The following is a 72089-nucleotide window of genomic DNA, read 5'->3' on the forward strand; positions in this document are numbered from 1 at the left end:
CCAAAATGGATAGGGGCAACGTGGGGGTAAAAAGCTGTTTGACAGTTTCTTTTATCAATCAACAGGGGCACCATACAATCCTGCTGCAGTTATGTTATTGAAAGGTACAACAAGGAGCATATGACTGTATTTTTGCAGGTGCGGCGCCCCAAACTTTTACTATCAACAGCCCCCCTTCCCACCCAGCAGCATGGTATAGGTACCCTTAGGACATTTCTGTTGAAAACAGAGGCTATAGGGAACCACGCTATGAAATCTGCTAAATAAAGGTGGCATCGGAGCATACAAATGAGGCAGGGAGGGGCTACTGTTGGCAATTGTTTTAGTGGGTCATAGTGAATAACTCTGGCATGGAAATAGGCAGAAGTGTGAGGGTTGGCAGTGTCTGTAGAGAATGTTGGCATGCTCTTAAGTTTATTTTTCCCTCCTTAAGTTGGCTATGAACAACAGAGGGAATGCCTGGCCTTACTGCTAGGCGTCTCATGTGGGATGATGTCATGTTGCATGTAGTGCGGTAGTGCTCAGTCATCGGGTACCTGTCATCGCCATTGATAAGGGCCCACAGTTTGTGATTTATATTCTGGAATGCCCATGTGGCATAATTTACGTGGGCAGTACAGTTCGCAACCTCAAGACCAGAATCCAAGAGCACCGGAGGGCCCTTATCAATGTCGATGACAGATACCCAATGACTGAGCACTACTGCACTACACACACTGGTCCCATTAAATTCAGTTTCTTTGGCATTGACCACATCCCACTGAACAACCGAGAAGGGAATAGGGAACTGACACTTAGGAGGGCAGAGGCCAAGTGGATTTGAAGACTCGATGCGGTCAAGAAGGGACTCAACACTGATCATGAGTTTTATTATCTCTTAAGATAACGTCTCCATCCGCCGACCTCTTTTCAGGAGTGCCTCCATATCCAAACTTCACCAGGCTTGTGTTATTGCCGGATGCCCGTGGACCAGACTTCCAGGCCCGGCGATCTATTCTGGTTTTCCCAAGCCATCAGTGCTGATGCTGCCCCTGCCCACCACACATACTGAGCGAGCACCTAGACTCCTCCGCCTCCTTATCAGAAACTAGAGGCATCCCCTAGATTCAGTAACGCTACTTTGTCCTTCATACCATTTTATACCACGCCTAGACCTAACCACAGGCTTTTTCTACATAACGTCTATTCCAGATCTGGGGTGTTTTACTATATCCATGCGAGCACCTAGATTCTTCTGCCTCCGCTTTAGCCAATAGAGGCCTCCCCCATATTCAGGAACACCCTTCTGCCTTTCATACCATCTCATTTTCACACCCGGACCGAGCCATAGGAGTGATCATGCTCCGTCTATTACAATTGTTTCATTTTGGCCGAGACGCCGAGTGTGTTCATATCGAATGTTGATCTTCCTGTATCAACTTGTACTGACACTGCCCCCTCAGCTTGCACCCACCACTATGGCCAGGGACTGCCGGAGGACCCCCACCCTTCCATTAACCAACATTATTACCAGGACATGAGAGGGATTTCTTTGGAAGGCGGGGGGTTTTCGACCCCCTGGCCGTATATATATTAAAACATACAAAATAAATCAAAAATTGAAATAAACAATATTTACACAATTACGCAGAAAATGTTACAATTGATATATACAGATAGCAGATGGCTAACCTTAACATACTTCTAGTACAAGGTATTTCCTATCCGAGACTAACATATCAATCACATTATACAATATTTATTTTCTGCGTACCTATTTGGGCCTACGGCAAGGTCAATAACTGGTGTCAGATCCTTATCACTAAACCATGCCCTCCTGAAGGAGTGTGCATGGGCAGTGGTCCCGTTTACCGTGGGGGTACACCCCCTCCCCGGTTACCCCTGTACGCCCTACTAACCACGTCCTCCTGTCGGAGTGCGCATGCGCAGAGGGCCCGTTTACCATGTAGGTACACCCCCACCCGGTTACCCCTATACGCCCTATTAACTATGCCCTTCCGTCGAAGTGCGCATGCGCTGAGGGCCCACTTACCGTGAGGGTACTTTGACCCCCCGGTTACCCCCTATGCTCTATTTACTCCATTAAAGGGGGCCCTTGCATCTCTGCAATGTTTACTGGCATCATTGTGCACGTGCGGGGTGGCCAACCAGCCTAGAGAAAGCGGGACTCTCCCCTCCCCCGCACCCATGTAGCCATCAGGCTGTAACTGCCCCTGGAGTTCTAGGAGAGACCACTTGTGCTCCCTTTGGGCGACCCCATTCGAGAATGGTGCCGCCCCCTAAGGACCTTAAATTAACTGCTCACCAATCATGACCGTACCACCACAGGCCAGGGTAGTTGACCGACTATCTGCCCCCCCACCCTCCTACACTGAAAGGTCATGCCCTGCCCCAAAAATTCCCCTAGCCAAGCCATTATATTTTTCAGCCCAACTATCAAGCCCTATCAACTTACTGCAAGGTCATGCCATGTCCCTATACGTGCCTAACTAGGCATGAAGATCCCCTGCGACAGCTTTGTCCCCGGTGTGAACAAATGGACACCATCTTCTTAAGAAGCACGGTTTCCCCCAGATACACCCCTGTGCTATAGTCTGTAAGTGTCAAGCCCTAGCTAGCCTCAGCAGTTTGTTACTAAGTATGTTTTCAATGGCCCAATAGCATCACAGACTCACTTCCTCCCCTTGGAGGCTCGGGAATGTCTGGGTGTACCCTGATGCCTCAACAGGTCGCCTCACTATACACCACTATCTGGGCCTAACGGTCTTTCCGAAGGTTTCATTCCCTACTCTGGACGGACAGACACCATCTTTGGAATCCTTGGAGTCACTGTGACATGGCGTATCTTGGCCCTAGATTTGTAAAACCAACCTACTTCAGTGTTCCTGAACACCCAATCCTGCTCAAGTTGCAGGGTCATAAAGCTGGGGCTGGCCTACCCATAGGAACTTGACACACCCTCTTGGAGCCACTACCTGGCCTCCATCATCAGCATCATGGTGCACCGGATATTCACACCTCCCCTGTCAATTCTAATCATTGTTGGTGCAACTATACCATTGTAAGGCTAAGCTCTGTGCAAGCCTACCGTCCTACTACGGATCCTCCTAACACCTCGCAGTGTCAATTATAGAGGCGCCCGTGAGCACAGGCGCCATCGTCGCAGTAACCGTTTCACAACAAGGGTGTTCTTGTGATGCCTCCTCCGTAATACTTGTGCTCTGGTCAAGCTGTGACAGAATATACCTGTAATGCAGTGCACTGCCCATTCCCACAACTGGCAACACAAATGGGTGACAATTACACACTTCAACTATAATGCATGGGTAGCACCTTCTCATGCTGGCACCGCTTGAGCCGTTGAATTGATCGCCCAACACACTTGATGTCGTTGCCTGAAACTCCCGTTCCGGGTGTACAGGTCCCCTTGGCTGTCCACCTCCTGCAGTTGTGGTTTGGAGCGCTTCCCAGGTATCCGCCATGGATCCGGTCATACATAAATGAAAAAACTGACACAAACGGTTAGTGTTTCTGGCTTCCTGACGAAAGCTCCAGTACACATGCCCGTATTACATTGCTGTCACATGCTAAGCCTTAGCTAAGATTAGCAGCAGATGCATTCCCATCAAACTTGCGACTGCGAGTGTTTAGCATAGCACCAGTTTGTGTCATATGCGGAGCATTTAAATTAGTGTTACAGTGAGGGTGCCTGGTAGTATGACCTTCATTAAGGAATAGACCTGGAGTCTACAGTGAATGCCATAGCACTTAAGGACAGTACAAAGTGTGAAGTGAATTGAAATATCACATTCATGGTTACTAAAAGGTATTTTGCCGCCAAGTACATTTCTTGGAAGGCCGATGCTATTGGTATTCCCAAAGTCTGACACACATATGTGTATGAGCGTATCCGTGTGATACAGCACCCCCCCAAAAGCTTACGTGTACCAGCACATGGTGCCTAGGGCTTAAGACACAGGCCCCAAATTCCTATGTACCGCCACAACTGCGCACAGGGATACCCTAGAACAGAGGTCTTCAATCTGTGGGGCGCGACCCCCAGGGGGGTCGTGGAGTCCTTTGAAGGGGGTCGCAGATTCTGTCCCTGGCTTGGGCTGATGAGGGTGCTCATGGCGAGGCCTAATTCACACCGAGGTGTGAAAAACATCGAAGCCTCATTAACAAGTAAAAGACTTGTCAAGTACTCGGGTGTGGCTGTGTGTGTCCCTGAAGCCGTTTCGAGCTGGGGGAAGTCGGGGAGGGGTGCTGGGGGAGCAGGCTGTAGTGTAGCCTGCCCTTTGAGGTCAATGAATATTGCGCGCCTGGAACTGTCAAGTCAAGTCAAGTCAGAGAATTTATATAGCGCACTACATACCCAGAGGGTCTCAAGGCGCTTAGGGAGGGGGGGAGGATTACTTGTCAAATATCCACGTTTTAAGTTGCTTTCTGAATGCTAGGTGGTTCTGGGTAAGGCGAAGGTAAGCGGGGAGTGAGTTCCATGTTTTAGCAGCCAGGTATGAGAAGGATCTGCCTCCCATGGTGGTCTTGTTGATGCGAGGTACAGTGGCGAGGGCTTGGCTGGAAGAACGTAGTTGGCGGGAGGGGGTGTAGAAGGACAGTCGTGAGTTGAGGCATTGTGGTCCGATGTCGTAGAGTGATTTGTGTGCGTGGGTTAGCAGTCGGAAAGTGATCTTCTTATTGACGGGTAGCCAGTGGAGGTCTTTAAGGTGACCAGAGATGTGTTCGTTGCGCGGGATGTCTAATATGATCCTGGCTGAGGCGTTTTGGATTCGTTGGAGTTTCTTCTGGAGTTTGGCGGTAGTGCCTGCGTAGAGGGTGTTTCCGTAGTCCAGTCGGCTCGTGACCAGAGCATGGGTGACTGTTTTCCTTGTTTCGGTGGGGATCCAGCGAAATGTTTTTCTGAGCATGCGAAGAATGTTGAAGCAGGAAGAGGATACGGCGCTGACTTGTCTGTTCATTGAGAGTGAAGAATCCAGGATGACGTCTAGGTTCCGTGCGTGGTCTGTCGGGATGGGTGCTTTTCCGAGGGCTTCCGGCCACCAGGAGTCGTCCCATGCAGAGGGGGATGTGTACCTAAGATGAGGACTTCAGTTTTGTCTGAGTTCAGTTTCAGACGGCTTTGTTTCATCCATTCGGCAACTTCTTTCATTCCTTCGTGTAGGTTAGTTTTGGCGGTGCTGGGGTCATTGGTGAGAGAAAGGATTAGTTGAGTGTCATCCGCGTAAGAGATGATGTTGAGGTTGTGTTGGCGGGCGATGGCCGCGAGGGGGCTCATGTATACGTTGAAGAGGGTGGGGCTGAGTGAGGATCCTTGTGGTACGCCACAGATGACTTCAGTGGCCTCGGATTTGAATGGTGGAAGGCGGACTCTCTGGGTTCTTCCGGTAAGGAACGAGGTGATCCATTCAAGTGCTTTTCCTTGGATTCCGATGTTATTGAGGCGTTGTAAAAGAGTGCTGTGGCAGACTGTGTCGAATGCTGCAGAGAGGTCGAGGAGGATGAGGGCGACTGTGTCTCCATTGTCCAGTAGAGTTCGAATGTCGTCTGTTGCTGCGATGAGGGCGGTCTCAGTGCTGTGTTTTGCTCGGAAGCCAGATTGTGAGGAGTCGAGGGATTTGTTGGCTTCGAGGAAGGCGGCGAGCTGGTTGTTGACAGCTTTCTCGATGACCTTGGCCGGGAATGGAAGGAGCGAGATGGGGCGGTAGTTTTTGAGTTCGGTGGGGTCCGCTGTGGGTTTTTTCAGAAGGGCGGTGAGTTCAGCGTGTTTCCAGTCTTCCGGGAAGGTGGCGGAGTTGAAGGAGCAGTTGATAACGTCTCGGAGGTGCGGTGCTATGACGGAGTCTGCTTTGTTGAAGATGTGGTGAGGGCATGGGTCTGTGGGGGATCCTGAGTGGATGGAATTCATCAGGTGGATGGTGTCCTCAGTGGAGATTGGGTTCCAGTCGTTAAGGGTGTTCACGGGGGGAGAATGTTCAGCAAATGGTAGGGTGGGTTGGTTTCCGGGTTGGTTGTCGAAGCTGTTGTGGATGTCTGCAATCTTGTTGTGGAAGAATGAGGCTAGGGAGTCGCAGAGGGCTTGAGAGGGGGTGATGTCGTTGGAGTTGGCCGAGGGATTGGAAAATTCCTTGACGATGTTGAAAAGTTCCTTGCTGTTGTGGGCGTTGTTGTCAAGTCGATCCTTGAATGCTGTTTTCTTGGCCTTTCGGATTAGTTGGTGGTGAGTGCGGGTGGCGTTTTTGAAGGCGTCCTTGGTGCTAGTGGTTGGGTCTTTTTTCCAGGCCTTTTCAAGGGAGCGGCATAGTTTCTTGGACTTCTTGAGATCATCGTTGAACCATGAGGCCTTTTTGCTGCCAGGTTTGCTTTGACGTTTCTTCAGTGGTGCTAAGGTGTCGGCGGTGTTGGATAACCATAGGGTGAGGTTGGCGGCGGCTTCGTTTGCGTTAGAAGAGTGGGCTGGGGTGTTTAGAAGGAGCGATGCGGAGATTTGGTCCGTGGTGATTTTGTTCCAGTTTCTTTGCAGAGTTGGTTGGATGTGGTTGGTGGGTTTTGGTTTGTTGTAGGTGAAGTGAACGCAACTGTGGTCAGTCCAGAGGAGATCCGTAGTGTGGCTGAAGGAGACATGATTGCTGGAGGTGAAGATGGGGTCGAGTGTGTGACCTGCGATGTGGGTGGGGGAAGTGACCAGTTGTTTAAGTCCGAGGTTGGCGAGGTTGTCCAGGAGGGTGGTGGTGTTGCGGTCGTTGATCTTTTCAAGGTGAAAGTTGAGGTCTCCCAGAAGGATGTAGTCTTTGGAGGGGAGCGCGTGTGGAGTGATGAAGTCCGTGATGTCTTCACTGAATTTTGCGCGGGGTCCTGGTGGTCTGTAGAGGAGGGTGCCTCTGAGTGTGGTCTTGGGGTCGATGTGGATCTGGAAGTGAAGGTGTTCGGAGTTAGCGAGGTTGGCGTCAGAGCTGGTTGAGATGCGGATTGATTTCTTATGGACGATAGCGATTCCTCCTCCTGTGTGGCCGGTACGGTCCTTGCGTATGATCTTATAATCTTCAGGGATGGCAATGGTGATGTCAGGGGCGGAGGAGGCGTTCATCCATGTTTCTGTTAGGAAGGCGACGTCTGGAGAGATGGTGTCTAGTAGATTCCATAGGTCAATGGCGTGTCTGTGGACCGAACGAGTGTTGAGAAGGATGCACTTTAGGTGGTTGGGGTCAGGAATCTGCGTTGTGGTCGTAGCGGAGATGTTGTTGGTGCCGATGAATTTGCAGGAGTAGCAAGAGAAAGGTCCATGGGTGTGTCCAGGGGCGGCTTGGACGCAGTTGGGGGCGCGACTGGGGTTAAGGGCTAGGAGGGTGGCGGCATCGTAGGTAATGCGGGGGGGGTGGGAGGGACGGGGGCCAGGGGGTCTGGCGCTGGGCGCGGTCCAGGCGCGGACGGGCGCAGACGGGCTTACCTTTGGCGCACCTTCGACGCGGGTTGGGCGCGGTCGCTGCGCGTGAACGCTGCGCGCGGGAACCACTGTCATATATGGATAGTGGAGGGGGAGGGGCGAGGGCGGCTCAGCTGGGAGGCGGGGCGGGCTCAGGGAGTACGACAACAACAACACCGGAGACAAAATGGAGGGGGGAGCAGAGCAGGGCGCCGGGGGATATCGCGCAAATAATGCTAATGCAGGCACAAATGTTCCAACCTAGCGATGATAAAACAAATACGTTTTCAGGTAAAATTGCAATGCTACAGTTACTTGCTATGCAGCGCTGATCACCAATACCGCGTTTCGGCAGACAGGCAGACCAGGGAGCGACCACTCGGGGCAGGAGCGACGAGGAGTCACAGCGCTACGAGGTCAGGGGGCGCTGAAATAGGTAGTGAGAGGGCGGCTCAGCTGGGAGGCGGGGCGGGCTCAGGGAGTACGACAACAACAACACCGGAGACAAAATGGAGGGGGGAGCAGAGCAGGGCGCCGGGGGATATCGCGCAAATAATGCTAATGCATGCACAAATGTTCCAACCTAGCGATGATAAAACAAATACGTTTTCAGGTAAAATTGCAATGCTACAGTTACTTGCTATGCAGCGCTGATCACCAATACCGCATTTAGGCAGACAGGCAGACCAGGGAGCGACCACTCAGGGCAGGAGCGACGAGGAGTCACAGCGCTACGAGGTCAGGGGGCGCTGAAATAGGTAGTGGGAGGGCGGCTCAGCTGGGAGGCGGGGCGGGCTCAGGGAGTACGACAACAACAACACCGGAGACAAAATGGAGGGGGGAGCAGAGCAGGGCGCCGGGGGATATCGCGCAAATAATGCTAATGCAGGCACAAATGTTCCAACCTAGCGATGATAAAACAAATACGTTTTCAGGTAAAATTGCAATGCTACAGTTACTTGCTATGCAGCGCTGATCACCAATACCGCGTTTCGGCAGACAGGCAGACCAGGGAGCGACCACTCGGGGCAGGAGCGACGAGGAGTCACAGCGCTACGAGGTCAGGGGGCGCTAAAATAGGTAGTGGGAGGGCGGCTCAGCTGGGAGGCGGGGCGGGCTCAGGGAGTACGACAACAACAACACCGGATACAAAATGGAGGGGGGAGCAGAGCAGGGCGCCGGGAGATATCGCGCAAATAATGCTAATGCAGGCACAAATGTTCCAACCTAGCGATGATAAAACAAATACGTTTTCAGGTAAAATTGCAATGCTACAGTTACTTGCTATGCAGCGCTGATACACATCCCCCGCCCCCAGCAGGTAGGCACAGAGATGCCCTCCCATGATCGGGAAAGAAGGAAAAACACGCAGAGAGATACTGACCCCCTCCCCCATGAGAAAGGCACAGAAAAGGTGGGTGAATGAATGATGGGTGGATGGATGGATGTAAGGATGAAGGATGGATGGATGTGTGAAAAGGTGGGTGGATGAATGATGAATGGGTGGATGAAAGGGTGGATGGATGAAAGGGTGGCTGGATGAAAGGATGGATGAAAGGGTGAATGGAAGGAAGGATGAAAGGGTAGCTGGATGAAGGATGTATGGATGGATAAAAGGTTGCATGGATGAATGATGGATGGATGGATGGATGTGTGAAAAGATGGGTGGATGAATGATGGGTGAATGGATGGATGAAAGGGTGGATGGATGAACGATGGATGTATGGATGGATAAAAGATTGCATGGATGAATGATGCATGGATAGATGTGTGAAAAGGTGGGGGGATGAATGATGGGTGGATGGATGAAAGGGTGGGTGGGTGGATAGATGAAAGGGTGGATGGATGATGGATTGATGTATGGATGGGAGGATGAATGGGTGGATGTATGTATGTATGGATAAAAGGTTGCATGGATGAATGATGGATGGATGTGTGAAAAGGTGGGTGGATGAATGATGGGTGGATGGATGGAAGGGTGGATGGGTAAAGGATGGATGTATGGATGGAAGGATGAAAGGGTGGATGGATGAAGGATGGATGTATGGATGTAAGGATGAAAGGTTGGATGGGTGAAGAATAGATGGATGAAGGATAGAGGTATGGATGTAAGGATGAAAGGGTGGACAGATGAAGGATGGATGGATGGATGAAAGGGTGGATAGAAGGAAGGATGAAAGGGTGGACGGATGAAGGATGGATGGATGTATGGATGGATAAAAGGTTGCATGGATGAATGATGCATGGATGGATGTGTGAAAAGGTGGGGGGATGAATGATGGGTGGATGGATGGATGAAAGGGTGGGTGGATGAAGAATGGATGTATGGATGGATAAAAGATTGCATGGATGAATGATACATGGATGGATGTGTGAAAAGGTGGGGGGATAAATGATGGGTGGATGGATGAAAGGGTGGGTGGGTGAATGGATGAAAGGGTGGATGGATGATGGATAGATGTATGAATGGGAGGATGAAAGGGTGGATGGATGTATGGATGGATAAAAGGTTGCATGGATGAATGATGGATGGATGTGTAAAAATGTGGGTGGATGAATGATGGGTGGATGGATGGAAGGGTGGATGGGTAAAGGATGGATGTATGAATGGAAGGATGAAAGGGTGGATGGATGAAGGATGGATGTATGGATGTAAGGATGAAAGGGTGGACCGATGGATGGATGTATGGATGGATAAAAGGTTGCATGGATGAATGAGGCATGGATGGATGTGTGAAACGGTGGGAGGATGAATGATGGGTGGGTGGATGGATGAAAGGGTGGGTGGATGGATGTATGGATGAAAGGGTGGATGAATTAGGGATGCATGTATGGATGGGAGGATGAAAGGGTGGATTGATGTATGGATGGATAAAAGGTTGCATGGATGAATGATGGATGGATGTGTGAAAAGGTGGGTGGATGAATGATGGGTGGATGGAAGGGTGGATGGGTAAAGGATGGATGTATGGATGGAAAGATGAAAGGGTGGATGAAGGATGGATGGATGGAAGGATGAAAGGATGGATGGATATGTGAAAGTGGGTGGATGAATGATGGATGGATGTGATGAGGTCTAACAGGCGCATTTATGGTTGTCAAAAGATGATGATGAGGAGTACCAGTTTCTAGAAACTTTTGTCAGAAGGGGGTCCTTACCCCTAAAAAGGTTTTACAAGGGGGTCTCGGCATCAAAAAGTTTGAAGACCTCTGCCCTAGAAGGTATGACAACAGGGCCTGTGGTGTACTGTTTTGACATCATCAGTGTTGAGAGGGTACCTGAGTGACCCTCCCCGCTATTTCTCTTCCCAACATCGTCCCTGAGATTACAAATCAGAGTACCCCAGTGAGGGATCTAATCCTATCACTGCGATTGCAAAAGCATGGAATACAGATAGGTGGCGTAGCCCTGTCCTCTGTTAGAAACTGATTAACCTATTGCCAACTCAATTAATAAATTAAACAATACAGTGGAATATAATACTGCCTTCCTAGTTACTCACTGAGGGCACCGGGTATAAAGTGCGTAGCAACAGCGGCCGTCCCTGCAGTTATGGGTAGGAAGTGTGACCCGCTGGCTAAATGTGGCTATATAGAACCAGGTGGCGCAGCCCTGTCCTCTGTTAGAAGCTGAATGACCTAGTGCCCTTATAGCCCCAGAACCGTAAACCTGGTTACTGTTACAACTTCCACCGAGGGCACATGCCGTATCTACAACCCATAAATAGCGCCTTCATGGTTACTTAAGGAAGGTGCAGAGTATAAATTGGAGCTCTTTCAGTCCCTTATGAAAGATTCCCTCCCCCCGCTAAGGCCAGTACCATTTTCCTTACATGAGTAACATTGAAGTCGTACTTCCACATGAGAGCGCTTGCAATTAATGTAATAGTGCGTTGGCTCTTTTCAGGACTGGTTGACCTGAAGCTAAGGGACTCGGAGCGTTGTGAATCCAGCATAGTTGAATAAGACATGATGCTGAAAGCCCATAACATCACTTCCAATGTCTGCTTTTCAATCAAAGTCTTTAGGCATAGGATATAAGATCAAAAGGGACAACGTATTTTGCATAGGATTAGCACAGTGCAATCATTGCTGTGCTGTAAACTTGGCCCAAAGCCTTTTACCACTCCAGCTTTGGCTTTTGGTAAAATACCATCCAAGCCCACCTGAAATTATTTGAAGCAACCCCCGACATGTGTTTGACTCTCATCAGAGCCCTCAGAGAGGGAGTACCCAGTTTAACTCAAAACAAAATCCGTTCAGAAAATAGAGTATTGTATTGTATTGTATTGTATATGGATTTGTTAAGCGCGATTACTGCCCAAGGGCGTCCAAGCACTGAGTAAGTAGACAGAGATGGGCGGTGCAGAGGAGATTAGAACTCAGTGGGTTTGGCAAACAGTGGAGTTTTCAGCTGTTTGCGGAATGAGAGCAGGTTCGAGTTGGACCGGAGTTGTAGAGGAAGAGCATTCCACAATTTCGAGGTGTTCAGGGAGAACATCCTGCCTCCGGCCCTAGCTCTCCTAACTCTGGGTACCAACGCCAGGAAAGCCTCCGTGGAGCGAAGGTTTCTGTTTGGGTGATACGGAATGACTAGCTTGTCATTGATTGCTGGGCCTGTCTTCCAGAAGGCCCGATGGGTGATACAGAGCGCCTTGAATGCCACTCTCTGCCTTACTGGTAACCAGTGTAAACTTTTTAGTCCGGGTCTAGCTGACTGGGTGCGTGGTATCTGTAGCAGGGTGCATGCTGCACAGTTCTGTACCACCTGCAACTTCCGAAGAGTCATCTCAGGGGCCCCCACATATAGAGCGTTGTTCGAATCTAGACGGGACTGGATCAGGCCTTGCACTGCCACCTGTTTGGCTTCTAATGGTAGAAGCGGGAGGACTTTCCTCAGAGTTCTGAGTAAGCCAAAACATGTGGCGGACAACTTGGTGGCCTGGGTGGAGAAAGAGAGATTTTTGTCCAGCCAAACTTTCCGTAGGGGTGGGAGGGGGACCCAGACAGGGGGGCCATAAGGAAGTGAAAGGCACTGGTGAGGTTGGTCCCAGGAGCATGAGCTCAGTTTTATCTCCGTTTAGTTTGAGGGAGGAGGTAGTCATCCACTCCTTGACATCCTCTAAACATCTCAGCAGGCCTTCCGGAGCTTGCCTGTTGCTCTCTTGTGCCAGCGAAACCACTAGCTGGGTGTCGTCGGCATACGATATGATTTTGATACCGAGGGGTTCGACGACCCCGGCCAGTGGTTTCATGTATACGTTGAACAACGCAGGGCTCAAGGAGGAGCCCTGCGGCACTCCACAACTTAGTGGTTTGCTGGCTGACACTGTTTCCCCGTCAAAGATCTGAAAAGATCTATTGGTCAGGAAGGAGTCGAACCACCTCAATGCCTCGCCTGATATACCGATGTTATATAGATGGTTCAGCAAGGTGGCATAGCTGACCGTATCGAAGGCTGCACTTAAATCAAGGAGGATCACTGCCACTGATCCTCCCTGATCTAGTATCCTTCGTGACTCCTCGGTAACCGCTAACAAGGCGGTTTCAGTACCGTGCTTCAGTCTGAAGCCTGTCTGGGATGTATCTAGTAGTGAGTTGTTCTCAAGGTCCTGGACTAGCTGGGCGTTTATGTACTTCTCCAGGACCTTGCTTGCCCAGGGGAAAAGTGAGATGGGGCGGTAACTGGAGTGATCGTCTGGGTCCAGGTTGGGTTTTTTTAGTAACGCCCGCACCATGGCTTGCTTCCAAGCGGTGGGTACTGTACAGGAGGAGATACAAGAATTTAGTAGCTCCAAGATTACAGGCAGGATAGCTTGGCTTGCTTGCATCAGAATTTCCGGTGGGGCTGGATCACGCGGAGAGCCTGATTTGACTTGGCGAGCCACTTTGCCAAGGGTGTCAAGGTCTAGTGGGGGAAAGTGCTCAAAGCTTGGCTGGTCTGAGGGAGGAGGGTGATTCGAGAAAGGTAGGTTGGTTACATCAGGAATTGTGGCTGCTATTGGGAAGGTGGAGTAGATTTTAGAGACTTTGTTGTGGAAGAATTCCGTAAGCTCATTACATTGTTCCTGAGTCTTGGTCAAAGGAGGAGCTGTGTTCACTTTAGTACATTGTTTTATTATGTGAAAGATTTCCTTGGGCTTGGATTTGGCTTCCATAATTTTGTCAGAAAAGTAGGTGGCCTGGGCCGCCCTGACCCCTTCTCTGTAGGCCTTGATTGCCTCTTTGTATTGTACCATTTATGCAGCAGAGTGCTGCATAAATTATGCAATAAAAGAAGCAGAAGAACTCTGGGTAGTTCTCAAGTTTAGGTGGAAAGCAGCTCCAGTACAGAGCACTCTCAACATCAGCGGCACACTAAATTTGCTTACCTCAGGTGCCTTGTTGTGCTTAGTGTTTAGGTCTCCCCATCCTAATAAATGAGATAAGAGTCTTTTACACACTACTGGTTTTCAAAGCCCATGATAAAACTAAAAAAACCCTGGTACAGACAAATCTAGGTAGTCAAACTTCCCGTATTTAGGATTCTAGCAGCCTTAGCTAACACCCCCCCCACCTCCCCCCCCACGGAATTTACACACCATAACCCCTGCATTATGGCACCAGGCAGATTCAGCCCTTCTGTGGTCCGAAAGCTGCTACATAAAATCCCAGCATTGTATGATGGACGGCAACATATTATTTAAAATGACATCAACAAACAAGTGCCGCCGAGTATCGCAATGTTTATTTTGGGGGCCTGGGTGGGCACCACTTGTAACACCAGTACGGTCTTTCCCAGTGGGGAGTAGAGCTCAATATGAGGTCGTCAGGTATTAACAATTACCACAGAGAAGTTTACGTGCGCTGGTTATTACTGGATATTTTACAGCTGTTACATACCATTAGCACGAGCGTGCCCGTCAGTGTGAGTTACATGAACCGCACTCTCCACGCCTCACAGGCTGAGGCAATGCACCGCATGCAACTGTATCTTCCCGTTTCTATGAAACAACCTAAGTGGCGCTGCAAGGGCCACATGCAGAGCATTAAACGGTCATTATTATTTATGAAGTTATGTGCAGTGATGTATACAATGCATAGATTAAAGTCCAATTGGCTTTATTCTTTCATAAATATTACAAAATACGGCTAACGATCCACATCAGTTGACTCTAAATATTTATAGTCACAGGACCGAACAACAATATTAAAGTAGGGTTGTATTCTGGGCCACAAACTGTCATATTGACATAGCGCCTCACGACTTACATCTGCCAATTCTATGCGCTTTAAATATTAGGTGTTACTATTATAGAATTTACAGTACCCACGTTCGAAGATGCATGTGTAACCGTAAAAATGCCTATCAAGGTGAACACCGCAAACTCATCGTATGTACCAAGAAAATGGCTGTGCCTCAACCATAGATTGGCCTGTATACGTCTTGACCCCAATGAGCAGCAATGATGAAAATGTGCGTCAATCAATTGAATACCAACCAACATCGCTGTTCATGGATAACACCGCTCAACCTTGATTATCCCTGTATGTACCTCTTTAAGAATGCCATGTATATAATCAACCAAGCCATCATTTGGGAGGGAGGGCGAGGGGTGGGAGAAAAGTAGACCAAAAATGTTTTGAGTGTGAAAAAGGCCTCTTTATTAGGAAACAGGTGCACATTACAAATATAAACCCTGGCAACGCCTTACAAAACTATACCTCACTAAATAAATAATAAACTACAAACCCCGCCCCCCACCCCCTCCCCTAAAATTCTTTGGCCCCTCCCCCACCCAACAATACAGCATTAAAACATTACAATACCATTATAAACATAACATCATCAATAAAACATTACGTCATTAATCAAATCATTACGTCATCATTTAACCCATTAGTCATCAAACCCCAATCACATATTGCAAGCCAGGCCCTCTATAACCAGAAACCCTGCCTGACCCTTCACTCCTGCCAATACCCCCCAAAACCTGAACGGTCAAACAATGACCAACTTCCCCTGTACTTGTCAATCAATGAATCAACCCAATCCTCATCAACAATCTACAATAAACCGCACCGAGACAACCAAAAACCCCGCACAGCACCTGTTCCTAGCGACAATACAAAGCACAAGAAAAACCCCAGCACACCTATTAACCAAGAAAACAGCCTTTTAATCAAAAAATAAAAAATTATAAAATAAAGGAAGAAAAAATCCCTAACGTAACAAAAACGGAGAGGGGAAAAAACCCAGTGAGAGGAGAATATAATAATGGGGAGGGAGGGAGGGAGGGACAAAAAACGCTAACTGCCCACCTAGCCACCAGGTCACCAAACCTAAAATGGTGGCTAGGAGGCGGGGACACAGAAATGTATAATTGGGCTGGCCAGTCCTACTAGGCCAGCCCAAAACCAGAACATTCTGGCAACTTCTAGAAGAAAACCCCTCGCAGCCCTCCCAAACTGCCCGCATGAGGAGACCTCCCTTCGGTCAGCTCCCTCCCCCAATCCCCCCTTGGGAGGGAAGGCGAGGGGTGGGAGAAAAGTAGACCAAAAATGTTTTGAGTGTGAAAAAGGCCGCTTTATTAGGAAACAGGTGCACATTACAAATATAAACCCTGGCAACGCCTTACAAAACTATACCTCACTAAATAAATAATAAACTACAAACCCCGCCCCCCACCCCTCCCCTAAAATTCTTTGGCCCCTCCCCCACCCAACAATACAGCATTAAAACATTACAATAACATTATAAACATAACATCATCAATAAAACATTACGTCATTAATCAAATCATTACGTCATCATTTAACCCATTAGTCATCAAACCCCAATCACATATTGCAAGCCAGGCCCTCTATAACCAGAAACCCTGCCTGACCCTTCACTCCTGCCAATACCCCCCAAAACCTGAACGGTCAAACAATGACCAACTTCCCCTGTACTTGTCAATCAATGAATCAACCCAATCCTCATCAACAATCTACAAGCCAAAAACCCCGCCACCCAGAAAGGTAGGGGGGGGAGAGCAAACTACACCACCTCCCTTTCTGCCCCCCCAACCAGTAAAGTAGAAGAAAACTGAACAAATATCAACGTTGCATAGCTAGCGAACGTGCCAAAACCTCACGTAACTCTAACAAATATAGGTCTATCCCCATTCTGGACAGGTGAACACCATCATCTCTGAAAAATTCCACTGTCTCAAATTTAATCTCTCTATGGGAAATCCTGCTAAAACCAAGACCACGGCAACAACGAGAAACCTCGGAGTTTACTTTCTTCCTGGCTCTGTCAACAGCCCTGGGATTGACCGCTCCTCTCCAGATCCTACGCAGAATTAACTCAGTCCAGAAGACATGGCACCCAGCCCAAAACTCTTTGATAAGGCTCAAATCCTTCTTAATAGCTCGCAGCAATACAACACCTTTAGTAGCACACAGATCGTTCTCCCCCAGATGGATGACCAGAATATCAGGACATAGCCCGCCCGCCATATTGTTGTTAAGACAAGGGATTAACTCTTTCCAGAGCATACCACCTTTCCCCTTCCAAACCACATTGAACATGCGAGCGTTAAAACCCAGAAGTTCTCCGAAGTAACTCTGCGCCGCCTGGACTCGGGCCCATTTCACGAAGGAATGCCCAACTATCCAGACTGTCACCACAGGAGAACGAGGCCCAGCAACAGATCCTATAAAAGAAAACAGAGTTAAAGCTCATGGGAAGGAAGATGACGCATGCGCCTCCTCCGCTTCACTTCTCACGTAGCGCTGAAAGCAGTTTGAAGACCAACGCCCCAATCTCATGATATACCTTTGAGTCCAACCTCTATTAAAGGCTTCAGTTGCAGCACCATTCCGGAAAGAATGTGTCCCATATAGTTCCCATCCGACCCAAGTGTTGCAAAGCCTTGCGCAAAACCATGCGGAATTGGTATGCCGTAACAGGGGTGCCATCAATATGCTGAAAAACAAGCGCATTATCACCACCCCGCACAAAGAACGCCAGCACCGCGCCAACAGTAAAGGGCAAGTAATCCTTGGAGCACGCGCTTGCAACCACACACCCTTCCCTTTCTTCGTCTGATCAGTTTTGGAGCTGGCTAACCATATATGCACCCCCTCATCAGAACAAAAAACATCACGCCAAAATAGGCCAAACTTACATTTCGAACCCAACAACTCCGAAACCCTGAAAGCTCCAAAGAACATGAATGCCATTAACATGGAAAATAAGCATGACTCAAAGTCATCTGAACAAACGGAAGGTAAAATAGTTATCAACCGGGCCAGAATCTGCCAAGATAAAGGAGCCCTGAGTCTACTGGTGTGCCCTTGTTCTCTGGCCCAACCCTCGAGCATTCTCCTGCCAATCTCCCCCGTTGACGGAGAATAACCCCATAACAACTTTCCCATGAAAACTATCCCTGCCAATTTCCCTGCAATAGTTACCTTAGTCAGCCCTTTATCCATGAGATCTAAAATGAAGTTCACCACATCCTTAGAACAACGCCAAACCTCCTCTCGCCTACAAGCGCCGGACTCCAGAAACTCCCTCCAGGCCAGAGAATAAGCAGAACGCGTAAACACAGACAAAGAACCTACCACCAGTTGTAAGACCCGACGTTGCCTACGTGCCACAGATGAATCGGCATCGGGGTCGGTGCTCTGCCTGCCTCCCTCGCCAGTCCACGGAATCTCCCCCACTGTGAACGAGACAGAGCATCTGCAATGTCATTGTCCACACCAGGAATGTTCAAAGCACGAAAGTGAATGTCGTGTTTCAAACAGCCCAGCACAAAGACTCTCATGAGCTTCAAGACCTGTTCATCCCTGGCAGATTGTCGATTAACAATCTCCACCACGGCCATGTTGTCCACACGAAAAAGTACTTTCTTGTGTGCCAAGACCTCCCCCCACAGGGTCAAAGCCACCAGCAAAGGGAAAAGCTCCAAAAAGGTAATGCTGTGACCACCATTCAACCATTCATCCGGCCAACGTTCTGCACACCATCTTCCATTCCAATACAGGCCAAAACCATCACTGCCAGCTGCATCCGAAAACATCTGCACATCCCACTGGAAGTCAACGTCCCGAACCAAAGGAACACCATTAAAAGAAGAGAGAAAAAATTTCCACATTCTCAAATCCTCCTTAACACCAGCAGACAAGCGAACACGATGGTGAGGCAAATGTTGACCTGCAAGAGCCGTGCCCAATCTGCGACAAAAAGTCCTTCCTGCTCTCACGACCCTACAAGCAAAATTGAGATGTCCCAGTAACACCTGAACATCCTTCACCAACACTTTCCTTTTTGATAACATGTTTTCAAGCAACTCCAGTATTTTCACTTTTTTATCCTCAGGCAGGCGAGCGCGCATTGCCACAGAATCAATTTCAATTCCCAAAAAGGACAAAACAGTGGCAGGACCCATAGTTTTCTCGGGAGCCAAAGGAACTCCCAGATCCTCCATGAGCCCTTGGAAAGTGTCCAGAGCAGACTGGCACTCCGTGGAGCCCGGGGACCCGACAAAGAAAAAGTAATCTAGGTAGTGCGTTACCAGTGAGTGACAGGACTGATGAGTAAAGTACCATTGTAGAAAAGTACTGAAACACTCAAAAAGAGCACATGAAATGGAGCAACCCATTGGCAGCGCCTTGTCCACATACCATTTTCCTGAAAAATTTATACCTAGTAGACACCAATCAGCTGGATGGACAGGCAACAGCCAAAAAGCAGACTTTACATCACACTTGGCCATCTCACCAGCTGCGCCCGCGGTCACAACAAGTGACATGGCCACGTCAACTGAGGAATAAGAGACTGAAACAGCATCTGGGTCGATAAAATCATTGACAGATGACCCTTCCGGCCATGATAAGTGTTGAATAAGCCTGAATTGTCCCGGATCTTTCTTCGGGACCACTCCAATAGGTGATATTATCAAATTAAGGATCGGCCAATCATGAAAAGGGCCAGCCATCCTTCCTTCATGTACTTCTTTATTTAACTTGTCTTGCACCACTGTGCCATGCTCAGACGCTGATTTCAGATTAGAAGACCATCTCCTTTGTCTGGAACCCATGTAACCCAACCGGAAACCAAATTCAAAACCATCCAACAATTTTTTCTTTACAGCTTCATCCTCATAATCCTGAAGTGCAAGGCGCAATTTTTCCAACTTAACCGGTGTATGAGCCCTTGGGCCCAACACCCTGAGTACCTCTGGATCCCCTTCCCCCTGAAAACTGTGGGGGCGTCCCTGAGCCACCTGCACCTGCATGTTTCCCCTGTTGACTTCCTGCCGGCTTGTTATCCCAGCATCTGTACAATGGGTGTCGCCTACCACAGCCAGAGCATTCGTGTTTAAACTTACAATACTCTCTGCTACAAGATCCCTTGTTGAACTCCCAGCATGTACCCATTCCAGACTGTGTGTTTGAAGTAGCTCCCACCCCTCCCCGGGTAGGTTTTCCCTAAAAGGGCCGGTAAATTAAGGGGAAACCACTTGCCGTAAAAATAGTCTTACCCCCCGATGCAGATCCCATGGTATGCTGCCATAAGTCATTGTCCAGCTCCCCCCACTTGGCCTCCGGATCCCAAACCATCCTGGCCCTGAACTCCTCATCATACTGGGACCAAGCAAACCCGCCTCCAGTAATCTGCGCTTTGCGTATAACATCTATGTACTTAAAAAGAGACACGTTGCGCTCTGAAAACTTTTTACAGTATACACTCGCATAAATAAGAAATGCAGCCGTCCAATTTTCAATATTTAAAGGAACTCTAGGACGTTTTGCCAACTCAAACTCCTCTTCCTTAGACCCTTCCTTGGACCGGACTTCCCGGTGCAGCAGCTTAAGAAGTTCAACATACTCACCGTTCCAAATACGTTCTTTGGTAGCCAACATCAAATGTGCACCCAAAGGCTTTGTGACCCCCATGTAAGGCAACTTTTTAATCTTCAACTCCTTGCTGGCCAATGGTTCTTTGACTGCACTAGTAGCATCAGTGCTAGTACCACACTCCACTTTACCTGTGACTTCCAAAACATCATCAGTGCCCACAGCGGTGTCCTTAACATAACGTCCTTTCAGCAACCTCCCTTCACCAACACTAACATTGCTTTCCCCTCCTGTGCCCACAGACACCATAGTAGGTTTGGCCTGTGCAGCTAAACGCTCACCTGGTAATAAAGAGACCACTCTCGAAGGCTCCGCCCGTGATGCTGAAGCCAATGTATCCCCTCTACGAGGCGCCCTGACCGATGGGCCGTGCTCTCTTCTCACTTGCACTTGACTTTGCACCGCTGGAGCCTGAAAAACACTACCAGACACATGAGAGGGTTCCCCCCCCTCCACATCCCGTAGTTCTCCTTCTTCGGGACTTTATTCATCATAATCTAGGACCACCGAATCAAAGCCAGTAGGCAACACATCACCATGGGTCTTACCTAACGCGGTATCAACAATAGTACATTTTAATGTTTTTGAAGAACCTCCAGGGGGGGAGCAGACTGTACCCGCCTGTAGCTCCCCTTGCGTTGACTCTGTGGCTCCATAGCCGCCGGCAAGGTAGGACACCTATACCTGCTACTCGTTGGGGCCAGCGGGGTCACGCCGGACCCTCGTGTGTTGACCGCGGCGGATTCCCTCGGTGGAACAGAGAGGGCCGCGCTAGGCATTCTCCTCGCTTCACCTCAGCGAAATTGGACTGGACCGCGCCCTGCCAAGTCTGGACCGCCGCACCTATCCCTATCCTGAAAAGAAAAAGTTTGGACTGGTGTGCTAGGGTCCCTGAATACAACACCTGAGACAGACCCTGTCCCCTGCAAATTAGAACCAACAACCATCCCTTGAAACCTATCCAAAGAACGCCCTCTAAAACAGCCCCTCAAAGGCACCCCCCTGACCGAAGAGTCGCCTATCACCTCTTCATCATCACTCTCACCCAAGTTGTCCCCCGCCACCGCTGAAGAAGAAGCCTGAAGAGGGGTCCCCGTACCCCAAACTTGGCCCTCACCATCCTTCTGTAAACCACGCTGCGCCAAACCTGCAGCACCAAAATGCTCCCACCCAGGAGAACCAAACATAAAATGTGGGCCTCTTGCATCCCCAGTCCAACTTGGGACCGCATCCCTAGCCCCTTGTACAGGCCCACCACTCACTTGCCTGAAAAACCCCTCACGCCCCAAAATCATGCCAGGGAAACCCACACCCCCTGCACTCCTCACACCACGTTGGGAAACCCCTACAAGATTATCCACAACTGCCCCTCCAAGCCCCGCCAACCCTGGACCAGGCGCAGGTCCTGCTACATGGATATCACAAGAAAAGGCTCCATGACCCACCTGTGACACCCTCCTGCCTTCCCTCTGAAAACTGTCATCCACCTCCTGAAAACCAGAAAACACAAAACCCCCTGACCGTGAAACCTCCTGCCCCAAAGCAACACCAGACATAGAACCACCTTCACCCATCTGGGCCCACTCTCCCTCTCCCCTGGAACCCCCCCCAACAGACAAAGCAACACCCACAGAAGAACCAGGGGTAGAAAACAATAAAGGGCTGCCCACATTACCCTCCATCTCCACCTGCTCAGTACCGACATCATGTGAAGAAAAAACCTGGCCAGCATGAGGCTCCAAACCCCCATGTCGTTCCACCCCACCTGATACAGACCGGCCGAAAACCATACCATCTGCAACATTTAGCCCTGGTACAAAAAGACTAGAAGGGGTTAACAACATCCTGGCGCCTGTGTCGATGGTAAGCTGTGTCTCTGCCACAAAAGGTTCTGGAACATGTAAATCAGGCCCATCGTGCTGCTGGGCTGCCCCATGACTATCCTCAAATTGCACAGAGCCCCTGCGCGCCCCTCGCGCAGCCACAACGAGCTCAGGCTCAACGCGACGCTCACAGAGAGGGTCAGATGCGGAGCGTTTCTTACTCCCTCTCCGCCCCCCCTCCCCCGCTTGCCCGCTGAAACAAAATCTGAAGCAAACGCTTCAACATTCAAACCCTTTCCCGCCCGCACCGCCGAGGGAACCAAAAGCACACCTGCCGCCTCACCCGACTGCCTGGGAACCTTGTCAGATACCGCCGGAGCTCCTCCCGCCCCAACCGGCAACCGAGGAAGCACAACAGGGGCCGTCGCGCTTCAATCGCGCATACCATGGGAGCGCCGGATGCCACCGGAGCTCCCCCCTCCCCCCCGCCACACGCGCCTGCAAGGAAGGGGCCGGTTTCCTCGTACGGGACCGGCCCCTTTCGCTTACCTGACCTGAACGCCTTTTCTTAGGCGAGGAACACGCCAGCACAGCAGCGGACACACCGGCGGAGGCCAGGCTCTGGGGGCGCGCCGGCCCCCCTCCCACCAACAAGTCCATGCGACCTGCTTCCGATAGCAGTCTCATGGCCTCCAAAACACGATAGTCCTCCATCATAACAATATAAACAGGCACAGGAACACTAATGAAAATACTTAGGAGCACCTAATAAAACACTAGATACAAAAAACGCTAACTGCCCACCTAGCCACCAGGTCACCAAACCTAAAATGGTGGCTAGGAGGCGGGGACACAGAAATTTATAATTGGGCTGATCAGTCCTACTAGGCCAGCCCAAAACCAGAACATTCTGGCAACTTCTAGAAGAAAACCCCTCGCAGCCCTCCCAAACTGCCCGGGGGAGGAGACCGCCCTTCGGTCAGCTCCCTCCCCCCAAGCCCCCCATGCGTTGCTCAGAAGGTGTCCTGTCCCAAAGTCTTTTCGCAAAATAATCTTACAACAACGGCAAAATTGTGCCACCATGTGGCTCCCGTACTAAACACTGAGCGAACCGTCCTCTACAAAACCAAAGACAATCAAAAGGTTCACAAGCCACTGTACGATGGACTGGGGCAAGTCTTTTGCACTGTCTGCCAATCGTTTCATTATCCAACTTCAGTCCGCTCGCTCATTACACTCGTTTTACAATTTTGCTGAAAAGTATCCCATTTTGAACAATTCAAGTGCATTTTAATTAAAGCAAATGAAGCATATTAAATTAAAGCAAAAGAGGAGTGTATATTTAACTAGTGGCAATATTTTAATCAGAGCAGAGATAAAGAGCGATTTTACCGAACAGCAATTTAGGCAGAGCGGAAACATATGCCGCCACACATCTATCACAGACTTTTTTTTTTAATATGTTTTTATTGTTTCGAAATTACAAACAGAGGACGATACATTGTCATTATAACACATTGTTATCGACTGTACATCTAGGAGGGATTCACAAATCATACTATTGTAAATGCAGACCATATAATAGAAAAACAATATGTTTGCAAGTGTATTACTTTAGTTAGGCCATATATGTAGTACAGGTGATTATAACAGGTCATAGTATTACTCAAACTATTATCAGAACATAACTTCAGTACCTTCATCAGTTTTCAAACAAGTAGTGCCTTAAAGCAAAAATCAAGACATGTACTCTAAACATCATACCCCCCTTCCCAGCTTCCCCCGTGCTCAGTTCCTATTATTCAGTGACAGTGTGTTTAGATTCCTGTCCTCCCGTTGTGTGCAAAGTGTAGTGCTAACGGTCGTCACTGATCTGTGTTATAACGTTAGTTGCTGGATACACCTTAATGCGCGCCCTGGGATCGGAGGTGTCTTCCGTCGGCTCCTGCACAACTCACGGAGCACGCATAACAAGGTGGGTGCGCACTCAGCAGACAGTGACATCCAGTGCAGCAAAATCATTCAGTATCGCGTGCCATTCTAAGGAAATAGGCGTCCACCTCAGTTCCCTATATTCTTCTCTCCCTAATTCCGCCTCCTCTGCGTTGCCCCAGCGAAGCACCTCTGCATGCCATTCCATTGGGGATGGAGGTCTAGTCGACTTCCATCGGGTCGTCACTGTACGTTTGGCCAGGAGAAGCGCAAGATTAACAAAGCGCGCAGAGGGATTACCTTTCTTTGCACGAGGCCCCAGTCCCAGGATGCAATTTTCCAGGGAATGATACGGGCGTGCCGGAATCACCGCTGCCAGACTATCTCGAACAGTGTCCCAATAAACTTGCAGCTTAGGGCAGGACCATAGCATGTGCAATAAGCCCATCTGTGTGAAAAAATAGTTAATAAACAACTCATGGCATTTCTGGAGGGAGAAACACTACTCCATCCATCCCAATCGGGATTTAGACCAGGTTATTCCACCGAATCTGCAGTCCTGTATTCCACAGAATACATCTGTAAGATGGTGGACGAAGGCGAGACGGCAGCGCTGGTCATGCTCGATCTCAGTGCAGCATTTGACACCGTGCTGCACTCCACGCTGTTGTCTCGCCTCTCGGATTTAGGTGTGACAGGATCTGCTCTTGCCTGGATGGAATCCTTCCTTACTGATAGATCGTTCCAGCTGTATTGCCCACCCTTTAAGTCATCTCCTCGCAGCGTAAACCATGGGGTTCCACCGGGCTCCATTTTGAGCCCTACTTTATTCAACATCTATATGGAACCCCTGGCACACGTTGTAGAGAATTTTGGCGTGGGCATTGTAAGCTACGCGGACGATACTCAATTAATGTTCAAATTAACACCGGACAGCAAAGACTATGCCGCCAACTTCTCCAACTGTATGGCGGCTGTAGCCACCTGGATGGACAACAATTGTCTCCGTTTGAATGGCGACAAGACAGAGGTACTGGTGGTAGGGAAGGAAACCTCCATATGGTCTCACGCATGGTGGCCCAGTGAACTGGGAGAATTACCCAGTCCCGTTAAATCAGTAAGAAACCTAGGGATCATGCTAGACTCGGATTTATCTGGCAAATCCCAAGTAAATAAAACTACAGGAATATGCTTCGGCACACTAAAGGTTCTTCGAAAAATTATCGACCTTATTCCCACCAAAGCTAGAAAAGCATTAGTCCATGCTCTCATAACTCCCCACCTGGACTACGGAAATGCTCTCCTGATAGGTCTCAATCAAAAAGGCCTACACCAGCTACAATGCATTCAAAATGCAGCGGCTCGAATGGTGCTAGGCCTCTCGAGAAGAACATCTACCAAAGCAGCCTTAACCAAGCTACATTGGCTTCCTGTCAAGGAAAGAATTAGATTCAAAAGCCTCTGCTATGCCCATCGTATAGCTCATAATAAAGGCCCCACCTACCTTAGAAGTCTTCTGACCATCCATTGTCCGTTAAGAGACTTACGATCTTCAGGAATGATGCAATTCAAACTCCCTCGCATTACGAGAGCCAAAATGGGAGGTAAATCCTTCCGTTTTTTGGCCACTAAATATTGGAACGCCCTTCCACTTCTTCTTCGGATGGAACCCTCCGAAACACTATTCAGGGCCAAATTGAAAACTCTTCTATTCCCCAAATAATTGCTGTTTTTACTCCCTCAGGTTTCATCCTCCTCAGTTTATGAATTGTAAGCAGTTAGCGCGGGGGGACACAGTTTTGTGCAGCCAGGCGCTCTATAAATGTTTTTATTATTATTATTATTATCTGTGGTGATCGGCATCTCGGGCACTCATCCGATGCGTCTGGGAACATAGCCTGTAAGCGCTGTGGGGTTAAGTACGCTCTATGTAGCAGCATGAGCTGTATGAACTTAAATTTATGGTTTTGTGAGACCTTTCTCGGTAACTCTAGGATCTTGGGCCATATTATCAAGAAAGAGCAATACATTATCACCGCTTTTATCGGCAGGAAACTGCTGCTAAAGCGGCGAAAATGGGTTTGATAATATGCCCTTGTGAATTCCCATAGAAGCCCAGGTTAACACCAGACCATGGGCTTCTATGGGAATTCACATGGGCATATTATCAAGCCCATTATTGCCGCTTTAGCTGCAGTTTCCTGCCGATAAAAGCGGCGATAATGTATCGCCCTTTCTTGATAATATGGCCCCTTGTTCCATTCCGTGTCCGTGAACGTGTGGCCTGCATATCCCTCCCATTTGTCCCGTGTTATCTGCAGGGAGAGCTTTTTTTCGTTTCTTATCCCGTGGGTCAGCCATTTCACCAAACGTGTGCCATTACCCATCATTTACTGCATGGTGACGAGTGTGTTTGTGGGAGGTTCAGCCCCGGTAGGTGCCCATGTTGTGCGAATATAGTGGGTGATATGGGCATGCCGCAGGAATAATGTGGGTGGGGTTCCATGCGTGTGCATGAATTTGTGTGTAACATTAGGCTGCCCTCCCGGAAGAAATCTCCTAGAGTCGTGACTCCGGCTTCTGACCAAACCCTAGGTGCACGGCCAGTGAGTACACCCGATCTAGTGGGCACGCCGAGTAGAGGTATAGTAGGGGCATATTGTATTAGTTTACCGGTATACCTCAGAACACTGCGCCATTGACCAATCGCCAACCGGAGCAAGTGCGGTAAGGCCGGTGCTATGGGAGCGTGGGGTAGGAATAGCCTATGAATAAGTCCTGTATCATTGTCACGTTCCGTCAAATCCAGCTTATGGAGATTCCACCCAGTCATTCAATGCGCAAGTCATTGTAACTGACATGCATAACTATATGCCCGCATATCCGGGACTCCCATGCCACCCTGGGTGGTAGGCATCTGTAGTTTCGCCAGACCGACATGACGCAGCCCCGTTGCCCATATGAGGTCTGTCAGTAGGGTGTTCATTAGTTGAAATGTGCGTGCGGGAATAGGCATTGGGAGATTAGTGAAAAAATATATCAGTCGTGGCAGCATCACCATTTTCGTAATGGCTACTGTACCGGCTATTGACAGAGGCAGGGAAGTCCAGAACTGGATGCGGGATTTAAGGGTCGTGAGTGCCCTGCCCAAGTTTCCATCTAGGAGGTCCTGGTGTTACGGTATACATGTATCCCTAAATACTTGAAGGTAGCAGGGGCTCTCTGGAATACCCATGGGCTGAATCGCACGGGGCCCTCAGTCCGCGCGTCATCAAAATAGTATGCATGAGACTTAGATTCATTTATAGTGAGGCTAGATGTTGTGCTAAATGCGGCAAATATATCAGGAATTGGATCAAGATCTGCACCCAATCCTTTAAGTAGAGTATAAGATCGTCTGCTTAAGCAGAGACAATGTGGGTTGTAGAGCCACGTATCACCCCCCTGGAGACGCAAAAGTGTGTAGTCTATTCAATAGGGGCTCTAATGCTAAGATGAGTAGTAGGGGTGATAAAGGATAGCCTTGTCGCGTCCCTCGAGCAATCGTGTATTGTCCAGAGATATGGCGGCCTGTGCGGGCACGCGCAGTAGGGTTCGTGTACAATAAACGTACCCATGCAATGTACTCCTGTGGTATGCCGAGGCACGCTAGGGCCCGAAACATGTAATCCCATCGCAGCGAGTCAAACGCTTGTTTAAGGTCGAGGAAAATGCATCCCTCTTCATTGCCTGGTAAGCAGGCACCCAGCATAATCTGATGTTAGCGCCTAATATTGAGGGCCGTACTAGGGCCTGGCACAAAGCCACATTGATCCGGATGTATAAGCAGAGGAATAAATTGGTTCAATCGGATGGCCAGTAGGCGGCTAAGGATTTTGTAGTCGGTATTGAGAAGGGACAAGGGTCGGTAGTTGGGGATGTGTAGAGCTTCCCTGTCTGGCTTTAACAACGAGACCACCAGCGCTTGCAGTGTTGTGTGTGGTAGACTGTTTCGTTTAAGAGATTCCTGGTAGAGGATTTGCAGTTGGGGAACTAGTGTGTCAGCAAATGTGGCATAGAACTCTGCAGGGAAGCCGTCGCTCCCTGGTGTCTTATTGCGGGGCAAGGCCTTGATAGCATGCCGTATTTCTGCACCTGTTATGGGACGTGCCAGGTCTTTCTGTTGTTCAGGTGAGTCATACATATGCCATCAAAGAATTCAGCAAAAGGGTCATCAATCTGTGGTGGGGGAGGGCCATAGAGGAATGCATAATAGTCTTTGAATTCTGTGTTAATGTCAGCTGCGTGTTAACCTCCTCACTAGTGCTGTTGTGTCTGCAGGTGATAGGGGTGGGAGCAGGTGTGTTGCGAAATTATTGCGCAAGTAGTCCTACGGATTTATCTGCTTGTGACTGTTGTTTTTGAGTGTACAGGTGGGAATTCACCACCCGGAGCTCCTCTAAAAGCTCTGCATATTGAATATTGGCCTCCTGCAGTTGTGTGAGTTGATCATTCGTGCCCACTGCGTCGCCTCCCAGCGCAGCCAGCTTCTCTTCTACTCTCTTGAGTCGGTCGGTGAGAGCCTGTCGCACTCCAATTTTAGTACTAATAGCTACTCCCCATACCGTTGGTTTAAAAGCGTCCCATTCTATCTGCCGGGAGCTAGCAGTTCCTACATTCTCTTCAAAATAGTGCGATATTGCCTCAGACAAAGCCGTTCTGAAGACTTGGTCTTCCAGCATATCTGGTTGTAGTCTCAATGTGGGGATCGGTGTCGGTATTCTACCCCATTGTATTCGCAGCTCCACTGGATTGTGGTCTGATAGGGTCTTCCCCGTGTGGGTTGCTGAGGTGACAGAGTTTATCAGCGTGGCGGAGTATAAATAACAGTCTATTCGAGTGTGCAAGCCATGCAGTGGGGAGTAAAATGTATATTCCCTGTGCTCCATGTGTTTTGTCCTCCAGGCATACCGTAAATCCCAGCCTCTTGCCCAACCCTTGAGTACATCTGCTTGTTTTCTACTTTCAGTGGCGTGTAATGGAGGGTGGGATCTATCTAAGGTGAGGTCTAGCACAGCATTAAAGTCACGGCCTAGTATCCAGTGATATTCAGCCCATTCAGACAATATTGTGCTGAGTGTTGCTAAGTATCTGTCCTGGTCAGTATTGGGCACGTATATACAGCCCAGCACCACAAGTTTCCCATCCAATAAACCATGTAGCAAAACATATCTGCCATTACTGTCCACTTTTTGTTACAACAGCGCAAAGGGAACTGTATTCCTCACCCAAATTGCCCCCCCCCCGAGACAGCTGAATATTTGGTAGCAAACAATTCTCCCCTCCATTTTTTGTATAGTTTAGTTGTCTCGTCCCCATTAAGGTGTGTTTCCTGTAGGTATGCAGTTGAGCCAGGAGTCTGTGCCTCTTATGGATAGAGCCCAATCCACACACATTCCAGGTGCAAAGAGTGTATGCATTAGGTGCCGTCGCCATGGAAATGACATCGTTCAAGGGTGGAACCTATTGTGACAGCTCCACTGAAGAACATGGTAAGGAATTTGAGCATGTAAACCCCTATTAACACCCCAATTCTAGGTTCCTCTTGCAAAACTATAAGGGACCAAACCAAGACTATCAGCCCAACATGGGCATCAAAGGGTAGATAAAAACACGCAATCGCTTGGGGGGCGAAGGCCAGTCCCTCGCAACATTAGGACCGTGCCCCTGGAAGCTTGGGTACCTGGGGTCATATAAACAAGTCAGAACATTAGACCCCCACATCAGGTTTGGTGTATACGTTACCACCGCAGGGTACCCCGGCAGGCGTCAAAAGCCATTCACTATCTGCACGGTGATCGATGGAAAAAGCGGTTGTCTGGCGTCCGTTTCTGAACATACTCTATTGGTATCCGATAAGTGTTCCACTTGGTTGGCAATTTGGGCATAATGAGCCGCCAGGGCGGCCGCCGTTAGGAGTGCATTTTTTTGGCTGGTGGTGTTTGCTCCAGCGTTGGGGCCGGCGTGGAGGGCTTTCCATCGCATTCGCGACCTGGTCCCTGTTGATCCGCTGTTTGCCGGGAGGAGACGATGCTTGGGGGGGTCTGCAAGAGTGGATCTTGAGAGAGGTCCGACGCAAAGGTGATCTCAACCCATTCTGCCGCTTCGTCGGGAGTCTCAAAGAAGTAGGACTTTTGATTATGGATCACCTTTAGGCACGCCAGGAAGAGTAAGGCATATTTCAAGTTGTGGACTCGCAGGCTTCTTTCTATTCCCAGAAACGTTGCTCTAGCCTTCTGGACTGCCGGGTTGCAATCCGGGTAAAGTGAGACCGTTTTTTTTTAAATTTCACTGGTGCATTCTCTCGGGCCACCCTTAAAACGGTGTCACGGTCTTTGTAGTGCAGGATGCATGCTACTAGGGGGCGCACCCGTCTGGGCGGTCGAGACGGCACATGGTGCGCTCTTTCCACACTGTAGAGTGGAGTAAGGCCTGTCGTGGCCACCTTATCTCTGAGCCAGTCCTCTACAAACTGTGTGGAGTTAGATCCTTCACTGCGCTCCTGAATGCACAAAATGCGAACATTGTTGCGTCGGGATCTCCCTTCTGCATCGTCTACCCCAGGGGTCTCCAACCAGTCGATCGTGAGCTACCGGTAGCTCGCCGAGACCCTGTGAGTAGCTCGTGACACTTGCTGCTCAATTTAGTAACCCTTTAGTGTTGTTTGGGCTGTTTAGGCTTTTTTCTGGTTTCGTTGCTGCCCTCACCCAAACCAGCAGCTCAGATTGGCTTTGAGCTTAGCTGGGGTGGGTTGGGCCGAAGAGGATGACGTTGCTCTTCTACTTGGAGATCAGCATCACTCTCAAGTATGCGCCCCCTGCATTTTCCTCACTGGCACCGTGCTGTTAATTGGTTGAGTCTCGAGCGCGAAAGGTGAGCTGAAGCATGCCTGGCAGGATAGAGCAGCTGATTTCCAGGTTGCGCAAACAGAGTATTGAACTGCCGGGACCCGCACCATCCAAGCAGCAGGTAAGCCGTGGGAGCACATCCTTCCTGAGGCCTGGACCCACAACACTTAAGCCTGTAAAAGTAAACTTTACACTACTAGATACATTATTTTATTCAGACGTGGCATACTTCCGGCTTCTTTGCATGTGCTTGCCTAAAAAAACATCTCAGTTTTACCCTGGTTTTGTTAACCTCTCGCAGTGCTGCTGTACCACGCATGGAAAACGTTTCTCGAGCTCCCTTGGCCCATGCCATCTTATTCGACTCCGGATGCTGCAATTATCACAGCGCGACGCCAATTAAGTGCTTCACATCATTAATGCTGTGTGCCAGCCAGGTGGAGGCCTCTTCTACGCCTGCCAGGTCTAAGGAGGCAGGTCTACAGTCGGTGATCTGTGAAGGGAGGCAGAGGCCCCGGGGTGCCCTGGGCTAGACATAACAGCTATTCCTGCAGCTGGAAGAGGCCTGCTGTATGTGCACTAGGTGTGTAGGGGCTCTCTTAGAGAGTATATGTAGCAGGATCTCCATCTAGTAAAACTCAACCACACAGGGTTCTCCCAAACTCTCTCCTTAAATCAGAAACTTTAAAAACAGCCCCCGTGATGCATTATGGTGCCCTAGTCTGGGCTGGGGAGGAATGGAGAAAAAGCTGATGGTGAAAAGTGAAGCTTGCAGCTGAAAGGCGCCATTATCTGAAGCCAGTACTACAGGGGTTGAGCTGCACCAATCGAAGCTAGGGTTAATTGCATTAGCTTTCAGGCTGAACTCCCAAAGCTATATTTGTTATTTCATGGTCTATTCCAATTGTTTTTCATGTAAATCCCTAGGCAGGAGTCAACTATGCAAAGCACGGTGAAATGGGCAGTGTGAAGAGTTGGCATTACTTCCCAGTGTACGGAGGCACTAACAACCACTGTAGCAATGAATGGTGGTGGATAGAATCCAGGGCACTAACAGGCTGTTAGGCACTCCTGAAAAGTGTAAGAAGAGGGCACTGGTAGGCCACAGACGTTGCTGTCACTAGTGAGCAGTGTTAAGTGCTAGAATTGGTGGGAAGTGTGAATAGCTGGGACTGGGGTACAGTGTGATGAAATCGCACTGGTTGGCAGTGAGATGCTGCCACCGTTGGTTCGAGTAAGTAGCGGTCATTAATTAGCATTAAGGGACTGGTATGTGTGGGCAGTTTGAGGAGTTCCCACTTTTATGTATTTAGGCCCCAAACTTGCATCTTTCCCAAGTTCAAAATTCTCTTCTCAAATTCATGCCCGAAATGTTTGTAAAATACTCAAAGACTGGGCAAAATTAAAGGGAACGATCTGAAATGACGAACAAATTCATGCTCAGAGAAAACAGTAATATTCTAAAGTAAAATTAATTTTGTGTTTTATAGCATTTTACTTTCTCACACTAGTAGTTTCTTCTCACTTAAACAAAGGATGCTAATTTAAAGCTTCTCTTTTTTGTAGCATTGTTGTGCATGTAACAGAACGACTACACATCATGCCAATGTGCACTGTATTATCGTGCACACTTATAGAGTAACATATCTCGTTGATGGCACCTAGTTGAATGTACCTCGTTCAGTCCTGTGACAGCTCTCCTGATGCGCCATGCCACATTTTCCAGAAAGCATTTTAAACTCAAAGCAATTTTTTCAGGATGTGCCGCTTGATAAGAGCATTGAATTTATGGTACCAGGCACGCAGTGATTGATATTCAATTCAAGACGTCTGTAAATATCCATTCCAGAGCGTCTTGATAAGAGTGCTTGAAGGAGCATGACTGCTCCTGAAGCACTGGTATCAGAAATGAAAGTCGAGCATGAGGCTTCAGTGAAGCAATGTGAAAGCAAGAAGCTTTTGGTGTCTGCCCACCACTCCCTAACCGCCCCTAAACGAGTGGTGCCTTGCACAGTGACGGGGCACTCTGTGCCTGGTGTGGTGTCATAAATCACACCGTCCTAGAGCCGGACCTGCGTTGGTTGCATTCATGCATGACCAAAAAAGTTTTAACTGAAGAGTCCAGCATCTGATAGCTCAGGCTCGTGATAGCTGTATGTATTGAGTCTGCATATGAGGTGAAAAAGGAAGACTGTACCTCTTGTTTGTCATAGAAAGAAACTCAATACCTGGGTTGACAATAGTAGAGGCCCTCAACAGTAGGCCATTACTGGTGGCACCCTGTGTCCTCTCTTGCCCTTTGTGTGCTAAAACCAGCGTGCCTAAACTTAATTAAACTGTCAACATGGGTGGACCACATCACCCCTGTAGTGCTTCATGGTTATAGTAGTAGTGACTAATTAAGGCAGAACTCCAATTAAGTTGCAAGGAGCGAGCTCACTACATTAGCATACAACTGTGTGCCCTCTGCCTTTCCCACCCTGACACAGCGCTTTTCATTGTGCGCAACAAGCGCTGGTGCAGGTGGTACAAGTTGTATTGAACAACCGGATCACCTGCCTTTTCAGCCTGCCATCTTTATATTTGATCGGAGAAGCAGGTAAGATGGTATCTATCTACAGTGGGTTATATGACAGAGTTGACATGATTGGGAAAAAACAGTTTTTTTTAAACATACATTTTTCTTCACTTATGATGCTCTGACAACACTGCCATGAGCCAGAAAAGTATGTCTGTTTGTAATGTGCACTTTGTATATGGCCACAAATGTGTAACATTATTGACTGCACTCGAGAGGTCAGTGGGGTGGGAATCGCCCACAGGTGAAACAGGCCCTTTCCAAAGGGCTGGCCTGACAGATCAGTGCATTGGTTGTTTTTTGGACTGTTTGTGGGCCAATTGTATTGGCTGGTGGGCTGTGCCAATGCTTGTCTGTGGTTTTTTGGCTATTTGTGTGCTGATTCCATTGGCTGGTGGGCTGGTTTTTATTGTTAATTTTTCTGATATTACCAAACATTGCGTGTTGCAAGCACAAATAGACTAGTCTTCCATACCTTGAAAAACACCTCCTTTACAACATGTCTTTACATTTTACACTTTAAAACTTAATTTGCAAATGTGGCCCACTTTTTAGCTATTAGATTTGGCGTGGGGGGATCTCTCGGAAAAATGCACGAGTTGCTTGGGGTTTAGTAGCTCACAACGATTTTGACGGACCAGAAGTAGCTCTCACTACACAAAAGGTTGGAGACCCCTGGTCTACCCTCTCCTGGAGTCCCTGAAGTTGCCATTGGAATACTTTGAGTTGTGTGGAGTGCAGTGGGACAAGGTCATCTAGAGCTAGCTTGTTCGATTTGACCTTGTCAACCAGTTTTTTATGGTCAGCTCTTAGTAAAGTAAGCCCCATTGACATTGTGTCTATTCGCATTTCCAGCACCATTCTGGAGTTCCGGATTTCTTTTAGTATCAAATCCAGCTTGGCGTCATGGAGATCCATTCCCGTAGGTGGGATAACTTCATTATCCGGAGGGCTGAAAGGGACACCAGCGGCTGAGGATTGTATCGCGTCATCCGCTGTGGCATCCGCTTGCTTGGCTTTAGGGGGCTCCATGGTGCCTCTCCGGGCCCCCACCCGTCTCTGCTCCAGTATGTTCAGGCGAAGGGGGCATCCGGGGTAATGCCCCAAGCCGGGTACGTAAATAGTGGCACTTTCTCCCGCCCGGCGCCTCAATGGGCGGCCAACAGTAGAGGCAGCAACCTGCATTGTAGGTGGGTCAATATGCCACCTACCAGTGTGTCCAGAGGGGCGGGTTCCCTACGGCAGTGCTAGGTGTGGTGTCGCATACGACACCGTGACAGGATCCGTGAAGAGCACAATGCCGTACCTGCAGCAGGGGTCAGCCACAGCCACGGAGTAGGCACAGAAACCTCTGGGGGTGACAGGACCGTCTCCAAGGGCACACCAGTGCTGTGGTCAGTGGCGGCTTCGCAAGGAGGCATCAGGGGCCCAGCGTGTATCGGTGATGCCATGTCCAATGGGTGGATGACCGTGAGCTAGTGTCCGTGTGGCCTTTCATTCATCGCGTTAGCAGGAGAATCTGCAGGGCAACCCACTCCAAGCCCGACCAGCCACCGTTCACATGGGCACTATGTATAGTGAAGGGACTGTTGGGAGCGCGCCTTATTACAACAGTGTCTCGCCAGAGGCGCCGGGGGAATCACAGGCTGCGTACTCCTCATAAGCACCCCGCTCCATCCAGTGCGGCGCTGTATCGATGTGACCCTCAGGCAAGCTTGTTATGGGTGGGGGTGGGGAGGGGGCACCTACAATACCCAAGCGCATACCTCACCACCAGTCAATACGCTGATTAGGTGCGGATAACCCTCACTCGGATGCAAGAGAGTTCACTGGCGGACCGCCATCTTGTCCTGCATCGCCGAGGCGGGCTTCGGCACAGTAAGTTACATGTCCCGCCACCTACAGCGTCCTCAGTGCAGCAAACTCCATGCTGCCGGGCCAATACGAGCCCGAAGCGTCCTTCCTCACTCCATGCAGCCCACACGTAACCCCGCCCCTTGTCCTCGTCCACCCAGAGTCGCTCCGGACCGCAGGCAAATTCAGCAGGTTATCGGCCAGCCAGAGACTTTGCAGGTCGTCTGGTCAATCCTCCAGTATTTTGCTGTGCATCAGGCTGAAAGCAGGTTTCAGCGATCCAGGAATCTCAGGATATTCAGCATAGTGTCGGGGTGGAAGACAGAGCTCACTCAGCTCACGCCTTCCATGCTCGGCAGTCAGCCATGCCCCTTCACAGACTTGTTTTAATATATCCCACAGCACCTGCTAACCACACTTTGTTTTCCTTTGATGGAGGATGCAGGGTTCTTCATCAACAAATGTAAGCAGTCCCGCTTACCAAGGCTGGGAATTTTTATTGTGATGTTTATCTCTCGAGTGCATGGCATTACATGCATTGCATAGGCTTTGTCAGTCAAAATATACATTGTGTACATTTCGCATATATCACATAACTTATCGTTCCCCATCAATTGTGCTTAAAAGCCTTATCTAAATGAATAGCACAGTATTTGCAAAATAATGCTTTGAATGTGACATTTTCTGTGTGGATTCCTGGTCTAATGGAAGGGAACATTTTGCTTTTATTCATGTAGATTTTGTAGTGATCCAGAATCACGGTCAGCAGTCTAGTGCTCTGTAAGCCAGCACACTGAACACCCACCCACCACTGATGTCACTGGTCAGGTGACACAGCTTTAATAAAAGGGGGCGAGCGCATGTGCTCTGGGCCACTTGCACTATGTAGCTGTTGGTGTCTGCGTCAGTCATTCTCTAGCATGAGGGCCCAGGGCCCCCAACATTACATTGGCGACGAGAGGCGGTAACGCAATGCCACACGTGCCGCTGCTGAAAACCCCGGAAAGAAGAAGGGAAGTGCCCATGCGCAGGGCACCCCTCTGGGGAAGTGGCACCGGCCGCCGAGAGTCCTGCAGGGCGTAAGCCGAGCCCCGGGCCTGCCTGCGGACAAGAAGGTGACTGGGAGCCTACCCCACACCTTATGAGCCAAGCCTGCACCGCCCCCTGCGTGGGGTGAAGAAGAGCGGACCGACCGAAGCCCACCCGCGTCGGCCGCGACTGCGCCCCTGCCTGGGGTGAAGAGAGAGAGCCGTGCAGAGCCCTCCTGCATCGGCCGCCACTGCCCGAGGAAGACCATCGCGGTGCCCACCCGCGTGGTCGAAAAGGCCCGTAGGCCGGAGGTGAGCCCGGGGACTGCAAATGGCTCCGGGGGGTCACGTATGCCAGGAGTGATTTCCCCCCCCCCGTATGATTAAACATGGCGGAGCCCACCCGCATGGTCAGGCGCCCCGCCGGGCGTGAAGCGGCCAAAAATAGATTTCAAATAAAGGCAGACCAGCGGAGCCCACCCGCGGCCTGCCTGCAGCGTCCCCGCCGCGCAGCGTGTGAGGAGTGCGGCGGCGGGGTAAAAGAAAAACGCCCGCAGCGTGTGAAGTGCTGCTGGGCACTGTAAGGGGACAGCGGAGCCTACCCGCATGGCCATGGTGCCCGGAAAGTAAACTGACTACAGCAAGGCCAGCGGAGCCCACCCGCGGCCTGCCTGAAGCACCCCCTACGAACACTGACGCTGAGAACATTGGTGAAAGCAGGACCAGCGGAGCCCACCCACGGCCTGCCTGTGATGCCTCCTGTCCCCCGCTGTGTGGCATTACATTGTGTATTACTGCGGAGCCCACCCGCATCAAGGAACAGCACCAGCCCCCTCCTCTGCGAGGCCGTGAAGAGCAAGGCCGGCTGCGAGGGGAGAATCGCATACTGCTCTCCCGCTTCACCGGAGTGGAGAAGAGTGCAAAAGGTGACCCCTCCCTGCCGCGCAGCGTGCGATCTCCAGGCGAGCTGCAGCGGCAGGGTAAAAGACTGATAAAGCTGCACCCGGAGAGTGCCACTAAAATTGAAAGGACATGCAGGAATTTCACAACTGCCAATAACACGCAACCCCAGCACTGAAAGAGGAATCCACCCGCATTCGCCACGAGGCCCCTCACCCCACAAGACACATTCGGCACCAGCGTGCATGCCCTGTGTAACCAATGCCATAAATGAGGAACCAAAGCGGAGCCCACCCGCTGAAATAGGAGCCCGGTGTCTGTGCCCCAACCCCCTGCTGAGTTTGAGCGCAATTCTGCTGCCCAGAACAGTGCACCACTGAAATAAAGGGGACTTACCAGGGGAGACATGGCAGAAATCCCACCGATCTGACAAGAAGAACCGGTAACTAAGCAGTGAGGTCCTTGCAACGGAACACGAAGCCTGCAGTAGATGAAACATACTTCCGAAGCTGCAAGGAGTGAAAGCTCCCCTGCCATCTAGTGGCCGAATGCAATAGTGCGCCTGCAAGGCGAGCTGCACTGGGCAACAAGATCAAGACACGCAGAGAAGAGTGAACAGATCACACTAGCCCACAGCAAGTGCAAGGCTGCCTGACATACCAGTGGTGCCAGGATACCACACAAGTTAGCAACACAGTGACTGCAGAGTGCAGCTCCATAGGCGTGGTTGTGAGGAAAGTGACGTAAACACACAGCAGCGCAGGAACATTGCGGTGAGCACATCTACAGGAATGAGGATTGCGCATAATACTCTCCCTCACAGATAACGATGCCCACGCACCTTCAGAAACGCGCCAGGAGACAGCGCAGGAACGCGCCAGAAATGCTGAAGCACGGAACCATACCACAAAGCGCAAGAACGCGACAGGAGTGCCAGAACTCCACACCCGCACGACAGGACCGCGCAGCATTGCGCCGGAACGTGCCAGGAGCGCCAGAAGTCAGGGGTGCCCGAGTGACGCTGCCCAGTGACACGCCAACGCCACAGAACAACGCTGCGCAGAACGCGCAAGGAGTGAAGGAACTCCAAACCTCAGGACCGAACAGCATTGCGCAGAACGCGCAAGGGGTGAAGGAACTCCACACCTCAGAACCAAACAGCATTGCGCAGGACCGCGCAAGGAGTGAAGGAACTCCACGCCACCACACCTGAGTGACGTAGGGATCGCGTCCTCTGAGACCTGTCAGTAGGTCACAGCGAAGATGACTTGCCAAAAAGTCACCGCCAGATGCGGACCCGTCAACTGGTCACCCGGAGAGAAAAGGAGAAGATGACCAGTCAGTTGGTCACCCGGAGAGAAAAGGAGAAGATGACCAGTCAGTTGGTCACCCGGAGAGAAAAGGAGAATATGACCAGTCAGTTGGTCGCCCCGAAAGAAAAGGAGAAGAGGACCAGTCAGTTGGTCGCCCGGAAAGAAAAGGAGAAGATGACCAGTCAGTTGGTCACCCCAAAAGAAAAGGAGAAGATGACCAGTCAGTTGGTCACCTGAAAGAAAAGGAGAAGATGACAGTCAGAACATCACGGCTGCGAAGACATGCCAGAAGATCAAAGGCATAGTAACTGAATAGATCAAGAAGAGGTCCATGGACGGGACCCAGAAGAGGTCTGATGATACTGACCCGAAGTAAAGAAGGAGTGACAGGAAGAAAGGTGCGATACCTGGTTTGGCCATCGGAAGAAGAAAAGGGGTGTCCTAAGGGTAGGACGCAACCAGGGAGATTCGTGTGGAGTGCACGCCACACAGAGATGGCCTGGGTGGTTGACGAAAAGGAAAAGGACCAACCACGTCATGAAAGGAAAGGAGGAGAAGAAGGGAAGCGAGTGCCACAGTGCTACTAAAAGATCACCAAAAGAGAAAAGAGGTGACCAGCCAACTTACACAAACATCAGGAGAAGATGGCGACATGCACCGGAACACCGGAGTGCAGTGGAGAACAAGGCCTGGCAGAAACATCGGCAACACAAGCCAAAGAGATCCACCTACAAGCCATCCATCAATGTGGCAATCGCAGAAGAGGGCAAGTTTGGACTGTTTGACAACAATCTACCTTTGGGGTTGAGCGGAAGATTGGATGGCGAGAGTGCTCACACATCCGGCTGAGGAACTGACCACTCCACACCAACCTGTGGCAGCTCAAGAAGCAAAGGCCTCAAGGGACTCTGGTGGCAGCAAGTCCCGCAAGAGAGACAGATCCACGACGGTGCGTCTGCAAGACCCACTGAGAAGGAAGCTTCGCGTGCAAGAAAAGAGTCAACAGCGTAACCTTCAGGTGGAACTAGGACACAACGGTGAAGATCGTGGAGCGCCCCGCTCACGGCCCGAAGGCTATGGTGGAGCAACATGACCGACAACACCAGTCCAGTGGAAGCCTGGAGGTCCTCCCGGACATCTTGTGAGAGAGGAATACCGGCGAAGAGGGGCATCCTAGTGAGAGGCATGTATGCACCTACTCCTTTCATCTGCCCAGAAATACTTTGAAGCCTGCCCAGAGACATCACCAAGGACCAGGACTGAAAAGGAGAACCGAGCAGACAAACAACACTCGGATCACGTCACCCTTCTATCTAAACTACCAACTGTCACCAGTAGTGCCAAGCAAAGGCAAGACCGAGAACAATGTCCAAGCGGCGCAGATAGAAGATAGGACCCGCTGAACAACGGTAAACCATGCCACATTGACTCATGAGCCCTGGATGCAGCAACTACACCATCTGCGACTTGCAATCCACCAAAGAGACTCACTTCAAAGTATAGAGTCCAGTGTTATTTTGTATGTACATTTTCTTTCCCACAGGTGGAACTTTGTCGTGTGGTTTTTGCGAACTACACCTTTCTCTCCCATAGGTTGGACTTTCTTTTGTTTTCAATTTTCCCCGAAGTTTGGGAGGGATGTAGTGATCCAGAATCACGGTCAGCAGTCTAGTGCTCTGTAAGCCAGCACACTGAACACCCACCCACCACTGATGTCACTGGTCAGGTGACACAGCTTTAATAAAAGGGGCCGAGCGCATGTGCTCTGGGCCAGTTGCACTATGTAGCTGTTGGTGTCTGTGTCAGTCATTCTCTAGCATGAGGGCCCAGGGCCCCCAACATTACATTGGCGACAAGAGGCGGTAACGCAATGCCACGCGTGCCGCTGCTGAAAACCCCAGAAAGAAGAAGGGAAGTGCCCATGTGCAGGGCACCCCTCTGGGGAAGCGGCGGCGGCCGCCGAGAGGCCTGCAGGGCGTAGGACGAGCCCCGGGCCTGCCTGCGGACAAGAAGGTGACTGGGAGCCTACCCCACACCTTATGAGCCAAGCCTGCACCGCCCCCTGCGTGGGGTGAAGAAGAGCGGACCGACCGGAGCCCACCCGCGTCGGCCGCGACTGCGCCCCTGCCTGGGGTGAAGAGAGAGAGCCGTGCAGAGCCCTCCTGCATCGGCCGCCACTGCCCGAGGAAGACCATCGTGGTGCCCACCCGCGTGGTCGAAAAGGCCCGTAGGCCGGAGGTGAGCCCGGGGACTGCAAATGGCTCCGGGGGGTCGCGTATGCCAGGAGTGATTCCCCCCCCCTATGATTAAACATGGCGGAGCCCACCCGCATGGTCAGGCGCCCCGCCGGGCGTGAAGCGGCCAAAAATAGATTTTAAATAAAGGCAGACCAGCGGAGCCCACCCGCGGCCTGCCTGCAGCGTCCCAGCCGCGCAGCGTGTGAGGAGTGCGGCGGCGGGGTAAAAGAAAATTGCCGCAGCGTGTGAAGTGCTGCTGGGCGCTGTAAGGGGACAGCGGAGCCTACCCGCATCGCCATGGTGCCCGGAAAGTAAACTGACTACTGCAAGGCCAGCTGAGCCCACCCGCGGCCTGCCTGAAGCACCCCCTACGAACACTGACGCTGAGAACATTGGTGAAAGCAGGACCAGCGGAGCCCACCCGCGGCCTGCCTGTGATGCCTCCTGTCCCCCGCTGTGTGGCAACACGTTGTGTATTACTGCAGAGCCCACCCGCGTCAAGGAACATCACCAGCCCCCTCCTCTGCGAGGCCGTGAAAAGCAAGGCCGGCTGCGAAGGGAGAATCGCATACAGCTCTCCCGCTTCACCGGAGTAGAGAAGAGTGCAAAAGGTGACCCCTCCCTGCCGCGCACGTGCTCTGGGCCAGTTCCACTATGTAGCTGTTGGTGTCTACGTCAGTCATTCTCTAGCATGAGGGCCCAGGGCCCCCAACATTACAGATTTGGTAAAGCTTGACAGATTGGGAGCCGTTACATTTTGTGAGAAATACATTTTCCACTATTAGTTGCTGCCAGCAGTAAGGCTCTCAGTCTCTTTACCTCACGTCCAAAGGCGCGCACTGAGACAGGGCCCTCTCTGCAAGCACACAATATACCAAAGACCAGTCCAGCATCGCCCCAGCAGCCTCACCCATGTGTGTGAGCCCCACAGCAGGCAACTCGACCACAGCATCTCTGCATACGCTGCTCCTCGCCATTGCTCCGATGCTCCTCTTCCCGTGCTCCGCCGGCAAAACACCCCTCATCCGCCTCGACCCCTTCCGATGCTCCCAGCTCCGAGTTGCTAGTCCACTCCTTGATCAGCATCGAAAATGAAAGCCAGTGAGACGGGGCACCATCAATCAACAACTCTGAATATCGTGCACTGAGGGGACAGTCCCATCTTCCCGGCTACAACACCTGCAGGGAAACAAAACAAAAATAATTCACAGGCTCCTAGAGGCTGGAAGGGCAGGCCATGGCGAGCAGGAGTCAAAGAGGCAGACCCTCATGCTCCACGGCCTTTTAACCCCTCTTCGGCCAGGCCGGATCTAACCGGCCTGGCCTTTGTTCCCTTCGTGACCCGGAAGTGACTCAATGACTTCCGGGTCACCAGGGGACCCGGGGTCAACTTGTGCTGATACTGCCCCCTCAGTTCGCAACCACCACATACCTGCCCAGTGTCAACTTATGCTGACACTGCCTCACACCAGACGTCTCTTCAAAGACAAGGACTCATCTGCCTCTCTACTAGCCGCTATAGACCCTTGCCCAACCCACTGTGCATGTGGTTTCTTCCTCCATTTGCTGCACGTTCTCACGTAGGTCCATTATGTTCTCCCGCGCTTCCCAGCGTATATCTTTAGGTTTCCCAACCGGCATCACTTAACTTTTGAAGGATCCAATGGCAGCATCCATGTCTTCAGGTACGAGTCTCTCATGCGCCTTTCACTTTGCTGTGCACCCGACTATGTGTTTTCCCACTGCCGTTGGACCCTAACTAGGACTCTGCTCAGCATCATACCATTTGTGTATTCTTACTCCCATTTTACCTTGGCTAACACTCTGCTCAGGCTTCATGCCGTTCGCATAACGGATGTATGTGTCACCATCCATGTTTCCTGCAAAGACTGTATTAGCTTTTGCCCCCAATATGCACTCATCTTCTCCCATATTTATCCCCCTGTTTGCCCCACAGACGCTACAACCTTAAGCCCATGCGTTATCTTAGGAGACAGTCAGCATGAACCACATGTAGCGGATTCTGCCACACTTTCCTCTTTATTTTCTCTTTTTTGCTCTCAGGCCAGGTATTATCTCTCTGTTCTGACAGGCCATGCACACGCTGATTTCGTGCTAAGCTGTGTCCCTTTGGGCGTGTCATGTGTAATACCACCATGTGCTCTTTCTTTCTCCTTTTCTTGTACCCTTATCTTTTACCCACTTTTGGGATCACAGGCTCATCCGAAACTCTTTGTCTAGATCAGAGGTCTTCAAACTTTTGTAAGTTGAGCCCCCCCCAGCTGAATTTTTTGAAATGTCGGGCCCCCCACCACCTGACAGAAATTTCTGGAATCTAGTACACTACATAATTCCCCTTTCACTCACTCATCCATCCATCAATCCATCCATGTGCCCGGTTCCTGCGCTCCCTAGGAGCCTATTTCCCATTCACTCATACATCCATGTGCCTGGTTCCTGCGCTCCCTGGTAGCCAGCTTCCCACAGTTGCTTCCAAGCCCTCCCTGCCCGGAGGCTTTCTGCACCAGGGCTTGAAAGGGCTGCAGGTTGGGAGTTCATTCACTCATCCACCAGTGCACCTGATTCTTGCGCTCCCTAGGAGCCGGTTTACCACTCACTCGCTCATCCACCCATCAGTGCGCCTGGATCTTGCGCTCCCTAGGAGCCGGTTTCCCACTCACTCGCTCATCCACCCATCAGTGTGCCCAGTTACTGCGCTCCCTGGGAGGTAGCTTCCCAAGTTGCTTCCAAGCCCTCCCTCCTCGGAGGCTCCCCCGCACCAGGCCTTGGAAGGGCTGCAGGTTATGAGGTTACCCCTGGAACAAGTCCCTGCTCCGCTTGGAAAAGCAGTTTCAATCAGGCCGCCCCCAGTGGCGAAAGGGTGGGGAGGGGCGACTGGCAGACATGTGTTCCAGCCTGTCCCTTCTCAAGGGACATGGCCACAGATAAAGATTCACTGAATTATGCCATCATGTGGCAGTAATAAAAAGACAAGCCTAGGAAAAAGCAACCATTTTGTATACTGAAAGGTTTAAGTGCCATCAACATCCCAGGACGATGCCGCAGTACAAGTCTCTCCCACAACAGCCGCGGCAGTAGACAAGCGACAGACAGACACAGACACACAGACAGACAGAGACACACAGACACTCACACAGACACACACACACAAACACACAGACAGAGACGCACACCTTCCTTCCTCCTACAGGAGGGGAGATATATATGTTTTGAATTGAAGCACTCTGTTGTCGCCCCACTCAGCAGGGAATTATTCTAACGTTTATGGCTTCAAGGAAACGAAGAAAAAGTCAGTCTCATACTGAACTAAAACTAGCCTGCATTGTGAAGGCCCAAAGAGAAAGTGACCCACAATTAGGGCAAGAAGCATTAGGAGAAATATTATCCTACAGCAGAAAACCAAGTCAGCAGAGTTGGAGGACTGCCACAGAATCAATGTCACCTTTAAGAACCCAACAACCAGCCTGTGGGACAAAAGGCTCCTTTGAGAAACCTCCCTTGAGGTTAGACACAGACCAACCAAAGAGGAGGAAATGTGCATATACCCCGCTAAACAAACATGTACGCATGCTATTCACAGATTTACTTTTTTTCATTGACCTTCCCACAGTTAATCAGTACTACCTTTCCTGTCCTTTGTATTTAGACACTCCTTTTTTCCGCAGTACCCTCTCTAACCCAAGCGTTGGCACTTCTCCCCTCATCGCTGCCTTTTGTATCCCTTTCCCTTAATTCTTCCACTTTTTTCTACACTACTAGCCCCCTTCCATCAGTACTCCTTCTGCCGTCTTTACTTCCATCCCTGCTCTTTGACAGTGCTTAAGTTTCCTTCAGTGGCTTCGCTCAGAGTAGTTACCATCCTCCACCTACCCTCCTATCGTCACTATCTGCACTTCCCACAGCCACCATTATGCACTTATGTATTCACACAGCGAAATGCCCGAGAGAGAAGGTGGGAGGGGGCAGATTGGACCACTGCCCGAGATGGTTAATTCCTACAGCTGAAATGCTCCAGTTGCACTGGGAGGCACAGAGTCTCTTCTGCTAAACCGATTCAGTTTTAGCAGAGGAGACTCCGTGTCTCCCAGTACAGCTGGAGCGTTTCAGCTGTAGGAATTAACCCTGTGAAATTCCAGTAGCATAGGCACGTCGATTTCCCCTCCATCCAACCCTCCATTATGGGGGCATGGACGAACATCAGCCCAACATCCACAACACCCTCTACAACAAACGTACGCTTTTACGGTGGAGTGCACACCCCTCTGGGATGGTGCCGCGCCCCCCATGGGGGGCACGCCCCACAGTTTGAAGAATTCTGGTCTAGATTATCTTCCTTCCAGTTACGCCCAAATGTTCATTTTCACTTCCAGTGTTATAGCTGACCCCATTTGATTCTTATCCTGTTCTTCTCCTTAGACTCACTGAGTGCTGGCCCTTATCAAAGAGGCCTAAATAGTCACATTAATTTGTGCACAACATATTCTTCGTTACTGCCTATTCTTGTGTGTGACATATTGAACAAACTGGACCAAGTTCATGCTTTATTTATGAGAACATCTGGGGAACACAGGACCATCTCCCCCCAATATCACACATCACTCAATGGTATGTACATGCATTACACACAACAGTTGCACTTGTTTTGAACAAGTCTTATCACCATGTGCCTTTTTTGATTTTTCTCACACCCATGTAGGGTTGTCTTTTTATAGTAGAGGGTCCCACATGTCATTTATTGCTTCCCCCCAACACTCACATTGGGATGGATTCCCACATAACACTCCGATCAGGCCCTGGTTTTTCTTGTTGGACTAAAGCCCGGGAGGCGCGCCTTTACACACACCAAGGCAAATTGTTTAAGTTACACCTTGTGCTACTAGCCTGAGAAATGCGCTTTTAACATGTACAAAGGCAGATTGTTTTAGCTACACTTCGAACTACAGGTTTATCACACACATGGTTCATTTATGTAATGTCACCCATTTTGTGTGTTTATGTTTTGTTATACATTCTGTGTTCCCACATCGTAAAGGTGTTTTTATACTCTCTGGTTATTATTGTGTCTTGTTACTCATACTACACTTGTATCCGCACCTGCCGTTTACCCTCCCCTTTTCTCCATCACTTATACTCCTTGCCTCTCTTGCTTTTTTCTGGTCGTAATATATTATTTGCCACTCTTGCTCTTCTCTGTTTATAATTTTTTCTTTCGTACTTATTTTTTTTCTCTTTTGTTATTGTTGCAAAAATCCTGTGTCAAGTGTATTTTAATGTGTGTATGTATATATATTTATGTTTTTTATATTGAAACTTACAGCCCTGAAGAATTTCATTTCATATGAACGAAACGCGTTGGCTGGTATCTCTCACTTTTGGATGTTTATGAAAATAAAGCATTTACTGATGCAATACAACAAGACTAATTGATTTTTTGATATACAACCGTTGCTTCTGAGTAGTGCACCACTCCAAGTTTGGGTCTGTTCTTCCTCTGCCTAGCAGCTGGCACCCAATGACGGCAGGTGCTGGAGTTGCAAGTGCACACTCGCTGGGACATATTCCTGAGATAAATGCAATGGGAACACAGCAGGAAAGTGTGATTACCGTGTCCACCGTTGTCCGCCAATTTTTTCAACAAAAAGAAACAGGTGCTGAAAGAGGCAAGTGAGGTGGAGAAAGAAGCAAGAGCAGTGCAGATAGAGGCAATAGAAGTACAGAAAGAAGCAACAGAGGTGCTCAAAGACGCAAGAAGAATACACAAAGCGGCCAGAGAAGTGCAGAAAGAACCGAAAGAAGCAACAGAGGTGCATAAGGAGGCACAACGGGTGCAGGAAGAGAAGTAAAGAAAGAAGCAACAGAGGTGCTGAAAGAGGCATGAAGGGTGCAGAAAGAGCAGGAACAGTGCAGAAAGAGGCTAGAGAGGTGCAGAAGGAGGCCTACAGAAAGTGGCAAAAGAGTTGCAGTTACAGGCAAAAGCTCTACAGAAAAAGGGAACAGGTAGGCAGACTAAGGCAAGAAAGAAGCAAGAGAAGTGCAGAAAGAAGCAACAGAGGTGCAGAAAGAGGTAAGAGAGGTACTGAAAGAGAAAAGAAAAGTGCATGAAGAAGCAAAAGAGGGTCAGAAAGAGACAAGAGACCTGCAGAAAAGGGCAAGAGAGGTACATAAAGAGTCAGGAGATGTGCACAAAGAAGCAGCAGAAATGCTTAAAGAGGCAAGAAGGGTACAGAAAGAGGCAAGAGAAGTGCAGAAAGAAGCAACAGAGGTGCGGAAAGAGGCAAGAGAGGTGCGCAAACAGGGAAGAAAGGTACAGAAAGAGAGAAAAAGGGTGCAGAAAGAGGTAAGAGGGATATAGAAATTTGCACAAGAGGTGCCGAAAGAAGCAAGAGAAGTGCAAAAAGAAGCAAGAGAGATGGAGAAATAGGGAAGAAGGGTGCAGAAATTTGCAAAAGAGGTGCAGAAAGAAGCAAGAGTGATGTTCAAAATACAAACAGAGGTGCAAAAAGAGGCAAGAGGGGTGCAGAAAGAGGTAGGAAAGGTGAACAAAAAGGGAAGAAAGGTACAGAAAGAAAGAAAAGGGGTGCAGAAAGAAGTAAAAGGGATACAGAAATTTGCACGAGGGTTGCAGAAAGAAACAAGAGAAGTGCAGAAAGAACCAAGAGAGATGGAGAAATAGGGAAGAAGGGTGCAGAACGTGGCATGAGGGATGCAGAAATTTGCAAAAGAGGTACAGAAAGAGGCAAGAGGAATGCGGAAATAAGGAAGAGAAGTGCAAAAAGAAGCAACAGAGTTGCTGAAAGAGACAAGAAGGGTGCAGAAAGATGTAATAAGGGTACAGAAAGAAGCAAGAGAGGTACAGAAAGTAGAAGAGATTTGTAGAAAGAGGCAAGAGAAGTAAAGAAAAAGAAATACATTTGCAGAAAGAAGCAACAAAAGAGGCAAAAGGCAAGAGAGGCGCAGAAGGAAGCAAGAGTGGCTTGCACACCATTAGTACCAATTTAACACCCACATTTAGCAATAAGTTCTAGGTTTGCAAAGGGCTTTCCACCATTCTATTACACTTGTCGCTTCATTTTTTATAATGTTTGAGCTAGAAACAAGACTTTTGTTTTCAAATCTGAAGATTAGGGAGTAGATAATGGGTGGCAGAGGGTTCAGTGTCATTTCTGCCAAATTGTGGAACTCCCTACCAATCGAGCTGAGATTCTGTCCCTCTGAATCCATCTTCCGAGCCAAACTCAAAACCTGGCTCTTCTCCGGACTTTGAGTCACTCCACTGCTTCTCCTGCTTTACTCCCTACTTTCCCTTGGAGGCTCAGGATTTTAGCGCCGGGACACCCCTTCGGGGGTAGCTGCGCGCTCTATAAACTACATAAAATAAATAAATAAAATTATGTGGCTAATGCGGAAAATGTACAATTATGCGAAGGTTGGTGTAGCCAAACAGTGGCATATGCAGTGGTCCTGCTCATACCTCTGACTAGGTCCACAAGTGTTCCTCAGTGATTCCTTCTTTTTTTGTCTAACTGAGTTCATAATTGAGCTTCTATGGAAACGAGGAAGACTAAACCTGAGGTTACAACTCCTCAACAAAGACTAGCATACCACATAATTACTCTCCATAACACATAATCCCACTCTACATAATTCCTACACCCTAAATACCGTATACTTTCTATCCACATAATTTCACTGCACAACTTACCACATAATTCCAACTACACACAACATACATCCACTTCACTCCAAAAAACATTAGTAAAAAACTTTTACATTTACGCCAATAGCTCTAACTCTTGTAAATGCCAAACCTATTGCATTGCAAACACTTCTTTAAATAGTTGACACTTTCGCGGAGTGGCTGAGAAAGGGTGCTGGGCCTCTGACCAGCACTCAGGAATTCCGCTGTGTAGGACTTACAAGAGGTACCAGGAGGGCTTCTTGGCCCGCAAAGTCCCTCAGAAGTAAAGTGGATGTCATCCCCCATCCCGTAGTCTGCTTGGAGGCACGTTTGCAGAGTGGTGGAAAAAGGGGGCATGGCCTCCGAAGACGTTTTAACAATCCTACTGTGTAGGACTTACTGGAAGTAACAAGATGGGCACTTGGCCCCCAAGGACATCCTTGGTTCTGGTGGCATTTAACACCCACTCTGCCGTAGGCCCTATGGTTTATGATGTTAAAAGAACCTCTCTACACAATATTGGAACTGTTATACATTCTCTCTGTCTCTCTCTCTCCTAGACAAAAAGGAGCTCCCAGAATAAGTTAAGCCAATACCCTTTCATGTTTAGAGTGCCACATAAATTATGCAAAAAAGGAAGTAGGGAACTCTGAGTAGTTCCCAAGTTTAGGTATAGAGCAGCTCCTTTATTCAAACCAAAACACTCAACAAAACCTCTAGAGCTAGAGAGTCACAAAGACACTCCATGCCATTCCACTTCACTCCACTCCACTCCACCGCACTCCACTCTATGCCACTCCACTCTGTGCCACTCCACTCTATTACACTCAACTCCACCCTACTTCACTCCATGACTTGGAACTCCATTCTATGACCCTTCACTCTACTGTAAGACATGTCACTCCACTCTACCACATTCCAATCCACTGTATGACACGCCACGCCCCTTCAATCTATGAGTGCCACTCCACTCTACAACAGGCCACTCCACTGTATGCCACTCAACTCTAAGACACTCTGTGACACGCCACTCCATGACACGCTATTTCACCCTACGGTACAACATGCCACTCCACTGTACACAATCATCTCTACTCTACGACACGCCATTCCACTCTATGATACACCACTCCACTCTATGACAGTACACTCCACTCTATGACACTCCACTCCACAGTTGTGTATGACATCCCACTCCACTCTGTGACACGCCACTTTACTCCACTCTGTGACTGGCTACCTCACTTTTCAACATTCCACTCTGTTCTACGTCATGCCATGCTATGCCTTTCCACACTGACACAATCTACATGTTCCTCTATATACAGCACTCCACCCTACTCTGTGATATGCCACTCCACTGTCCGATACAAAACTCCACTGTACAAAATGTCACTCTGCTCTACAACATGCCACTACTCAGTATGGCTACACTCTACGCCACTCCACTTTACGCTCCCCAATCTAAGACACTTTACAACATGCCAATCTATGACAAGCCACTTTGCTGTACTCTAGACACAACAGTCCACTTCACTATATGCCACTCCACTCTACTCTAACTATAGCATGCCATTCCACTGTATGATACACCACTCCACTCTACTCCACTCCAATGTATTACACTGCATGCAACTCCCCTCTATGCCATGCCACTCCACTCTCGCCACTCCACTCTAAACAAATCCAGACAGCTTCTATTATGTCTCTCTATGACATGCCGCTCCACTCTACTTTAGAACATGCCACTCCACTACACCCTATGCCACTCCACTCTACAACAGTCTAGTCCACTCAGTGACCCTTCACTATACGTCACTGTACTCCACTCTAAAACACGCCCCTTTACTCCACTTTACAACATGCAACTCCACTCTATGACATGCTACTCCATTATACCACATGCCAATCCACTCTACGACCCTCCACTCTAAGACCCTCTATAACATACCACTCTATGACATGCCAATACACTCTACAATACACCACTCTACAGTAGGACACTCCACTGCACTGTATGTCACTCTACTGTAGCTCCCTCCACTCTAAAACACTCTATGACACACTATTCCACTTATGGCACTGCACTCTACAACACTTTGCTCCACTCCATGCCCCTCAACTCTACGCTCCTCTACAACATTCCATGGCTCTCCACTCCACTCTACAATATGCCACTCCATTCTATAACATGCCACGCAACTCTGTGGAGAGCCACTCGACTCTAGAACACTCCACTCCACTCTACTCTATGACACTGCACACCTCTCCATTATACTACTTGGCACTCCACTGTATGACATGCCAGTACACTGTACAACATGCTGCTTCACTCCTTTCCACAACATGCCACTTTACTGTATATCACTCCACTCTACTCTGTGAGACACGTGTCCACTCTACGAAAGGACACTCCACTGTACGACCCTCCACTCCACTCTAAGACACTCAATACCCCTCCACTCCGCTCCACATCATGCTACTCCACTGTATGACATGGCACTTCACACTACTGTATGACATGCCCGCCACTCCACTCCACTGTTCACCATGACACTCCACTGTACAAAATGCCACTCTGCTCTATGATACGCTTCTACACTCTAAGCGACTGCACTCTACGCCTCCACTTTAAGACACTCTACAACATGCTACTCTATGACATGCCACACCACCGTGCTCTTCGACATACTGTAGTATTGGGTTCCCAAGGCCTACATACTCCGCAGAATACCCATTACACTGAAAGAACTGTTGGCACGGAAACTGAAAAGTACAAAAGACAAGTTAAGACCCCATGGGGTGGTGGTATATTCCTACAGCACCCTTCGGCAAATGCAAGAAGTATCACCCCGAACGTCGGTGCGAGTCCTTCTTTTATACAGTTTTCACACATAAAAAGGTAGGCGGTACATGGTTACAGAGGTTTTGGTACATATATGGTCATTTTTGGAACACAGCCAACTCATGGGAGGGGTTACAACACCACTGGTCAATTTGGCGGAACATTCCTAAGGGGTGACTGGTCAGTCGGGAACTGCGCATGTACAGGCTTGACCGTTACTAAAAATAGCCTGTTGCTGGGCAAACTCGAGTGGTCAGTAGCACGGACAAAGGACTAAAGGGCACGTTGACCACGAGGCAGCTCATTCTCTAAAATGGCCGCCGTAATATTCAAAATGGCGTTTTCGAGTAAGGCCAAGATAAGGGGAATAACGTGTAGCAAAGCTTAACGCTAACCCAGTCATTGTCAAATTACGACAGACGACCCTTTTAGCGTTTAGCTGAAGCTACCTCATAGTGAACATAGTCGGGATACTCATCTTCTATATCGATCGACATAATCTGAGCCACTTCTTTATGAAGCATCAATTCATTCTGGGCGAGAGCTCGTCTAGATGGAATACAAGCTGATAAACACATAGAACATAATGCAGGGCCACATTGTATACATAAACACAAGAAGAATAATATCCCAACTATGATACATAAGATTGTCAATAGCTTCCAGCCCCATGTACTAAGCATTGACCAGAACCACCCCAAAAAGGTCCATGTGCCATTGTCCGGATGTATCTCAGCAGCAATTTTGTGTAATTTAGATATGGCATCATATACAGATGGTGAATTGTCTGGAACGTACACACAACAGCTACTTCCGATAATTCTACATGCCCACCCTCGATCGGCTAGAACTACATCTAGAACCATCCGGTTCTGGAGCGTGACAATTCTAGATATTTGAAGCTCTTCAGTTATATTCCCCAATGCAAAAGCAGTATCATTGGCTACAGCCTCAACAACACGGGTCAGTGGTCGTATTTTTCGACTGTTCAGAGCAGCCCCCACAAAGGAAAACAAACCCAATTTAAAATGCACATATTGTTGCAGAGCAGTATCGGTCTGATGGATATCTTCAAGAACTACAGCACGTTTGACTCTTTTCAGCACAAAATTGTGATATAAAATATAGTCATTATGGTACATTGGTGGGGCAATGAATACAGGGGGCAATACAAAAGAGATATAACATGTACCTAACCATCCTAACGGGAGACGATGATAACCTTTATTGCCACAGATAAAATATGTATTTCGAGATGCCACAAATGATATGCCATTCGGACTGTCAAATGTAAGTGTGGTGTTACATTCACTTTTTCCAACCGGGATTGTACCTTTATTTCGTATACAGAGATCAGCCTTGGTATCTATAACATTAATTACATGAGAGCTAGACATATTGATGTTCCGTTGATTACTGTAAATTCGAGGTGCAGACATGTTGTCGGGGCGGTACTCTTCCCATTCGAATCGAGTACCCTCAGCTTGTGGATAGCCGTCCCGATCATGATAACATATCTTGTTTAAACGGAAAAGCACCCCCCCTTTTGTTGGCCAGCGCAAGGTGAATAAAAGAGTATACCAAGCATTGCAGGAACCATTATGGGAAAACGGGAGTGGGATAAGTGGTGTGCCTCCTTTCTTCTGATGCCCAGGCAACATCCCACAGACCCAACAGTTAGAAGTGTTCGTCATATTGTGAGTATGATGCAAGATTTGAATGAAGCTATTGTTCAAATAAGTCTGTCAGTGCCGTTCTTCATGGTAGGGTAAGGTGAAATGAAAATGTTCAGATGGAGCCGGGGTAGTCGGCAGCAAATGTTCACGTACGGGCACCACAAGTTCTACTACCCAGGCTATCACTGCTATTACCACAATTGTCAATACAAACAATATAGCACCAAGTATTCTTTTGTCTCGTGATGCAGAAGACGCCATAGTTCAAAAGAGTTCACAATGTCTCAAATATACAACTAAAAAATAAAAATGTGAGTGCTGAGCTCCGAGGTAGCCGTTGTTTTCTTCTCCGGGGTCAAGACGGGTGTCGCTACTCTTGGCAGAACTGATCCCCCCCCATTGAGATTCCCGGCTTCCGTTTCACAAACCCCAGAGCGGTAACTCAACCAGTCTCGCACCAAAAAAAAATCTTCTTTCTATCGTGGCTGCAGATTGTAACGCTGTTGCCCAGAAACGGTGTGGTCCGGGAAGGCTCCCTCAGATTCGGCCGACGTCACAGCTGGGCTTTTCTCCTCGTCCAAGATGTCTCTGTAATCAGACAGCACGGTGGGGTTCACCAGATCCGAAGAGACGCAACGGCAGTGAGTTGAATGCACCCACCGCTTCCTGTTGGTTACTCGCACAGCCGTTCGAGTTGCAAGCAGGACTTGCTCGGGGCCACGCCACCTCGGTTCCAAGCTGTTCGCTCTCTCAAACGATTTTACCATAACAAAATCGCCAGGACGAAGATTGTGAGCCTCTCCAATAGAATTGTCGGGGAGCGCTTCACGAACCTTCATACGGTGTGAGGCCAGTTCGAGAGTGGGGCACTGATCTAATAGAGAGTAATACTAACGGCAAAGCATCCGGCCACTTCAAAGACGTGGATGCCACAATCTTAGCCAACTTTAGTTTCAAGGTGGCATTGTACCGCTCAACAAGACCTTCTGATTGAGGATGGAACACAGCATGAAACTTCTGCTGGATCCCCAATCCCTTCAGCACATATTCCACAATTTTCCCAACAAAATGAGGACCATTATCGCTCCACAAAAATTTGCAAACTCCATATCGAGGGAAGTACTCTTTGAGCAAAACCTTGGCCGTTGTCAAAGCCGTATTATCTTTCGTGGGGAAGGCCTCAACCCATTTGCTAAAAGCACATACCACCACTAAGACATACTTAAGGTTATTGCATTGCTCAAACTGGATATAATCCATCTGAAGTACCTCGAATGGTGCAGAAGGTGGAACGAACCCTCCTTTCGGAGTATGCGCCCCTTTTGCAGGATTGTGCTGTAAACATATCAAACAAGTCTGCACTACTCTCTTGGCAGTGTTGGCAATCTCAGGATGCTCCCAAACTCGTGTTAACAATCGAGTGATTGCAAGAGCTCCAACATGTGCCAACCCATGTGTCATCTGGACCATCGCTTGCAAGTAAGCTGCAGGCAATTTCCATCGTTCCATGTCCTTGCTCCTCCAACAACCCTCATCATCCAGCACCCCCTCTGCTGCCCATGTTACAAGTTCTGCTTCAGTCGCTGATTTCTGGATGTCTAATATCTCTGCTCTAGCATCATGCCATCGCTCGGCCTGTGACTTCACTACATACATGGGGGAGTCATTTTGTGGCATAGCTGTTTGTCTTGCTATACTGTCTGCAAAGGCATTGCCTTGTCCCACTTTGTCAGTGACCTTTTTATGTGCACTGCATTTGATGACCACAGCTGCGTTCACTTCACCTACAACAAGCCAAAACCCACCAACCACCTCCAACCAACTCTGCAAAGAAACTGGAACAAAATCACCACCGACCAGATCTCCTCATCGCTTCTTCTAAACACCCCAGCCCACTCCTCTAACCCAAACCAAGCCGCCGCCAACTTCACCCTATGGTTATCCAACACCGCTGACACCTTAGCACCACTGAAAAAACGTCAAAGCAAACCTGGCAACAAGAAGGCCTCATGGTTCAACGATGATCTTAAGAAGTCCAAGAAACTCTGCCGCTCCCTTGAAAAGGCCTGGAAAAGAGACCCAACCACCAGCACCAAGGACGCCTTCGAAAACGCCACCCGCACTCACCACCAACTAATCCGAAAGGCCAAGAAAACAGCATTCAAAGATCGACTTGACAACAACGCCCACAACAGCAAGGAACTTTTCAACATCGTCAAGGAATTCTCCAATCCCTCGGCCAACTCCAACGACATCACCCCCTCTCAAGCCCTCTGCGACTCCCTATCCTCATTCTTCCACAACAAGATTGCAGACATCCACAACAGCTTCGACAACCAACCCGGAGACCAACCCACCCAACCATATGTTGAACATTCTCCCCCCTTGAACACCCTTAACGACTGGAACCCAATCTCCACTGAGGACACCATCCGCCTGATGAACTCCATCCACTCAGGATCCCCCACAGACCCATGTCCTCACCACATCTTCAACAAAGCAGACTCCGTCATAGCACCGCACCTCCGAGACGTCATCAACTGCTCCTTCAACTCCGCCACCTTCCCGGAAAACTGGAAACACGCTGAACTCACCGCCCTTCTGAAAAAACCCACAGTGGACCCCACCGAACTCAAAAATTACCGCCCCATTTCGCTCCTTCCATTCCCGGCCAAAGTAATCGAGAAAGCTGTCAACATCCAGCTCGCCGCTTTGGTCGAAGACAACAAATCCCTCGACTCCTCACAATCTGGCTTCCGAGCAAAACACAGCACTGAGACCACCCTCATCGCAGCAACAGACGACATTCGAACTCTACTGGACAATGGAGACACAGTCGCCCTCATCCTCCTCGACCTCTCTGCAGCATTCAACACAGTCTGCCACAGCACCCTTTTACAACGCCTCAGTAACATCGGAATACAAGGAAAAGCACTTGAATGGATCACCTCGTTCCTCACCGGAAGAACCCAGAGAGTCCACCTTCCACCATTCAAGTCCGAGGCCACTGAAGTCATCTGTGGCATACCACAAGGATCCTCACTCCGCCCCACCCTCTTCAACGTATACATGAGCCCCCTCGCGGCTATCGCCCGCCAACACAACCTCAACATCATCTCTTACGCGGATGACACTCAACTAATCCTTTCTCTCACCAAGGACCCCAGCACCGCCAAAACTAACCTACACGAAGGCATGAAAGAAGTTGCCGAATGGATGAAACACAGCCGTCTGAAACTGAACTCAGATAAAACAGAAGTCCTCATCCTAGGTACATCCCCATCTGCATGGGACGACTCTTGGTGGCCGGAAGCCCTTGGAAAAGCACCCATCCCGACAGACCACGCACGGAACCTAGGCGTTATCCTGGATTCTTCACTTTCAATGAACAGACAAGTCAGCGCCGTATCCTCATCCTGCTTCAACATTCTTCGCATGCTCAAAAAAACATTTCGCTGGATCCCCACCGAAACCAGGAAAACAGTCACCCATGCTCTGGTCACGAGCCGACTGGACTACGGAAACACCCTCTACGCAGGTACTACCGCTAAACTCCAGAAGAAACTCCAACGAATCCAAAACGCCTCAGCCAGGATCATATTAGACATCCCGTGCAACGAACACATCTCTGGTCACCTGAAAGACCTCCACTGGCTACCCGTCAATAAGAGAATCACTTTCCGACTGCTAACCCACGCACACAAATCACTCTATGACATCGGACCAGAATGCCTCAACTCACAACTGTCCTTCTACACCCCCTCCCGCCAACTACGTTCTTCCAGCCAAGCCCTCGCCACTGTACCCCGCATCAACAAGACCACCATGGGAGGCAGATCCTTCTCATACCTGGCTGCTAAAACTTGGAACTCACTCCCCACTTACCTCCGCCTTACCCAGAACCACCTAGCATTCAGAAAGCAACTTAAAACGTGGATATTTGACAAGTAATCCTCCTCCCCTTCCTAAGCGCCTTGAGACCCTCTGGGTATGTAGTGCGCTATATAAATTCTCTGACTTGACTTGACTTGACTTCTTTGGACAAAGTAACGCGTTTTTAGAGATCACGCACTAATTCTCCGTGCATAATGTGTACTCCATGCGAAGTCAAAAACCCACGCTCTCTCCAGAGTAGGCCGAAGTCATGCGCTACTTCGAAGGCGTACCGGCTATCTGTGTAGATGTTCACACATAAGCCAGCACTCAGTTCGCAGGCTCTTGTCAAAGCTATCAGCTCCGCTGCTTGGGTTGATTTCTGGGGTATTCGTGCTGTTTCTACCACCGTCTTAAGTGTCGTGATCGCATATGCTGCGGAAGTTGTGCCATCTGGCAGCCTCAAACATGATCCATCAACCCACAGTTCCCCATCCACATGTGGAAGTGGCATATCCTGTAAGTCGACACGACCCTTTGTTTGTTCCTCGGTCAGAAAAACACAATCATGGTGCTTTTCCTCCTGGCCCTCCTCAACCGGATATGGCAATAAAGTGGCAGGGTTCAGGGTAGCGCATCTTTTCAGTGTGATATGCGGCGCCAGAAGTGTGAGCTCATATCCTGTTAAACGTGCGCTCGTGAGATACTGTGTTTTCGTTTGATTTAACAGGGCATCTACTGCATGGGGAACTAGCACCAACAATTTGTGCGACAAAACTATTCCCTCACTCTGCCGTATAGCTACTGCTGTTGCTGCAACTGCTCGGAAACACCCAGGTAACCCTCGCGCTACAGGATCAAGGATGGCTGAGAAGTACGCACATGGCCTCTGCTTATCCCCATGTGCCTGCACTAACACTGATAACGCGCACCCATCTTTCTCGTGCACGTACAACGTGAAAATCTTTGTGTAATCTGGTGTACCTAACACGGGTGCAGAGCAAAGGGCCTGTCTCAATTGTTCAAAAGCATTTTGACATTCATCTGTCCATTCAAGGGGCATTGGTGTAGTTTTGGACAATAACGCTAACAAAGGTTTGATAATATGCGAAAACCCCATGATCCACTGTCTACAAAAGGATGTTAGTCCTATGAAGGCGCGTACATCTCTCTGAGTGCGGGGAACTGGCGTATCTAAAATCGCTTGAATTCGATCTGATGTTAATGCACGCCCCTCCTTAGACAAAAGATGACCGAGGTAGGTCACCTTGGGTCTACAGTATTGTAGCTTTTTCTTAGAAACTTTATGATTATTCTGAGCCAAAAAGGAAAGCAAAGCAAGTGTACTCTCCTCACATTGTGCATAGGTGTCTGCAGCCAACAGGAGATCATCAACATTCTGTATAAGGGCTACTCCAGATTGCAATTCAAAAGAGTCAAGCTGTCTTTTTAAAGCCTGGCTATAGATGCTAGGACTCTCTGTGTAACCTTGGGGAACTCGACAAAATCTATACGATTTATTATTTAACGTGAAGCCAAATAAGTATCTGCTGTCAGGATGTATGGGAATGGAAAAGAACGCGTTCTTAAGGTCAATAACAGAAAAGGTCGTTGCAGTTGGGGGGACCAAGGTAAGCAATGTCGTGATATCAGACACCACCGGGTATTGGGGAATGACAATTTTGTTAATTTCTCTCAAATCAATAATAAATCGATAGACTTTGTCGTCAGTGTCTTTCTTAAGGATCGGAAGAATAGGGCTATTACAGACATTATAAGGAACTTCCTCCACTACTCCTGCAATAATCAAATCCTGAACGATGTGCGTCAGGGCAATTTCACCTTCCCTAGAGATCTTGTACTGCGGTACACGTGTGAAAAGCACTCCCTCCTTGACAGTAATTCGAATAGGCGGGATGAGCATCTGTCCCACATCCGTGTCCGAGGTCGCCCATAACGTGTGTGGGAGAGAGGCTAATGCTTCAATTTCCTTCATTGTACAAAATCTGTCTGAATCTGGGTAATTGTCGTTCAAAATAACCCGCACTCCTTCAGGAGCGCAGCGTATCGTTGCTCGAAAATATTTGAGCAAATCAATACCCATAATGTTGTCTGGAGTATGGGGTGACAACAAAAATTGGCAAAAGCTAAAAAATTTGTCAATACAAAGTGCAAGAGGTTGTGATAATGGGCTAGGAGAGGGTGTGCCATCAAACCCTATACATGTTATCGTTTCGCCAGACATGGGAGCCCTTGGAACCAAGTTTTTAGACAAAGCACTACGAGTAGCTCCTGTGTCAACTAAAAACTGATCAGTAGAACCCAAAATGCCCGCTGATACATATGGACCTCTTTGATCTACTGGCACTTCAACCGATTCCACACCCCATCCTACGCAATCCTATGCATGCACGTAATCCTGATGCTCCACATTCTCATTCTCCGATATCTGATACTGATTCCGTCTATCAAAGGTGTTTCGTTCATCCTGACCACGACCCCTTGCTTCAAACCTACCACGATCACTTCCGCCACCTCTCACTCCCGAATAGCTATTCCTCGACCTTCCACCTCCTCGACCACGCTGACTGCGTTGCTCACGAAGCACCGGACAGTCTTCAGCCCAATGCCCAAACTCTTTACAATATGCGCATTGGTCCTCAGCAATATCGGTACGACCGTACGACGCATTCCCCCCTCCTCGCCTGCCTCTATCATTCCCTCTAGATTGCGCGCCGCGAACCTGTGCCAACATCACCTTCGTTTTCAATTCCTTCGCTTTCTTATCAACACTTTCTTTAGCCTCTATTTCCTGCCGCTCGTAATACTGAGCCATAGTTAACAAAGACGCAGGGGTCGCTGTGGTCCAGGAACTTTCACTTGCTTTCAATCTTTTTGCAATCTCCGGTAGGAGATTAGCCACATACTTATCTACAAACAAATGCCTACCCGTATCATCTGTTAATGATTGACCACTGTAATCATGAAACGCTTCTTCAAAACGTGTGAAAAAGTCAGATACCGATTCGTCTTGCTTCTGTTTGCATGAAGCTAGCATAGTCCAATCAATCTTTTTAGGGGGAACAAGCGTTTTCAATTTGTTCAAAATAGCCGTTGGAAGTTCTAGGATTAACTGACATGGTTTGCATGCGGGTTCCCTGTCTAAGTCAGCCTGGCCTATCTCCTTCCACGTTGCCCCAAACACCGCTTGATCATCATACTTACGAATCGCTCTCCACATATCAGGGGGGAGAATTAATCCAAAGAAGAGATCTATATCAACAAGAGTCATAACACAAGAGGAAATGGCCCCCTCCACCCCTTCATAAAAAGCTGCCGGATTCTTACTGGGATCAGGTAAAGCATTTTTCAATGCCATAACATCTGCTCTGTTCCAAGGTTTATACACCCAATTATATATAAAATACCCCTTTGCATCTGCAGACATTTTATCCTGATCTGTACCTTGCCCTTTAGGAGGAACATACAAAGGTGCAGCTTCACGAATAGGCATAACATGCACTTTAGAACTCTTATCTGTTCCCAGGATAGAACACTGTTTAGACTGCTCCGTCGACTCCGGCCCAGGCTGCTCTGATGTCTTTCGTGCTTCCCGCAATTTGGACGCCTCATCCCGTAGCTGGAGCAATCGTAAGAAAAAATCATCCGCATCTGCAAGAACAAATAAACCTTTACGCATATTCTCATGATGGACTGACATCTCTTTGGGTTCTAAATCCGTTGAATTCTTACGGAATCGGTCAATAACTTCATCTGCAAAAGTATTTAAAAAACACATCAATTCTCGTTCTGACCACTTATCCTTTTCAGCTACAACCTCTGACATAATTATTCTATTCAAATTCAATTTCCTGGCTAAGCCACGCAAGTCCGCGGCTCTCTCAGCTGTTAACCTTGTACTCGTCTTATCCCTACCTTCATCACCGGAATCCTCGGACGGGGCCGTAGGCTGAACATACGGAGGCGGAGATCGATCTAATAACGAAAAATCATCAATTTCATTATTAGGGACAGGATAAAGCGGACGTCGAATAGGAAATTGACCGGTCGTTTGCAAATTACGTTCCCGTGCCTCCCTCTCTTTCTTCTCCTGCGCTTCCTTTTCCTCCAGCTGTAAAGCTTTATCTCGAGCAGCCTTACGCTGCTCTTTGTCCGCCAAGGCAATCTCACGCTTCATACGTTCACGCACTGCTTTCTCCCACATTCGCACACAATCAAACATGTCCTGTCTAGACCTGCGCTGAAACAAACATTGCTCAACAAACTGAACCTTTCGCAAATCAAACGACCTATGTAGTGGCCATTGTAATTCAGGATCGGATCTAGTATACTTATGCCATAATTTACTGTACAGTGTAGGGGGAAGGCCAAATTTAACATACATATCACGATTAGGTGTTCCCTCTGGGGGAGCCGGCTGAGATTCATTTAACCTATATGCGGTACCATTTCCAAGACAGCACATCCCTCGGATTGTGCTCAAAACAGGCATGTTCAAAAAGTACCACGAAAGCGTGATACCGTAAAAAGGGCACTTACAATACTTCACACAAATGTGCCGCTCAAAGTACGAACAAAGTTAGAGAAACATCTCTACATGCCTGCCTATGTGAAGTGCACTGCACATATGTATTCAAATTCACAAAGTCAAAAATGTTAGCTAACTCAAATCATAATCACAATCATAGAACTTCAGTAAGCGTCCGCAGACTACCTTACCGATCACAAATCTTACCCAAATCTCAAATATCCAGATTCCAACTGCCAAGGTCTTTGATCGAATCAGCCAAACGGGCACTGTACCGCAACGCAGACGATCAGGATCTCAGTCGGGGACCGGCGCCACCTCGAAGGTCAGATTAGAAGGAAGGGAAGAAAACACTGTGGGTGCCAAGACTCGGGTCACTCAGTGGCAGCGTTCGCGTCCATGGCGCGTTTCCAATCCTTCGTCACAACCTCTCCTTCGGGCATCCGAGTCGCCGATGAGTCCCTTCGTGGTCGCCAATTTGTGGTATTGGGTTCCCAAGGCCTACATACTCCGCAGAATACCCATTACACTGAAAGAACTGTTGGCACGGAAACTGAAAAGTACAAAAGACAAGTTTATTAAGACCCCATGGGGTGGTGGTACATTCCTACAGCACCCTTCGGCAAATGCAAGAAGTATCACCCCGAACGTCGGTGTGAGTCCTTCTTTTATATAGTTTTCACACATAAAAAGGTAGGCGGTACATGGTTACAGAGGTTTCGGTACATATATGGTCATTTTTGGAACACAGCCAACTCATGGGAGGGGTTACAACACCACTGGTCAATTTGGCGGAACATTCCTAAGGGGTGACTGGTCAGTCGGGAACTGCGCATGTACAGGCTTGACCGTTACTAAAAATAGCCTGTTGCTGGGCAAACTCGAGTGGTCAGTAGCACGGACAAAGGACTAAAGGGCACGTTGACCACGAGGCAGCTCATTCTCTAAAATGGCCGCCGTAATATTCAAAAAGGCGTTTTCGAGTAAGGCCAAGATAAGGGGAATAACGTGTAGCAAAGCTTAACGCTAACCTAGTCATTGTCAAATTACGACAATACCACTCCACTAAAAGCAACTCAAATCTATTCTACCTATGATATAACACTCCACTGAATGCCACTATACACCACTCCACTCCACTGTATTACACTGTATGCAACTTCGCTCTATGACAAGGCACTCCACTCTACAACATGCCACTTAAATCTAAGCCACTCCACTCTAAGACAGTTTCTCACATGCCACTTTATGACACGCCATACTACTCCACTCTCCTCTATGACACAACTCTCCACTCAATGCCACTCCACTCTACAACACTCTAGTTCACTCTATGCCCCTCCACTCTATACCGCTGTACTCCACTGTACAACACTCTATGACACTCAGCTCCACTCTACGACAGGCACTCCAATTTATGACTGTTAGAAATAGGGGTCTCTAGTTGGCAATGGTTTGCACCTTTGTTCAAATACGGATCCTTCCTTCTAGTCAGGATGAGGCGGATACACTTCTAAAATAACCCCTGCTTACCCCTTGGTAACTTGGCATGAGCAGACAGGTTTAACTCAGAGGCAATGTGTAAAGCATTTCCACATAACACACAGTAATACGGTGGGCGCGGCCAGCAAAATGACCGAGTAGGACAATACTTGTGTCTTAACCCTTTCTCTGCTGCCGTCGGCCAATGGCAAACGGCAGCAGTACCTCGCCAGTGCTGCCGTCGGCCATTGGCCGACGGCGCCCCACCCGTGCACGAAAACACCCGCACCGAGGCGGAATTCCCGCTGCGGTTAACGGGTTAAGATCCTTTGCTTTCTTTTCTGACTTATCCTTATTCTCATTTTCCCTATGCTCGTAATACTGAGCCATGCTCAGTATAACAAAAGGTGTGAAAGTGGTCAAAGTACTCTCAGCAACTTGTAGCCACGCAGAGATCTCAGGTAACAGATTTGTCACAAAACAATTAACGAATAATCGAATACCACCTTCCACTGACAAATCCTGTCTACTAAAGTCAATAAACACACCTTCAAATCTGGTGAAGAAATCTGAAACGCTCTCGTCCTTTTTCTGTTTGCACGCTGTCAATTTGTCCCAATCTACCTTTCGGGGCGGAATTAAGGAATGCATGTAGGTAATAATCCGACCCGGTAAAGCCAAAAGTTCAGATTTAGGTTTATCACCAGGCTTCGGATCCTTGTCCCATTTTTTAATCTGCTCCCAAGTCCCTCCCAACTCTGTGGCATGATCCTGATCATGCACCTGGCGCCACACATCAACAGGGACTAGCAAACCAAAAAATAACTCTATGTCAGCCAGGGTCATAACAGCTGAGGAGGCAGCCTCGGTGAGCTCTTTATAGTAAGCAGGAGGATTTTTACGGGGGTCGGGAAGTTGCAACTTCAGGGAGAGGACATCACTCCTTTTCCAAGGGGTATAGACCCATTGCTCCTGAAATCAAGCCTCCACATGTGCTCTAGTTACTTGATCTTGATCATTTCTTTGTTCTGGTATTTCGGGGTGGTAAATAGGATGGACTTCCCGCATAGGAAGCTGCGAGTCCCAATTTGGACATTTCGAGTACAGCCGCTCTCGATATTTCAATAAAATCTCTACATTCCTGTACACATCTTCCAATCCTAACTCAAACTTATGAACCTGATCCAGAATATCATACAACACTTTAGGGGCTCTCCCGTCCGGGAAACACTATTCCCATAGGGAAATAAGACGGGTGGCCATGTGCTCCAGGGCGTGCTGCTGCATCACAGGCTCATAGTCTCTAAGGGTACTCCATATATCAGTTATAGTATAAATAGTGTTCCGTATCCATTGGGATGCCTGATTCGCAATCATCTGTTTCTCATCTAGCCCTAATGCTGATCGAGTATATAACCATCGTGCGCCGAGATTTCCCGGAACATGAGAGGGAGTTGGGTCAGCTAGGGTGGGGGTCATGCTCGAAAACTGAGAAACCCAAGCAATAGTCGGGGGAGACAAAACAACAGTGGACATGGTGGGAGAGGACAACGCATCGGGTATCAGAGTAGCTGATCCACACGTTGGGGAAGACAAAACAGAAGAGGTTCCCAAAGGGGTGGGGGAAGAGGATACAACGGGTGCCGAAGCCAATGGAGCCGAGGCTAGAGTCAAAGGGACCGCAGGGTATATGTGTTGAGGGGCATAAGGAGGAGGCGGATGCACATCTAATAAATCCTCTATTTCATCCTCTGGCTCAGCCCTTGTTACATAGCTTTTATCCACCTGCAATCTGAATTGCCTATTTGCGCAATCAATATTTTTCTCAGTCTGGTCTTTATCATAAGCTATAGCTTTCTGTGTAACCTTCTGATCTCCTTTCATCTTACATAACTTCTCCTCCCTAATGCGTCCACGCTTTGCTTCCTTTTGCCACATATTTAAAGAATCAAACATTGCCTGCCGACTACGCTTTGAAAATAAACGATCCTGCAAATAATGTATCTTTTTCTCATCAAAAGACCTGGTTAAAGGCCATTGCAGTTCCACATTGTCTTTAGTATATTTGTACCAAAACTCATTAAACAAAATGGGTGATAGTCCATGTTTAACATACATATCATAGCTCGGGCTACCCTCTGGTGGGGCAGGCTGGCTTTCATCCAATTGCGTGCCTTTTCAGTGGCAACAACATCCAAAACATAATTTACTAAAACACGGCATCTTTGTTCACTGACAACTCAATCTCATTCAGAAAAACGATCTTTCAAACATGGCCATGTTCATACATTCTGAACATTCCATTCATCATTCAAAAGCAAAAATACATACAAGACAATACATACATAAATATTGTCAAAAAGAAAATTTCAAAAACGACATGTCTTTTCCAAAACAGAAGAATGTAGCCCGTCGACTCCCGTTCATGGAGAACTAACAAATTCAGATTACCAGACCAACAGATACCAAAATCAGGCAGTCCGAAGACTACCAAGAGACCATCGGACAGGGGTTAACAACAGACCGACCTACAGACAATCCCGCACCCCGAATACACTTTGTTCGTTTCTCCTGGGATCTGTCTTCTACTCTCTCTGATCAGCTTTCCTATTGCTTCTGCGTCAAGTGTCTATGTTTATTAAACGTCACTCACACGTGAGCACACAACTAAGCCTCTCACTTCTACGTGTCATGGCGGACCACCAGGCAGAACGCTACCCTCCTCCTTGCACCTTCTTCCTGAAACCGCAAGTGGTCCGTAATGCTTGACACTTCTTAAACACCCAGCGCTTTTTAAACACCCTGCGTATTTCAATGTGGATGCGTTTTTATTTACAGTTTACCATTCCGGTCTTGAACGCTATCGTATGGTCATATTACGGACCTCACTGGATACCCGTAAGTCCATTTTCTTAAGATACATCATTTTGATGAAGACACTGAGTACTGTTTATTGCATCCTTTCGTACTCAATTTTAGGTACTTTACCCGTGTGCCTTCTCAGCAGCTTCGGGAACACTTAAATACTTTGGAGATATCAAGTAAGCGCGCAACCGCTCTCACAGCAGTCTTGCGACTGGCACGTTAGTTTTTCTTTCACATTCCTAACCTGGCCACTTCACACTGGTAATAGAATCTTTTCTTGTCACTTGTTCTTTGCCACTCTCTCTATACTTCCGCATCTTAACACATCACTCACTACCTACCTGATTTTCGTCACATTCTCTTCATCGTTTGTCCTTAAATGCACCGTTTGTTTTAGTCCGTTTACAGCATTGTACCCTCTGCCGCACTTTTTCCCCCAACATTTTTTTTTCACTTTTTTCACCTCCATAAGGTGCATTGCATTTCATAGTCACTATTGCTACTCAATCACATGAAATGTGGTGTTGATCTTGTTTTCATGAGAGTATTGCACTAACTTGGTTTTGTATTCTACTTCTTATAGAAATTCAAAGCCCCTGATGAAGGGCAAGCCCCGAAATGCATTGGGCATACAAGACAACGATTATGATTAAAATAATCTGAATTTGGATATATCAATGTGAATTTTGAAAAAAGAAAAATAAATAATAAAAAATAATGAACAACCAAGAAAACCTTATCTTACTATTTTTTTTTGAATGGAATGAACTTTATTGAAAAGAGTGCAATCAAGTCCTGTTGCCCACTGTTTGGACAATGCTTCTATTGAATCTATTCATACCCTTAAACTCAGGAGGGTTCACCTGATTGCACCTACCCACTGTTTTATTTGGATCTTAAAGTCACAATTAACTATAGGAGTGCGACTGTTCATCACAATCCAACGTCTAAATCATAGTCAATACAGCACATATATACTTTCAGTTCAACACATGAAGTCACCGTAAATGGAAGAATATTACTTGGCTCTAGGGTCCTGAGGAAAGACCATATATGGCACACATGATTAGTTCAAAGCTCTGCTTAGCTATTGTTGGGGAAGGTCAGGAGGGGTGACTCGCTTTCGTCCCGGTGCCCGGGAGTGCAGGCATGGCGCCTCCAGGAATGTGCGTATCGCACCCAAAGCCAGATGCAACCTTGAGTCCCAGGGAAGAGAAGAATAGTGTGCATTCAGCTGCTCTCAGTAACTCAACTAGACAAGGGCCTAACAACTATTGGAGAGTAATCACATGATCGATGTTCGGGTCTAACACAGGCAGGGCAAAGGTGGCGTCTGTGTGGTTCTCGGCCCCTTCAATGTGAACAGGACATACGAGTAGCGTATGCCCTTATCAACCTAGCTAAAACAAATTTTGTTAGGCCTGATGCATACTAAAACGTTAAGAATATATAGATACATCATGCTAACAAAGATACATATATAACTAATATTGCTACTATAGGCTCTCATAGGTGGCAAAAACAAGGACACAAAAAAAGAGTGTGAAGCTATAGAAAAAAAAAAACATTGAGGTAATGGTGGTGTCCAAGGGAGGGACAGACCTGCGTTGCAATTTGCTTCTTCGTCAACTAGGCCCGAGGAGCTTAGCAGAAAATGTGGCATGCTTCTATGTACTGGCAATGCAGCACCGGCAGTACAATGTGGGAGAAAAGGCCACTAAACTACTCGCATGGCTTGAAATGAGATTTTTAGCTGACATATTCACAACTTACTATGAGGCATTTACCAATCCCTCAAGTACTAGGATGGATCCTGACTGTGAGAGAAATCTCCTTGCCCACAAATGCGGCTGATGCAGTAGAGGTCTTGGAAGCAGATTTGATGGAGGATGAGCTGGCAACAGACATTCGAAGCTTACAGTCTGGCAAGGCGGATGGGCCCATGCCCTACCCATAGAATTAGAATTAGAATTTGAATAGGCATTTATAAAGCGTAGGCTGTCACTCTGGAAGGAGCATCCTGGCACTGGGTGAAAGGAAGACAAGGAGGACAGGGGGGGCCCCTATATGAGGGATAGGCAGAGTTTGTCTGAAGATCCAAAGATCCAGGTCTTCAGAGCCTTCCTGAACTGTGTTTCTGTTTTCAGCGACCTCAGTTGTGTTGGCATGAGATTCCAAGCTTTGGTTCCTAGTGTGGCTACAGTTTTTCCTCCCTTGGTTTTATACCTCAAACAGGGGGGGTTTGAGGAGGTTTGCCGATGAGGATCTGAGAGTCCTGGCCGTGATATAGGGGGTGAATCTAGCTGAGAGATACTTTGGACCTAAATTTAAGGATGCTCTGAAGGTGATTAAGATTATCTTGAATATGATTCCGTTATGCTGCGGTAGCCAGTGGAGGGTTTTAAGAGCAGCTGATGCAGAGGACCTACGTTGTAATTTTAGAACTAGACAAGCCGCATCATGTTGTACCACTTATACTCTCTTTAGTGATTGTTTATTTGCTCCCCCTAATAGGCTGTTGCAATAATATAGATGTGAAAGGAAAAGTGCCACCGCAACTGTCTTCCTTGCAGAGAGAGGAATAAAGCCAAAGATTTTTTTTAGTGTCTTGATTATATTAAAACAAGTCCCTGCCACCGTCAAGGGATGTGGTCGGAAGGAAAGTGAGGTGTTGAATTGCACTCCCAAGTCCTTTGCTACTTCAACAGTATTTGGGGGTGCTGTTGCATCTTCCAGCCACCACACATTTGGCTGGAAGGGATTGTCCTTTCCTATCAGAAGGATCTTGGTTTTATCTGTATTGCACCTGAGATGGTTGAGCTTCATCCACTGGATGACCTCTGTTAGGAATAGTTTGAAATTTAGTTCTGCCTTGCTGGAAACTTTATCCAGGGATAGGATCAATTGTGTGTCCTCTGCTTAGGACGTAAGTAACTTCAATATCCAAAGAGAATATAAAGGAGATGAGAGGGGCCATGTATATATTGAATAGCAGAGGGCTGAGAGATGAGCCCTGTGATATTCTGATTTTATGGGACGGTTGGCAGAGAGGAACATTCCAAGAGCCACTGCTTGCCTACGATTGTTAAAAATGGATCTAATCCAGGCCAATGCGGTGTTTCAGATGCCTCTAGTCTTTAGCTGTGCAAGGAGAATGCCATGTGAGATGGTATCAAATGCAGCAGACAGGTTGAGTAAAATCAAGCCTGCCTTCCTGCCTTTGTCAGCCATAGATGTATGTCAGCGTGTCTGATATTTCCAAAAGCGCAGATTCTGTTGAAGGTCTAGGACAGAAACCTGATTGCCACTGGTGAAGGATCCTGGCAGTTTCAAGGAAGTTAGACAATTCTCTGTTAACTAATCTTTCAGTGATTTTACCCAATATAGGTAACAGTGATATTGGACGGAGATTAGAAAGATTAGATGAGTCTATATTTGTTGTTTTTTTCAGTGGTTTTACTATGGCCAATTTCCATTCATCTGGGACTATGCCTGTAGTTAACGTGGAGTTGACTATCTGGTTAATCACCAGGCTAACAATGTTTATGATTTGGTGAAGGATCATGGGAGGGCTAGCATCAAGAGGAGATTCTGATTTACAGGCAGCTATTGCTCTACGTGTCTGCTCGAGCGAGACTGTGTCAAAGATTTGAAGAGAGGGGCTGATGCTAGTGGGGTCGGGCTCTAAATCAAAGTCCAAGTTTTGCATAGGGATTGTGGTGAAGTATTTTTGAATGATCTGGATTTTTTCCTCAAAGAAGATCGAGATCTGATCACATAAGGTCGGAGATGGGGGAATTTCTCTACTCAGTGTTTTGGGTTTGATGAAAGACTTTATAATTGAGAAGATGGTTTTCTGATCTTGGTGAGCCTTGAGTATTTTGTTAGAGTAGTACTCTTTTTAAGCTAATTTAATGTGTGTGGTATTGTCTCCTACGTATTTTAAATGTTTTTTGGTCTGCTGGTTCATAGGCTCTTCTCTACTTATGTTCCAGTTGCTTACATAGGAGATGTAGTTGAGCCAGGACGGGCTTATACCAAGGGGCTTTTTATGGGTTTTGGTTTTTACTTTCTTATTAGGTTGTTCCAGTAGGGCTAACGCATCGCTTATTGAAGTTATCTAATTATGGAAGAGTTGTGAGTCTTCCGAAGTTTTGCCAGTTAGGACAGGGGCACGAGCATGAGAAATAGTGGGCAGCTTTGAATTGGTAACTAATTGCGTCCACTTGCGCCTTGGATGCGGGAAGGGAGTTTGTTTAGCAGGATGTATCACAATTGGCATCCTGATACTAAGGGGGATATATTTGTGGTCTGACCATATCTGGGGGTGTCAACCGTTAGCGAGGTGGAATTGGAGCAGGCTCCGTAGAGCTGTTTAAGAGGTTAGCGGATAAGGGGACTGCACCTATGCTGGCTATGTTTCAAACTGCACTGACCCAGGGCCAGCTACCAGATGACCAGTGTATGGCCACGATTGTGGTCATACATAAAAAAGGGATACCCAAGACTGACTGCGGCTCCTCCAAACCCATATCCCTATTTAATGTAGAAGCCAAGGTGTAGGCCTAGGTCCTGGTGATGAGTCTGATGGGGTCATTACTACTATTATACAGCAGAATCAATCTGGATTTATGCCACACCGTAACACTCACCTTAATTTGAGAAGACTCTTTGGAGTGCTCGACATGACCAACAAGCCGGGAGCAGAACATGTGCTCCTATGCTCTACACACCACAATGTCGTTCATAAGTATTGAGTGGCCTTATCTGTTCTCAGTCTCAGCCATAATTGGTCTATGGTCCAAAGTTCTGTGGATGTGTGATGCTCCTTTATCAGGGCCCCATAGCCAGGGCACAAGTCAATGGTACGACATCTCGCAGGTTTGAACTGAGGAAGGGGACACGGCAAGGATGTCCTCTATCACCCATGATCTTTGCCCTGGTGCTGGAATCCCTTGTGGCCTGGATTCAACAGCATCCGCTGGTGTGGGCCTATAGAGCCCCCAGCATATGTGAAAAACGTATCTCACTATACACCAAATGTGTCCTACTGAACATCACTAGACCCTATTTTCAGTGGCCAGGATATTAAACATCTTTGGTGGTTATTCTGGTTACTGTATAAACTGGTCTAAATCCATCATCTCCCCCCCTGTTGGGCCTTTGCCATCATTTCCTCCTGAGTGCGCAGCCCCAGTGGTGACTGAGGGCTTTTAGTACCTTGGGATCTACATCACCCCCATACTCAAATATCTGTTCATAGAAATTGGTTTCCCCAGCTGGAACAACTTCATAATGATGTGGCCCTTTGGTGCACCTTGCCACTGACACTGATGGCCTGGTCCGCGCTCAACAAAAGGATGACCCTTCCTGCCTTCTACATCGATTCCAGCAGACTTCTTCCATAAATTATATCAGGAAGTCTGTTTGCTCCTGTGTATAGTGTATGATGGAGGGCTCACAATCCCTCATGTTAAAAAATACTATTGGGCATCACAACTATTGGTGTTCAACTAATGGGTTTTTGTGACAGACAGCAACCGTTCTACCAAATAGACAGAGAGGTGATGGGGAGTGGGGAACTTGAGGCAATCCTCTATTGTAAGTAAGCATGGGCGGAAAATCCGTTTCGCTCGCGGATTTTGCGGATTTTCGGGAAATTCGCAATCCGCGAGATTCGCGAATCTCCCGCAAAATCCGCAAATCCGCGAGCAGCGGATTTTGCTCGCACTGCTCGCACTGTTCGCGTGAGTTCGCGGCTTCCCAGTACAACTTCGCGCCCGCGAATAAGTGCTAAATTGCAGAAATACGATCTTAGCAAAACTGAAACTACTTACCAGGTTCAAAAGTTCAGGCTCATCATTAGTAGCCATTTCCTGTAGTGCTTCCTGAGGGGCCCCTCCAGAGTTCAGTTGCCAGTTGCAACTATTATGTGACCCTGCTCTGAACCTCAGAATAGTTACACATATGCCACAAAGGTCCTGAATTACAGCTAAGGGAGACAAGCAGGAGCCAGGCTGGAAGTTAAAATCCATTAATCAGCCCCTAATTCATTATTGTCAGTTGGGGCAGGGCAGGTGTTGTAACTAATTTTGCAACAATGAAAGCACTTAGCAAGTGCAAAAGATCACTAATCAGGGCGCACTAAGGAAGCAGGTGCCAGCTAAAAAAATATTCTGTGACACATTAATCAGCCCCAAATGAATTCAGGTC

Source organism: Lissotriton vulgaris, chromosome 2_1 (assembly GCF_964263255.1).
Source record: "Lissotriton vulgaris chromosome 2_1, aLisVul1.2, whole genome shotgun sequence".
Lineage (NCBI taxonomy): Eukaryota > Metazoa > Chordata > Amphibia > Caudata > Salamandridae > Lissotriton > Lissotriton vulgaris.